Source organism: Dermacentor andersoni, chromosome 6, assembly GCF_023375885.2.
Source record: "Dermacentor andersoni chromosome 6, qqDerAnde1_hic_scaffold, whole genome shotgun sequence".
Lineage (NCBI taxonomy): Eukaryota > Metazoa > Arthropoda > Arachnida > Ixodida > Ixodidae > Dermacentor > Dermacentor andersoni.
In genome coordinates, this window is record NC_092819.1 from 68,781,952 (window position 1) to 68,854,040 (window position 72,089).

The following is a 72,089-nucleotide window of genomic DNA, read 5'->3' on the forward strand; positions in this document are numbered from 1 at the left end:
AGACACAAGGAAGCCCGAGAAACAGGTAAGCTGAGTAGCAAGGTCCCCCCAATACAAATCCCGAAAGCAGGAAAAAGACAAAATTGATTCACCTTTTGAAGAAGTTCTTCAGACCATTCGAAACATAAGTAAGCGCTTATAGACTATGGGCCAGTGGATAGCATCTATTAAAGGCTACCATTAGCAATCGATCCTCGAATCCGGCAAAATTCTTCGTTGTTAACACGCGCCCTAGGACCATGGATGACCAAATCATGGACACTGCGGGCTGCAGCAATGGGCTCAAATGCCCTGCAACCTCTTATAGGAAGCACCAAGCCAAAAAAAAAAAATGGCTGGAGGCTTAGCTTGGTTAAGCCTGGAAGATTGCGAAAGCAATAACCCTTGGCTGCGCCTTGGTTCGGCTGATGGTGTGGACATGGTTGCCCTTTGTTAAACTTATGGCTATACATCATCCGACATGGCGCAAGGCAGCGCGCCGACCACTGGGAGGAGCCGAGCTGTAGCCCCATTTATCCTCCTAGCGTGACGTCACACCAGCGAGCGCCCTCTCTCGGTAGCGCTGCAGCAGCGGCGCGCAAGGCTTCGCCTCCACCACCGATGCCGCGAGCTGGGGCAACACCACCAAGATAGCACAAGGCCTGTTGGCTACGCTCCATGACGGCATGCTACTTGGCCCGAAAGTTCCATTGCCAAGGCTGGCATGACGAAAGCGGCGACGTCAAAATCACTGTTGCTTACTCGGGAGCATCCCCATTAGATTCTATGGCAGTGGGGCCAGGTAGCATGACGTCATGGATAGGAGCGAACAGGCCTTGTGCTATCTAGGTGGTGTTGGCTGGGGCCCCGTCTCTCGGTCTGGCGTGACGTCACAGCAGCGAGCGCCCTCTCTCGGTAGCGCCGCAGCAGCGGCGCTAAGGCTTCGCCTCTACCATCGATGCCGCGAGCTGGGGCCCCGTCTCTCGGTCTGGCGTGACGTCACACGGTCACGTGACGCGCAGCTGTGTAAGGAGGTGCCACGACCACCGATGGGCCAAAAGTGCGAGCAGTATTGCTTTCGCAATAAAAGAACGCTAAACCAAGAAGATGGGGGAAGTCGCTCCAGATAAGTAACACTCATCTAAACTTGTAACGAAAGCCAACGCCAAATGTATGTATCGCTTACGTGAAAGAGCTTGAAGAGAAAGTCAAAAACATGTTCATTAATCTCACTAGAAAATCCTGCAACCACTTGAATCCCTTGAACCACTCTAAACCCCGCTTCCAGCACAGGTAATTAAACCCCCCGCGAAAAACTCCTGGCCCCCAGCCAAGATAGCTCCGTGCAGCCGGGCAATTGAGGTATGGCGGTGGAATTGCAGGGGTTATCGAACCAACAAAGTCACGAGGCATGTAGCTTTGTCATACGGTCTTTCAGACAGCGTATTAAAACGACCACTGAGGTATGACTACGGACGAAAAAAGCAAAAGAATACAGCGCGAAACACGTAGTCGTTTGAGATATCAGCGCTAAAACATTAAGCAAAATAAATTCTCCGTCGAGCCGGATTCGAACCAGCGACCTATGGATGTCCGCGTTGGTCAAACCTCTACAGTCCACCGCTCTACCAACTGAGCTATCGACGGAACGCGGGCTGTCTCTCGACCAGCGCGCCTTCGACAGCGGCCGTACATCGCGTGACCCACTTGAAGGGAGGCGACGCGTGTCACGTGCCCCGATCGCGCAAAACTGGTTCAGCCGTCGCTCGAGAATCGGCATTTCTTCACAGAATGCTCGCGCCGCCGCCGTTACACAAGCAGACGCCTTCCTTTTGCTGACACGTTGCTGGTGGGGTGGAATCGTCTTTGCAAAGTGAGATTAGAAAATGCTGCACGGCGAGGGATGGGGAGGATAATGCCAGTAAAGAAAGGGACGGTGCAACACCCCGATTCGATCACGAGTGTTTTACTTTCAATCAGTTCGAACGGGAGGCCCACCTCCCACAACCGTTCGTGCCGATTTCTCGGTCGTATGGGCGACTTCGTTAATTGCATATCGTATTGACCACAAATAAAAATGGGGACAGCGAAGAGAACACAAAAACAACACGGGTGTTTTTTTTTTTTGTGCTCTCTTCGCTGTCCTCGTCTTTATTTCGTCTTTATTTGCGGTCAATATGACATGAAGTAAACACCAACTAGGCCAAAGTGACGTTCTTCTGACTTCGTTAATGCACGCTATCGCGTAACAGATAGTCTTTATACTTTTGCCTAACGTTTCTTTATTGAAAAGAAACAGCGCGGGAAAATGAAGTCGACGCACCGTGGTTTCTCAGTGACAATAATGATCCGCTGCGGTGCATGAGGTCACGGGTGAGATGGGCAAGGTCCTCGGTTCGGAAGCGGAAACTCATTTTCCTCCTAAATATAATAAAAACTTGTATAACTTATATAAAAATATTAACTTGTATAATTGAAGAACTCTTCCACAACACTGAACAAACTCACTCTTAGCGTAACAAGACTCTTAGACGGAAAACACGAGAAAACCAAGGACGGCTGGCGACGCCACCTTGAAGTTCCCGCTCATCGGTTCACCGTGACGTCATGCAGTTTAAAGTCGTCTGCTCGGGCCTAGCTAATCTTTTTATCCGTTACAATGACCTTCGTTGGAATATAGAAAAGCCAAACACCGAAGTTGGGGGATTTTAGAAAACCTTTACTGGACCACAACGGGCTCATGTACGAGAAAGTACCCGTGGTAGCGAAGCATTCATATAGAAAGGCTGTGGCTACAGCAATGCATGCGTCCGAAGTCCCCCTCCAACTGTTTTTACAAGTAAGTTATATACAGACCGATTCGCCAGTATTATTACGCAAGTACGCCGGACGCCTCTCGTTGGTTTATTTTCTTCTTGTTTCACGTTAGGATCGTCGATCGGGCATAAGCAGGCTGATCAGCCCTCGCATCAGCGCTCATTCTGTCTGTGTTGTGGTCCAACATGAACGTTTCGGCGCACAGCCCGCGCAAATCTGTGTGCTCATCATTGCTGTATAAAAACTGCCGCATCTGCTTCCGTAGCGTTGATGGGCATTTCGCAGCAAGAACAATTCGTTCCATCTGGTTCCTCTCGATGCGATACTATAACGTGCGTTTATCGCAAATAGAACAATGTGACAATAGCGCTTTGCTGCCGCGATCCATTAAGTGATTGGTGGAAATACGTTTTTGTTACAGCATTTCACAATTACGAAGATCTCGATGTCGAAACTCGAACCCCAAATCAGCAGAAACTTTGACTAAATGAGGCAGAAAAGCGCAACTCTACTCCGAACAGGTAGCTCCGCTAAGCGCTGTTGAAGTCGCCTTCAGTTTTCGTTCGTGAATAGGCGCGAGTGACGCTTGCCGTACCGTTTGCTTTGTCAAATGATGCAGTTCTTTCTTGATGCTTCTTCGGCAGACTACTTTTATCATACCGCTAGGCAGACCACTAACATAAGCGTAAAAAAATGGCAGCGCAAGTTACGGCGTCTATATGATATGTCATGGTTATGCGTACGTTTGAACGCATTTTCGGCCGTCTCAGTAGAATATGCACACTTCTCCGTTGATGCTGCGACTCGCCGTGGTTGCACCTAGCTATGGTGCTGCTCTGCTATGCACGAGGTCGCGCGATGAAATCGTGGCCGCGGCGGCCGCGTATCGATGGAGCCGAAATGCAAAAATTGGCAGTGGCTTAGCTCGGCTATGCCAGGATATACGTAGCGAAAGCTAAGGCATAGCATGGTTAGCCTTGGTTAATCTTGATTGCAAGTCCAGGTTAGTCTGGTTGTCTAGCTATGTTGCGGCGTTTAGCCAGTCGTTCGGCGCGCTGTTCGTCTGTTTCCTGGGCGATTCGTTTCCTCTTCATCTCGTTCCGATCTCGATTCCAGGCCTCCTCCTGCTTATCAGAATTGTCACCGTCCATACTGCCGCCTCGACTGTGGTTGCGGCGCACGCGAGCTATCCTTTTCAATCCTCCGACATGTTATCAGGCATGCGACGCAGCTGGCGAAGCGAGCGGAGGCGAACGCAACGACGAGGAACGCGGTGTGACGTCATGTGCCTCCTCGGAGCACGGCCACGGCGAAATCGCACGTTCGCGGCCAGTAAAGCTTTCGCTTTAAAAACGCCCGTGTCCGTGCACTGGGCGCACGTTAAGGATCCCCTGGTGGTCAAAATTAATCCGGAGTTCCTCACTACGGCGTGCCTCATAATGTGATTGTGGTTTTGGCATGTAAAACCCCGTTATCTCATCTTTTTGAGGCTGCTTCGTCTACTTAACGTAGTGAATGGTGCATAGCACAAACGTTATAGGGTGCACCTATACAGTAGCTCAGTTCTAAGGTGATCAATGCAACGTGGCTGAGCGCTTGTATTTTTAACGAAACCTGCAGTGGCTGTTTGTATTCAGTCAGTTACAGATTAAAGGTTGGAGTAGAACGTACATAAAACGCACCAGAATTGCTTTTTTAGAAAGGCCGAAATAAAAAAATCACGCGACAGAAAGCTGGACAGTTTGCATTCAGTGGTTAACATTACAAATACAGAAACTATCGCAAGTCGGCGGTTTGGTTTGCGGTAATATCTCCGATTACTACGCTGAGTACCTGGGTTGGATATGTACCGATTAACGAACCTTCTTGTTCTGCTTTTTCTCCACTCTCTGCGGCAGTTTATCTGGCGTGGCGAAAGCCTTTTCAACACTTACCTATGACAAAGCAAGACGACAGGGAGCAGCAGGGCGTCGTCCGCGGCCGAACTGCATTCCACACGCATGCAGTTCTAAGTTAATGCCACCAACACGCGGGTTACTAAAGGAGGTGCTGTAGTGAAGGTCTCCAGAGTAATTTTAACCACCTAGGGTTTTTAGCTTTTGGGTTCACTCAGGTGGTAAGTGAAAAAAACACGCATTATCAGGAACACTGTAGGTTGATGGACTCGATTGTTTCCGTGCGTCCTGTAAAAGAAATTGGGGCAGCTTCACACTAGTGGAGCGAGGACTGAGCAAACAGCGAGGCTGGCAGTCCCACCTAGGTTATTCTTGGTTCGGCTAAGTTTATGCGTGGTTATGCTTGGAGACTCGGTCAAGTTTTCTGCGTGGTGTCGTCGTTTGATGGTGTTCTGCAGGTGCGTTATAGATGGCGTAAATGGTATCGAAATTTTGCCGTGTATTTCCGGTTCCAAAATTACCTCCGCCGCATGCAACCAGCACAACATTGGCCTCAAAATCTTCGTAAAGAATTCTAGTGAGAGTTGCTACTCAGACGTAGATTTGGAGACTACTTACTGTTACAATGAACCGTGGGATTTCTTTTCCGATTTATGCATCACGTTTTTGGTATTTACTGAGCCTCCTTCTTAGTTCACGGTACGCTGCACGCAAAGCATTTTGCTATAAGAGTCGGGCAAAATATTGCAAGCTCCAACCTCGTAGATCAGCTTCGACTGCGGTTAAAAAAAAAAACAATTGGACCCAATTGGAAAATTTCCACTTGTTTTCAATTGGTTCCATTTGTGTATTAGTACACAATTGGGCCACTTGAAACAATTGGGCCAATTGGTTGTATACCAATTGGATCAAATGGTGCAGTTGGCATAGAACCAATTGGGCCCATTGGCATGGAACCAAATGGTCCAAATGGAGCCGCTCGACTGGTCAAATGGTTTTGACTGTGCACAGCCTGCACTGTGTGACTCTGGCAAACAGCACAGCAATAAGGAACCACATCGTTACATGTTGCTCGGCTAGTTGGTTCATATGTATTGTGATCTACTATGATGCAAAACAATATGAACAGCACAGAAAAAGAATCTCTTCAGTAATACTCTTTCCCATGCTTTTCTTTCTTCGCATCATATCACACAACAAGGAGCCACTACTCTTTGGAGCCATCTCTTTAAATACACAAAAAAGTGACTACTTGACAGCTTATAAGATGACACGAAATCACTCCAAAACCAAATTCTGCCCCAAATATTTTTGCGCAGGAATCAGGCTAAAGAAAGCTAGTGTCATGCCAGATACCAGGGGCAACTGTTTTTACACACCGCAGTTTTTTTCGTTTTTTCAACTACTTGAACTTAATGTATGTGAATTGTTTGCAAGTTATGATATTCAGTTAGCCCTGCGTATATTTCCAACAATTTCACTTGCATTTCAAGCCTCTGGAACCACGCTTCAAACTGCTTCACCACAAAAAAAAGCACTTTTATTTTGTACTGAATGACAACAACACTTATTTTACCAAAGCAGAGTTCATTTTTGATGACCAGTGGGACAAAGGTCTTAACACGGTACTCTGCACCCTTGTACGAAACGCAACTAAATGTCACAGAGTTGGTAAAATGAAAGGTATTACTTTCAAAGCAGCCATATATTTCTGGAGGAAAGTTCTGAGCACAAACTGGCACAGCAGAGGTGAAGAAGACGCCTGAAGTGAAAAAACGTTCAGAATGCAAACATGCCTGCAACAGCAGATGCTTCTCTGCAAGCGTTCCACAAACCGCTTTGAAGGTTTTCGTAGACCGCACGCAGTTAATAAAGTAAGAATGTTTTATTTCAAACCGCAACATCGACATGTTTATTAATGGCCCGAAGTGCATCATCAAGCTTGGGAAACGAAGCATGAAATGGTGTTTTGGCTTCAAAGCTTCTGAAGGAAAAAGGGAAAGCCTGTCTGTTACATACTCCTCCGTTAAATGTCCAAGTATGCTGCCTGCTCTCCAGTGACTACTGATGCACACACAATGTCCAGAATTTTTTTTAGATTGAGGTACAACCTACAGACAACGTTTGTACTTTCAATCTTGTGCCCAATCATCAGAGGGAGAAGTCGAAGCAGCACCTACGTTTTTACGGCCTCACAGCCTAAGTTCTTGCCATGCCCATTAATTTCGCAATGCTTAGTAGAAGCATGTGATCCTTGGTAGCTGAAATTTATTATGCAATAATTCAAATAATTGTAAGTGAAGCAGCGTTGGGCCTCAACAAAATATTTGAGAAAAAGGACCATATCATAACAGGCCACGCCTTGAAAGAGAGGTCATGAGCAATGCATGGGGGCAGTCTTGGGTTGCAGACATAGAAAAATGCAAGCTTGTTAAAAACACTGCCGAATTTGACACCTTCAAATACTGTTCCTATATTAGTGGGTTGCTCAACAGCAAAGTCGTAAATGGAAGGTGTTCTTATCTTAGCGAGCATATAGGGTTTTGCGTGAAACTCTGAATTAGTTATTTGGCAGTACCTGCAGAAGTGCCGAGATGAGTTGAAGCTTTCTGTAAACCCACCAGTAAAATATTGCCCAAGGTTATCGCCAAGTATTGCTAGAACAGTACCCTTGACGAGTGCACCACCAAACGGAATTTCGTCTTTTTCCAGCTGCAAGAGGTGATTTATCAAAGGCTCAAAAACTTTTTCTTGACTAAAAAATTCAGATCAGACTCTCAACACAGAAGTGCTGAATGTGGTCACGTCTAGATTGATTTTGTTTTGTGAAATTCGCAAGTGTAAAGTAGACACCACCCAACTTGTGCTTCTTCCTAGCAGAGTCAAGAGGATTAGCCACCTCAAAGGCATCTTGGTGCAACAGAACCTGAAGTGAAATGCACCATATTTAGAAGCTAGGGCATCAGTAATATCGGCTACACAATCCCCAATGAGTGGACGCTCTGTGCTTAGAAGGCACTCTGCAACCTCGGAACTGGCCAGAAGTGCAGTCAACGTCTTCAAAATGGGAACACAATGTTTGTGCCTTTCTTTTCTGAAGCTGTTTAGACCAAGTCTTACACATGTTGGTTGAATGTGCGCGTACGCTTTCTTGAAGTAAGCTTAGCGCTTGTATCAGTGCTGAATAATGAATTCAGCTCGCTGAAAGCATCATTGTGAGTTGCGGTGACGAGTTGTTTTGTAATAGCGGCACCAGCTTTGTTTTTATGCAGTGCCTGCAAATTGGAAATGGTGCATTTCTTATATAGTTCATGAATTTGGGTAAACTTTTGTGCAATGCTTTGCGCAGTGCTGACAGGAACAATAAGTTTTGGCTCAAGCATCATGTAGAAAAGACCAAGAGAATGAACAAAACAATCCTTCCATTCCTCATTTCTACTTTCTGTTGTACCATCACTGCAACTTAAGCTGACTGCATTACCCACAGGCTGATTCATGCTAGATAACTCGCAGCCAGATGTAGAGTCAAGAAATGAAACACAACATGTATGACTTCCTCTAGCATGTTTTCGAGCTAAATGGCTCGACAGTGAAGACTTCACCTTGAGTACGGTACCGCAACCGCTAACAGGGCACTTCACTGCAACTCCAGCACTCATATGCCAGTTAAGATGACTCAAAAATATATTTCTTGTTTCAAACTCTTAAGGTAGCCCTGGACCAAATGTGAAAACAAAGTCATCGAGTGGATCAAGCACGGAGCTATGAACCTCACACTCTTTCCTATGCATCCTGAGGATGTGGCACCTGAGACCAGCATAGGTAACAAATTCATGACAGCGAAAAAAAAATGCACGCGAGGAATTTTTCAAGAACAACAGGCAGTTACACCATAATGGCGAGCATAGCCTGAGAGAGTCTCAATTTCAAATTCACACCTTCTGCATGCAATTATAGTACCCTACAGTGACAATGGCAACAATTTGGTGTTTAATGCCATAAGCAATACTTGACACCATGCAGAGCTGAGAAATACGCTCCCAATAGTACACCACTACTTCAGGACAAGCATCTGTCAATGCAATCAATGAAATAAGCTTTGTGAGAAGCTCAGGTAACTACACAAAACATAAAAGTAATCTTCAAAAGCAGGCCCCACTCGATGACTTGATCCGTGGAGCAAATGGAGGAGCTGCGAAAACGCAAGAACACTCTGTATCCTAAGTGCGTCAAGGATACTCAGCAAGGATACTGATTTCGTTCGCTTGAATCACGGTGGAGTGCAGCGAAGGGGAGATGGAATCGAGTCTAAAGGAGGCAATTGACCGAACCGAAACTTTCCTCGAGGGCACAGGGCTAAAGTGCTCGACGAAAAAGTCGGAACTACTTCTCTACAAACCGGTCAGAAAAGGTCCCATACCCAGGGGGTGGAAGCCCCTGAACGAGGTTAGCATGAAGCTTCACACCAAGAGTGGTGCCAACATTCCTAGGGTAGACACTCTACGGGTACTCGGAATGTTCATTGAGTCTAATGTAGGCAACATTACCACGCTCAGGAAAACCACCACGACCAAGACGGAGTGCATGATCAGCCTGATTAATAGAATCTCCAACAAGAGAGGACGTCTGAAAGAAGCTTCTCAGACTTTTCCACGCATTTCTCATGAGACACATCGTCTACGGGGCTGCAATGCACAAGCGGTACGCGTCCGAAAAGAACAAGCTGAATACGATAATCCGTAAGAGCATCAAGAAAGTGCTAGGAGTGCTAGTAAATGCCAGCATGGAACGCCTTCTCCAGCTGGGTGTACATAACACACTCGCCGAAATCATTGAAGCTCAAAAAACGGCTCGAATATCACGTCTCTCCAGCACACCCGCGGGGAGGGAGATTCTCACGGTCTTGGAAGTTAGTCCCACTATATTGGAGTAAAGTAAATGTGCAATGTCGGATCACCTAAGGGACAACATCATGGTTGATCCTTTTCCCAAAAACGTACGTCCGCAACACAATGCACGCAGACGCAGAGCTCGCGCTGTGGCCCTGCTCCGGAAGATCAAGAAATCGCCTCACATGATCAGCTTCGTTGACGCAGCTCAGTAGATGAGCACATCCGACTTCATCGCAACGGTAGTCAATCACGCAGAACAGGTGACCTGCGCGGCCTCCATCAGAGGCTCCACCCCAGCTTGGGCGGAGCAAGCGGCGATGGCTTTGGCTCTCCCAGACGAAGAGAGAACGCAAATCTTCACCACACACACACACAATAAACTAAACAGACCACAAAGTATCACACTGCGAATGCTTCAGACAGCATCGTATCCAAACTTGACTTTATTTCACTCCATCAACCTAGACGCCTTTAGTCCGGACTGTCGAGCTGTCGACAGAAAAGTAATTCAGAACACATCCTCTGGGAGTGCCCCTCGTTACAGAGAGGCCCGCATAGCTGTACCTCAGAAGAGTGGAGCTCTGCGCTGCGGAGCTCCGAGCTTTCACTTCAAGTATAGGCTGTCCAGACAGCCAATGATGCGGCGGTGAGGCTTCGCCTTCTCGTACCAACGTGGGAGTGGCCCGCGGCTTCATCACCTCCCTGAAAAGGGGCATCAGAGTCTCTCAGGTCTCTCATCAATAAAGTTCCTCGTCTGTCTGTAATTCGCGGACCTTGCTAATTTCGAAGTTGGCAAAAATGTAAACATGAAGCTGGCCAGTACATTGCGAATGACGTTTCTTAGCCCGCTCCTCATCACGTGCTCAAAATTCAGCATTTAAAAAGTTAGGCAAATTATTCTTGATTAAAATTAAACCGTAGCTGGAAAAAACCATTTGTGAGGAGCGCAAGGAGATTTTCAAGAATACATAGTTTTAACCGGCGTCATAGCAGCCGCTATCTTTGGGTACAGAAAATGCAGCGGAAGACTGGGCGTCTTGTTAATCCACTTATCGCCAACCGGTTCCCGAGTACGCTGCGGAAGCTAGCCACAATACCCAGAGATGGCGTCATGTGAAAACTAACAGGAATCACTAGCATGTCACTAATACATGATATTTTTAGCCCGTAACTGGCCCAAATTATCTAGACCTAACCGTTTATATATAAAGCTTACAACAAAGACGTTCGTGTGCTAACAACCCTGATATAGAATCGACAGCGGGAACAACATTTTAATTGTAGAGAAAGCATACCCGTACACCAGTATCAAGTAAACTGAAACCATGTGGGCGATGTATATATAGAATTCCTTGTACAAGCCCAGGTGCAGCCTCGGAAAGTCAACGCAACCAATACAGTTTAGAAACCGAAACTGTAGGGCAGCAAAAGCGCGCGGACGTGGGAACGTGGGAAGTGGACGGAAGAATTACCCGGTCGGCAGCAGAGGTAAGTAAGAAACGTTTACAATATTGTTGAAAAAAAAGAAAAGCCGGGAAGAGGTTACCTGTTACAGGCATAGGTAAGGGTACAAGGTACATGTAGAAGTTTTCAGGACGAAATAAAAAGATTAGGGAGATGTAAGCAAAATGCTAGAATGAAAAATTACATTTATAACATGTCTGATTAGCTGAAGCAGGCTAAGTGGATATTTGTTACCACCCTGTTTCAAAGCAGATAATAATAATAATAATAATAATAATAATAATGATAATAATAATAATCTTTATTACAAATAATCAATTTGTACATATAATTTTGCTAGGTCTGCCGAAGCCTTAAGTGGGCTTGTATGGCAGAAACCTGGCAGTCAGGGCAATGCATTATGTTCCTTATTACAGACAAACTAAATGTCAAGCTAAAAAAAATAAGAAAAACGTATCATAGGTTTTTCAGGTAAACATGCCCAGTAAACAAAACTTAATGTTCAAATGAAAACACATAGCACACAACAACCATTAAAACTGAGTAAACAAGGCACAATATGTAAACAAGGTTACAACCTATCGAGAACAAAGAAAAAAAAATATCGTGAAAACAGCGGAAACAGTCTTACATTCATTTTGGTAAAGATCACACTACAACAAAAGAGATTTTATACATGTGAAAACTATTCTATCATTGCCTTGAGGGCCTTTTTTAATCCCGACAAACTTGTCTGATCCACTACAGCACATGGAAGGTTATTAAACAGGTGGGGGATAAACTACCTTTTTTGTCCTTTTCCATAACGAGTTCTTGTCCGAGGAACTACATATCTGGGATGACTACTCAAAGCAACACTTTTATGGACAGGTTCTCGGAAAGAATTGCTCCAGAAATAACGCATCACAATTGTTGAACGAAACCAAGACTCGAAATCAGGCATTTCTAAATCTCGAAATAAGTTATCTGTGGTTTGGTTGTACGCAACACTTTTTAGTATGCTTTTTAATAGGTTGTCAATCTTATGTTTCCAAAATCTGCTGCAATTAAAAAAAACAGCAAATGCCATACCTTATATGCGAGTAGCCTAAAGCATGCACTATCACTTTTTTAATCTTGGTAGGTGCATAACTCCTTATACGGTAAAGGACACATGCAACATTACGTAATCGCGCAAAAATTCAAGCCATTTGAATATTCCATGATAAGTCAGTCTCAAAGTATACTCCAAGGTACTTGACACTATCCGCATATTGTACTGGGGCACAAACACAGTCTAAGCAATCAGAACCGTGAAGGAAGACAAGTTTATTTGTTACAAAAGCCCTTAACCGATTTCTAAAACATACTAATCGAGTTTTCCGAGCACTGACTTTTACAGGGTTCTTTTTAAACCAGTTCATCACATTTTTTATGTCGCTTTGAAGTAAAGCGACAGCTGCTTCGTACTGCATGTGTTTAGAAACAAGCAACGTATCATCTGCGTACTGGAATATCGCACATGAAGTTGTTACCTGTGCCAAGTCACAAACGTACAAATTAAAAAGAAGCGGAGAGAAAACGGAACCCTGTCGAATCCCTGCGTTAAGAAACCGCAAAGAACTCTTTTGGTCGCCAATACATACAATCTGGGACCAATTTAACAGGTAGTTTTGTATAAATGCATGGAAATGTCCCCGAAAACCGTAATTATGTAGTTTAGCACATATAATAATGTGGATTACCAAATCGACAGCCTTAGATATATATAAAGAAAGCCCACAGGCTACCTGGTTAAGTTCAAATGTTTGATATAGAAGATCCGACAATCTACCAGACACGAAGCCATACTGGGAAGATGATAAGATGGTATGTTTTGAAACAAACCCCTCAATCGTTTCAAGCACGTGTATTTCCAACAGTTGCGCTAAGAAAGGAAGAAGCGAGATGGGGCGATAGTTGTCTGGCTTCGAAGCATCTCCGACTTTAAATATCGGTATCACGCGTGCTCTCTTTAGTGCATCTGGTACTATGCAAGTATCAAGGATTCTATTAAACATAAAAAGAAGCGGATCGGCTAGAACTCTGACGTTGCGACATATGTCTTCTGCTGATATGCCACCAAGTCCGACAGCACGGCTTTTTCTAGATCGATGCAACAATCGATACAAGTCTTCTTTAATTATTGGTGGAAGAAATGCCAAATCTAGTAGTGAACTAAGACCACCATTGAGACCAACAGGATCATGGGTTCATCATTATCAGCGCAAACTGAAGAAAAGAAATAATTGAAGCTGTCCGCCAGATTTTTATTGATAGATCCACAACTTTTTGTTGTCGGGTCCAAGTACGTACCTGGATAGGAGCCTCTAAGCTCATTTACCAGGGACCACTTTTTGGCGGGTTTATAATGCGACGAAAAAAATTTATTACGATAGTAGTTCCTCTTAGAACAGCGCATCAGTGCTGTAACTTTGTTTCGGGCTTCTCGATAGAGACATTTTAGTGTTTCGTCATCAGGGTGCTGTCGACACCGCTTCCACAAGTTTTCCTCTTCTTCAGTTGCTTTTATTATCCGATTGCTCAGCCAGTATAGGTGTAGTCTTCGTTTTCGGACCAAGACTGTTTTTCTACATGCCTTCTTTAAATCGAAAATCGCCACTATAAAATTATTATATACACTGTTCGGACAGCTATTTTTTAGCATTGCGTTCCAGTCATAGCGGGAAACTAGTCGGTTGAAATTAAAGCAATCTGTAATGAAGAAGAAGAGCACAATAACAAGGCCAGCCAGATCGTCTCTTCCACCATGCCTGCTGTGCAACCAGTGGGCCAGCCGGATCGCCAGTGCTTGGCACGAGTGTGAGCAGTTCGGGCAACCAGCTGTTCCTGCTCTGCGTCACCTGCCTCCTCGGTTACGAAGAGACGTTACCCTCGGAACTGTTCAGTGCACCCATTACAAATCAAATATTTCAATATATTGAGATTCTTTACTTTGGGATTGCTGGCAACTTCGGAATGAAAGCTGGCATCCTATGAAATAGTGGTCTGCCAGCTTATTCGTCACTCGGACTTTAATAATAATAATAATAATAATAATAATAATAATAATAATAATAATAATAATAATATTTATTACAAATACTTAATTTGTACGTATTGTTACGGGGTTAAAAACAGTCAGACGTGTATTTACAGAATATTTACAATAATTATATCAGCTGACAAGATGGTAGGCAGCGCGCGAAGCCCGGAACATCTTCTTCTTCCGACGATAATTAAAACATCTTCGTCAGCGTGTCACATGACCCTCGGCGGCTGAAGCACCGGATCGGTGCTGGTTAGGAGGCGGGCGAGTGATACAACTTAAGACGCGCGACGTGGACCACGTCGGAGAGATGCGGAGCCACGGTTGGCTCATGAGGGGCGATTTCGTACGTGACGTCAGTTACTTGACGCAAGACACGGTAAGGGCCGGAGTAGCGTGAAAGTAACTTCTCCGAGAGGCCAACGCGTCGCGACGGCGACCAAAGGAGAACCAGGGCGCCCGGTGTGTAATGGACGTCACGATGGCGAGCGTCATATAAGCGCAGCTGATTGTCCTGCGACTCCAGAAGTCGATGTTGGGCAATATGGCGTGCTTCTTGTGCTTTGAGGATGGCTTCGCGGGCGTACTCGGATGTGGAATTCAGACTAGCAGGCAGAATGGTGTCGAAAGGTAACGTAGGGTCACGGCCAAACAAGAGGAAGAATGGAGAGAAGCGTGCGGTATTATGGCGAGACGAATTATAGGCGAAAGTAACGAACGGCAGCGCAACGTCCCAGTCGCGATGGTCATCGGAGACATACATGGACAGCGTGTCAGTAAGGGTGCGATGGTAAGCAGTAGCAAGTTTGTGTTTAGTCGCGCACGAGTGTAGAATGTCATTGACAACTTTTGAAAGAAAGTAGTCTGGGGCTGTCTAGGGGCGCCGTGGTGAAGGATTCTAGGAGGAAGTCGGCGACATCGGTTGCACAGCATGTCGGAAGAGCCCGTGTGATTGCATATCCAGTGGCGTAGTCTGTTGCTACAGCAATCCACTTGTTTCCCGAAGCAGACGTAGGGAAAGGGCCTAAAAGATCAACACCTACACGGTAGAATGGTTCTGATGGTACGTCAAGTGGTTGAAGGCGACCAGCAGGGATTGTTGTCGGCTTTGTGCGTCGTTGACAGAGATCACATGCAGCGATATAACGGCAGACGTCACGGTATAGACCAGGCCAAACGACGCGCCGCCGAACGCGGTCATAAGTCCGTGACACGCCAAGGTGACCTGCAGTCGGTACATCATGAAGCTGGGCGAGAACAGTCTCACGCAGATGCTCAGGCACAACGAAAAGTCGGGCAGGGCCATCCGGGCGCATGTTAGAGCGGTACAATATACCATCTTGAAGTTCAAACATTTGAAGGGAAGGATCGGGGGTCGTTGACGTGAGCCGATGAATAAGGTGTTGCAAGGAGGGGTCACGACGTTGTTCGGCTCCAATGTCGCGAAAAGCAGCCAGAGAGAGAATGGTGACAGGTATGCCGGCCACAGAAACGTCATGAGGGTCGACAGGATGGCGCGACAAGCAGTCCGCATCTTGATGTAACCGGCCGGTCTTGTATACAACGGAATAGCTGTATTCGTGGAGGAGCAGAGCCCAGCGGCCAAGGCGCCCTGAAGGATCTTTGAGGGACGAAAGCCAACACAGAGCGTGATGATCAGTGATGACTGTGAATTGGCAGCCGTACAAATAGGGGCGGAATTCACCCACTGCCCAAATGAGAGCCAGACACTCGCGTTCGGTGATTGAATAATTGCTCTCCACAGAGGACAGAAGGCGGCTGGCGTAGGCAATAACACGTTCTCGCCCTTGTTGTTGCTGTGCGAAGATAGCTCCAATACCGTGGCCACTGGCATCGGTACGGACTTCTGTTGGAGCTGACGCATCAAAGTGAGCAAGGATGGGCGGGAACGTAAGCAGCCCAATCAGCTCGGTGAAAGTACCAGCTTGCTCAGGGTCCAAATGAATGCAGCGTCTTTCTTGAGGAGCTAATTGAGAGGGCGCGCAACGTTCGCAAAATTTCGGACAAACCGACGGAAGTTGGAGCAAAGGCCCAAGAAGCTGCGAACATCCTTGGCACATGTTGACACGGGAAAGCCTTTGACTGCCCGTATTTTATCGTGATCAGGGCGTACACCAGAAGAATCGACGAGATGCTCAAGCACAGAAATTTCACGAAGACCGAAGTGGCACTTGGACGAATTTAGTTGTAGCCCCGCCTGACGGAGAACAGATAGGATCGTCGACAGGCACTCGAGGTGTGCCGCAAAGGTCGGAGAAAAAACGATCACGTCGTCCAGGTAACAGAGGCAGATGGACCATTTGAAACCGTGTAGGAGGGCGTCCATCATTCGTTCAAATGTGGCCGGGGCATTACATAAACCGAAAGGCATCACTTTGAACTGATACAGGCCATCGGGAGTAATAAAAGCTGTCTTCTCGCGGTCCATGTCATCGACGGCAATTTGCCAGTAGCCGGAGCGAAGGTCGATGGACGAAAAATATTGTGCTCCATGCAGGCAATCCAGGGCATCGTCAATGCGTGGTAGCGGATAGACGTCTTTCTTTGTTACCTTGTTGAGGTGTCGATAATCGATGCAAGATCGCCAACTGTTGTCCTTCTTTTTAACTAGTACAACAAGAGATGCCCATGGGCTGCAAGAAGGTTCGATGATGTCTCGTGAAAGCATCTTGTCAACTTCGTGTTGGATGGTATGTCGCTCAGTAGGCGATACACGGTAGAGTCGCCGATGGATCGGGCTCGCATCACCGGTGTTTATTCAATGTTTTACGACAGATATTTGTCCTAGCGGGCGTTCTCCAAGGTTGAATATGTCGCAGTATGAGACAAGCAGGCAACGTAGTTCTTGAGCACGCTGGGGAGGAAGGTCGGGAGCAATCATTTTTGTTAGGGCATTCAAATATGAAGGGACAGGGGGCGAAGCAAGCGTTGAACACGAGGAGCTGTCACAAGTTAAAGCCGATATGTGGTAGTCTCTAGCTGGCGTTATTTGCGCCAGGGATATTCCGCGCGGGAGTACTTGTGTACAGAGTCCAAAGTTCACACATAGCCGTATCGGAGCACTATCGGGAGGGTGAATAGCAGCAGGTAGAGCGAGTTTCACAACACCAGCAGAACAATCTATCAAAGCGGAATGTGTAGACAGAAAGTCAAGGCCCAGGATGAGGTCGTGAGGGCAGTGCTCTAGTACATAAAATAAAACAGAAGTATGATGTCCGGCGATACTCACGCGAGCCGGACACATGCCAATAACGGCTGGTGTTCCACCGTCGGCGACTTGGACCACAGACGAAAGGGCAGGAGTGAGGACTTTCTTGAGACGATTGCGAAGCTGAGCATTCATCACAGATACGTGCGTGCCAGTGTCAATCAGATCCGTAACAGGTACACCCTCCACGTTCACGCTAATGACGTTCCGATGTGTGGGCAAGGTCAAAAGAGGATTTTTGCGTCGGGTCGGTTTGGCAGCATCACCTCCAGGTGCTGCACCCGTTAGTTTTCCGGAAGGGTGCACCGGAAGGAACTAAGGGACGGTGGTCGGCGAGATGGGGGCGATCGGGAGAAGCGGCGACGTGGCGAAGGAGAGCGGCTAGAGCGGGTAGGACGAGAAGTGTCGCCAGAATTTGCTGGCTGCTTTTGCAGGGCGAACCGGGGAGCAGCATGAAGGCCGTGGGATGGGTGGTAAGACCAGGGGGTCGAATTCCACGAAGACCGACAGTGACGTGAAATATGGCCGATACGGCCACAAGTAAAGCATATAGGCCTGTCGTCTGGAGTACGCCATTCGGCCGGGTTGCAATACCGCGTTGGGGCATTCAGGCTGCGGGTGCATATGACAGTGCTGGACGGAGTGTAGTCGGGCCGATTAACTGAGCAGACGTTGGTCAAGCCAACGTTAGGGAATTCTTGGCGCACGACGGACTGTATGAATGAGACGGTCGCCTGGCAATTGTCGGGGCCATGGGTTGGGGTCGTGACAGGAGATGCGGCTTCTATTTCAGTTAATGATTTGTTGAAAGTCTTGCTGAAGAATGAGATGATCACCTGACTTTTTAATTGGGCGATAAATTATGCAGTCGTCGGTGAATATTCTGATGGTGGGGGACAAATTTTGAGGTAGGTCGATAATAAATATTAGAAAAAGCAAGGGACCGAGGACGCTACCCTGTGGTACACCAGAAGAAACGTCTGTTACGGAGGAAGAGTAGTTATTTGCAATAGTAAACTGCTGACGATTAGACAGGAAATTTCGGAGCCATGACAAGGTAAGACAGTCCAATTTAAGTGCGGAGAGTTTTGATATAAGCGACAATGTGCGACACGGTCGAATGCCTTCGAAAAATTAAGGAACAAGCAATGAATTTGTAAGTTAATATAATTTAAGTAAGTGTGTAGGTCTGTTGAAAATTCAAATAACTGTGTCTCGCACGAGAGGCCCTTCCTAAGCCATGCTGATTATGAAAAAGGAATTTGTTAGTTTCAAGATGTCTGTAAATCTGCGTAGTGATAATGTGTTCAAGCAACTTGCAGGGAATGCATGTCAATGAAATGGGACGATAATTCTTACAGGAGTTCCTGTTAGAATTTTTAAATACAGATATAACTTTCGCCATATTCCAATCTGCGGGAAGGTGACCAGTCGCAAGTGACTGTCTGAATATGCGAAAAAGAATTTTGCTTGATATTTCTACCGTATTCTTTAAAATCTTTCCGAGTTTATACTATCTATGCCACATGAAGAAGGCATCTTAAGGTTATTTATGAGGGAAGAGAGGCCCTCCAAAGTGACTTCAATAGGTTCCCCGTATTGGTAGCCTAATTTTGAAACAAAAGGTACATTTGAAGTGTTCTCCTGTGTAAATAGAGAGCTGAAGAATGAATTAAAGACCTCCGAAAATTCACTGTCTGGAATTGGAATATTGCTGCTGTTTTGTAGTGACAATTCATCTGATTAGTTGTTAGGCTTTATTATTTTCCAAAACATGGCAGGATTGTTCTTAAGCAGCTCAGGAAGATCATTAGAAAAATATTTATCTTTAGCTTTACCTAAAGCTGAGCAGTACGATTTAAGGTACGTTTTGTAATTCTGCCACGCTGCTGATGTGCAATCTCGCTTAGCGATATTATACAAGCGTTTTTTCTTGTTCCTCATGCGCTGAAGCTTTTTAGTAAACCAAGGGTGCAACTTATCGTTACTTATATTAACGAGTGGAACATACTTGTCTACTAACGCGCACAGTGTATTTTTAAACATGAGCCAGTTTTCTTCAACAGATCTATCGTAAAATGATGACCACATTGTGTTTTCGAAGAAAGTTTCAAATTCTGAGATTATTGTTTTATAATTGCCTTTATTGTAATCCCGAATTTGTTTTCTGGTTTTACCCGTAACCGGTGGCGTTGTGTTTATCGTTATTTGGAGCAAATGGTGGTCGCTGAAACCATCCAAATATTCTATCTGACTTATTGTTTCAGGTGCTGTACTAAGAATGAGATCTAGAACATTGGCACCATGTGTGGGTTTCGTGACAGCTTGAAAGAGATTAAAGTCTAAAGACAAGTTGATGAATTCAGACGATATATAACAAAAAGATGATAAATTCGTCCAATCGATTAGTGGATAATTGAAATCCCCAAGAAGATAAATTAAAATCAGCCGGGAAGAGTTCAATGGCTTTGTTGATTGTGTTGCGAAGAGCTTTGATGAAAGAATTATTAGAATCTGGTGCACGGTAACAATTACTTATTAGTATCCTAGAAGATGAGATCGTGCAGGCCACCCAAACAATCTCGAGGTCAGAATTAGTGTTGACCAAAAATGACGTAATGGTTTTCTTTACACCAATCAAGAAACCGCTCCTCTTTTAATAGAGCGGTCACACCTATATATGTCGTACATGTTTGATGATGAAAAGATTTCATAATTCGTTATTGCAGAATGCAGCCATGTCTCTGTGAAAGCGATAATGTCCGATTTACTGTCTTCCAAGAAGGAAGAGATGAGATCGCACTTTGATAATATGCTCCGTATGCTGGCATACGATAATGATAGCGAGGGTGAAGTCGGGATTAGTTTTAGTACTTAGTGACTCTGTGCGCATGCTCCCAACCGTAGCTATCTATTCAGCGGGACAACTGCACTTGCAGAACCATCTTAGATATAAGTTCTTGATTCAATACGCAGCCTGTCCACTGAAAGCTTGAAAGCTTTATTCTGGGTTTTCGCAAATTCAATTAGCTTTTGTCTAGCACGTCGAGTTTCCGGGGAAAAATCTTCGCGAGTAGAATATGACGTTCCCTTCAGTTTGTGTGCCGAAGAGAGAATGCGATCTTTGTCCTTAAAGACGGTCAGCTTGGCTCTGATTGGTCTCCGTTTGTCCTCACTGTATCTTCCCAACCGATGCACCCGCTCAAATTGTTGTTCACTTATTTTGATGCCAAGCTTATCCGCACAGAAGTCAATTATGTTTTGCTTCGACTTTGTCCAGTCTTCTCTAGCGTTATCTTCCAAACCGAAGAAAAGCAGATTCGAACGTCGCAGCCTATTCTCGGAGTCGTTACAGCGTGCCTTAATAACCGCCACCTGCTCAGACACCACGCGTACAGCGTCGGAATCTGTCCCCGCTTTAATTGTGCAATTTAACTCCATTGCTTTTTCCAAAGACACAATCTTGTCGCTTAAAATTTAAATTTTGTTGTCAGTTTCCACTTGCTTCTCCCTGGCAGACTTCAAATCAGCTATCAGGGAAGCTTGACCCTCTTCAAGCCGGTGGATAGCATCTATAGCCTGGGCAAGTGAATCTGCTTCACTTTTTCTCATAGCGCGAGGATTAGATTCTATACCTCCCGAAAGCAATAGTAAAATAGCAGACAAGGTACGAAATTTGCAAGTAAACAGAGCCATCAAAAACTTCGATTTCTCAACAGACTGTGGTGGGCACGACACCGCCAACAAAGAGTAATTACTACTTCTAAAACAATGCGCAGCTTTCAGGTAACTTACCTGTAATAATAACCAGCGTGAGTGCGACATATTGGATGTGATGTCGCGCCCGAAGTGGGAGCCAGCCAGCTGTCCTTTATATCCTGCCTCGGCCGCCGTGAACCCACGTGATGTAATCCTAGGTTGCCAGGTGGACCACTTGGATTCATCTGTAACTGGCGGGTGATGAGCTGGAGTCAGCAATCGTCGATGCGGATGGGCAGGCGGCAGCAGCAGGTCGGCAGGCGGTTGTCGACCCGGGCGAAGACACATGGACGATACCATCAGCGTTATCGTAGCCTGTAATAATAACCAGCGTGAGTGCGACATCTTGGATGCGATGTCGTGCCCCTAGGCATTAATTCCTGCAACATGCACTGTCATGGCACCTTATTCGCAGCCACCCTGCTGTGGTGAATTATTTGCGTATTCTAAGAATGTATTAAAAGGAAACCGTAGTATCAACCAGTAGCGAAAATATGTGAGCGCTTGTGGGTACATTTTAATGGTAGGTGGATAGTATAGCCACGCAAAAGACTTGGCATGGTACTACCAGGGGTAGCACACTCTCAAGTTCAACAAATGGCCACAGAGGGCGAAAAAATCGACCGCGCGGCGCTGCTAAAGAAACAGGCATAGTACACCAATTAAAAAGGTTCCCCCTTGAGCACATTATCTCCCGCTAGAGGCGCCGTAGTAAGCGCAATTTTAACCTACAAACTTTCTTCAACAGTAAACGAAGCGTTTTTATTGCATGATAAAGACTACAAAATTATAATTCCTAATTTTACATTGTACTTTTCGTTACCAGCTTTGTTGTTTTTTGTCATTTTACACGCAAGATAACGTTCAGCATCATCGACCTCCCACGTGACCTTTGGCCTGGATTTAAAATTTTTACCGGTATGTTCGCGTGCACGGCAGGTACGGATTCCTTGGTTCGTACATTGGTTGGTTATTTTGTGCTAACACCAGTTTATTGCGCTTCGATATCTCGCGTTATTTAACTTGGGGTGTAAGCCTGGAAGCTAGGTTTCAGTCGTGAGCCATGTGGAACACGTCTGCATCGAAATGGGAGCGGGGTCCTGCTGCGACTGGGAACAGCAATACCGGTGAGTCGTTTAACATCACTGCTTCAATCGCTATGTAATTTATTCGTCTCGTTAACTTACAGGCCGAGGTAAGTTAACGAACTAGATGCTGCATTACATAAGGGCAGTCAGGACCCTCCGTTGCTGTTTCCGAAATAAACTTTCAGTTGCGAGGCCATCATTATACACACATTCACGAAAGAGAAACGATATCGGAACGCGCGTCACATTTTTCATCTCGTTGTAGACGTAGCCATAAGTGACTGAGTTGCCGTATCAATATATTTTTTTTTCGAGTCCGCCGGCAACTTCTTTCGTTCACAGAACCGAATAACCTTCTGATAAACTGAAGCTAAAGTACTGAATTTCATGTATTAAACAGTTGCACACATGATAATTCACCCATATTTCGTACCTGTTGGTTCCAAATGTTCTTGCTGTTCCGTTTGGCTTACCTCAGGACATCTATTTTTGCAGTAGTGAAGCGGTGCATCACGTTCATGCACAAAAATAATGCATCATTTCTAATAGCTTCATGTCTTTCATCTATTTGCTTGTGAAATCAGCAGTGCGATCTCTTCTAGTGTGTAAACGAGCGCACAAATGTTATTATTTGTGATCTTAATAATACTTAAGCTGTTGACATGCATTGTAGTTACGCAGACATCAATTTTACGGAGAGTACCATATTTATTTACCGTGCTGCTTAAGCACCCTAGAACAAACAGTGTACATTTGCATGTGTTCTGTAGTCACAAACCATTGCAATGTATATGTCGCACCTTTTCGCATTTTATATTGCAAAATTGTGCTTATTCAATTTCTGATGCAGTCAAAATTTCTGTTCCAGACATGGAGTAATGAGGATGGCACCAGTATAAAGCAACACACTCCATGCCCTAAACAGAAGCTGCTGCCTGCTACAACAAGGTCATTGTGTGGACTTTGGCTGCTACTACAAGGTAAACAACACCTGGTTCAGAAATAAATATGCTTGATATATGCTGTATTGGCTTGCTAGTCTTGACATACATGTCATTTGTTTGTAGCAGATGATATGAGTGTTTGTTTATGTTTACAGTTCAGTATAATTGGTTCGAACATAAAAGAAAACACTACATGAGTTCGGATAATCTCTGCTGTATCTCCTTTGTCACTGTTCTGCCTCAACAGTGTCTGTGCCAAGTATATCTTGGTCATCACGGGAGCCCCCATCTACACCAACAGGAAAGGGCTGGAGCCGAATTCATGACCACAAACAAAGAAGCCATTCCAGAATTATTTGGTTGAGATATGAAGTCTACTGACGACTCTGTCAGGAGTGAAAAGAGGCTCCCCCATCATTCCACCAGCACGGATATTGGCTGAGTCATCCAGGTACCTCAACTGTGTCTTCAGATGTACCTGCAACCTCTGAACAAGCACAGAAGACGCTGGCCAAAAGTGTTCCGTCAGCTTGCCCTTCCTTAATGAGCTTCCTGGCCTTGCCGATTCGTGCCAAGTATAATTTTTTTCAATGAATGCAAGCTTTTTCATTCCACATTCTTGTTAGAGATCATTCCTCTTCTTCATCCAAACATTAGTCAACCGATTCTTTGCTCATACTTAATGCCAGTCACTGTCTAGTAGCATATGTGTAGCAGTTCTTTCTAGTGTATGTTGCCATGTGCAATTCCTCTCCTGAAATAGCTGGTGCGGCATTGGCGTGTGTCTTGCATTAACCTTTACACTGAGTGCTATGTAGCATTTAACTTTTGTTAATGCTTTTGGCTTTCAATGCTTGCAAGGTAGAGTGGCTTCTTTCTTGAATGCAAGCTTTCTCATTCCCATATTGAGTTCCTAGTCTCATTCAGGATTGCTATTCTTGCTCGACAGCCTGTGTTTTTGTGCAAGCTACATTGAAGTGATTGATTGCAGAATCTGGTTTCGGCGCTGTCCGACTTGGTACTTGTCACCATGTTACGTTTCTCATATGTGGGAGCCTGGTCAGTTGCATTGGGAAGCAGTCTCTCGAGGCAAGCACCTGCTCTTACAGTCCGCACAGTGACATAGACTGCGAATTTACACGCACCGTGGTTGGTGATCCCCGTTCCGTCCTTTCCTGCTGCTGCCGTGTGCAAATTTTTCTTGTGGCCTTCCTCGGCCATGATTTGGCGTCAACGGAGACTCTCATACATAATTACATGGGTCTAAGTGTATGAAGTTGATATCCACATGTGTGGAAAGGCCTGCAAAAGTGACTGCAAAATAGTGATGTCCACAAAACCGACCATGCCCATATATAGAGAATGTGGGGGACCAAGCGTGAGTTACACATTAGTGGCATGCAAAAGAACAAAAAGAAACATGCAGGTTGGAAAGGTGGTAACGCTAAAATGCCGGCTGTCGCTGTTGGCTGTGGCAGCAGGTGCTTGCGTCACCCGATTTCTTCGCTATGCAAGTTGCTCATATTCAGCGCCGACTGTCGGTACAAACACGTGGGACACACTGTCAAATCTGCTTGCGCTGCTGGTTGTTGCTTGTTACCAGACTACCATGTGCGACGAAGGCAAGCACTATGCCTACAGTCGGACGGTTGAATGTGCCGCAAGCAACCCGTGTGCGTGTATGCTCACTGTTGTCATGTAGACCGTAGCCAATGCATAGTGCCAATGTATAGATTGAGCGCTATGTTAGAGTATGCTGAAGTGATTTGATTGCCTAATCTTGTTTCAATGTTGTCCCACTTGGTCATGGTTGCCGTGTTACATTTCTGGGATGTGGCAGCCTGTTCAGTTGTATTGGCCAACGGCCTCTCGAGGTCAGCACCTGCAGTCCACACAGTGACACAAACTCCTTGTTTACATGTACTGTGATTGGTGCTCCGTGTTTGTCCTTTCCTGCTGCAGCCGTGGGTAAAGTGTGCTTGTGGCCTTCTTTGGCTATGATTTGGCGTGAACAGAGGCTATCATACATGATTACATGGTTTGAAGTGTATGAAGTTGATATCCACATGGGTGGAAAGGCCTGTAAAAGTGGCTGCGAAATGGCGATTCCCACAAAACAGACCACATCCATATTGAGAGCAGGTGGGGCACCAAGTGTGAGCGACACATTAGTGGCCACCGAAAGAACAAAAAGAAACGTGCATGTAGGAAAGGAGGTAACGCTAGGATGCCAGGTAGTTCATGTCGCTGTGTTGGCTATGACAGCAGGTGCCTGCGTCACCCGGTTGATTCGCAGTGCAAGTTACGGCGACTGTCAGTGCAAACAGGTGGGGCACTGTCCAATCTGCTTGTGCTGCTGGTTGTCACTCGTTACTAGACCACCATATGCGACGTAGGCAAGCACTGTGCCTGAAGTCGGATAGCTGAATGTGCTGTATGCAACTTGTAGTGCGTGAATGCCCACTGTTGTCATGCGGATCTTAGCCAATGTACAGTGTATTGTCTGAACCTTATGCGGTGATTGAATGCAGAGTCTAATTTGATAATGGTCGCCGTGTTATGTTTCTTCGATGTGGCGACCTGGTTAGCTGCATGGGCAACAGTCTCCCGAGGTAACCATCTGCTCCTGCAGTCCACACAGCGACAAAGACTCCCAATTTACATGCACCGTAATTGGTGCTCTCCCCATTCGACATTTCTTGCTGCAGCCGCCGGCAAATTATGCTTGTGGGCCTTCATCGGCCGTGATGTGGCGTGAGCGGAGACAGCACACGTTATTACATGGTCCGAAGTTGATAGCCACATGGGTGGAAAGGCCTGCAAAAGTGGCTGCAAAATGGTGATGCCCACATTGAGAATGTGGGGCACCAACTATGAGTTACACATTAGCGGCCCCCGAAAGAACAAAAAGAAACGTGCAGGTTGGAAAGGCGGGAACGCTAAAATGCCGTTTAGTCCATGTCGCTGTGTTGGTTGCGGCAGCAGATCCCTTGCGTCACCCGATTGCTTCGCAATGCAAGTTACGGCGACTGTCGATGCAAACAGGTGGTGCACTGCCCAATTTGCTTGCGCTACTGATTGTTGCTCGTTACCAGATCGCCATGTGCGGCGACGAAAGTGAGCTGTTTACGATCTCGCGTTAATGGTTTCAGCGCATCTCGACATGCAAATTTTATTTCTGATCTTGTATGAGAAGGTGCACTGCTTTTCTTCTGCCAATAAAGTCGCACGTCCTGTTCACTCACTTGTGGCTTGTTTGTATGGGCGTCAGTAGAGGCTCTTCAATCTCCTGGCCATTAAAACGCGGCAGCTGAGGCATGCCGCAAAGCCAGCGAGGCGAGCACGGCGCGTACCCAGCGTACGCCACCGGTATAAAGGGGCCATATTAAATATTGTACTAAAAAAAAAAAGATTTCCGCTTCCTGTTTAAGTAGCGCCATCTGTCGGGCCCCCCACTAAGTTCCATGCGCTGCCGCTTCTTATTTTCGAACCACTGTGGAAGGTACAGTTTCCCTTCTCTAAAGTTGTTCTTTATTCTATGGTACTACTCAAGTTTAATATATAAGAAGGTCAAATGACGAGAGCAAAAAAAATTCACATGCATCCACGCGCATAAAAACTAGGGAAAGGGCAGCAGTGAGCACCATGGTATCAACAAGGAGTTTTATGGCGCCATCAATAAAAAAATGTTATCGAACTCTCGTATTGGCTGCACCACGGAGATGGCTAGCGTTTGGATTATTAATGGTGCCATAAAGCTCCACTTGCCACAGCGTTGATTTCACGATGCTCATTGCTGCCCCCGTCCTAAGTTTTTTGTTCGAGTAGATGCATGTGCGTTATTTTCTTTTCAGAAGTCCTTTAGACTCTTATTATGTAATAAACGTGCAGTAGCACGCCAAACCTTTTGCTCAGCCACCCTATCCACCTATTACTAAAATGTACCTAAATGTAAATAAATGAAATATACCTCACCAGCGCTCACATATTTTAACTACTGGTTGATACTACGGTTTCCGTGTAATACATTCTTGGAATACGCAAATTATGCACACGGCAGGTAGGCTATGTGGCGCGAAGAAAGTACTATGGCAGTGCATGTTGCAAGGACTATTGCCCTAGGCTATCGATCTGGCATAATGCAGCACCAACACCGAGCACATCAACTCACAGGACCTAATGCCAAATATCATATCTGTTTGTTCACTACTGTATTTACATGTAGGAATTTGCTACAGTCGTACATATAATTTCTTCAAGGTACATTATTGGAAATTGTAGGGAAATGGGAATTTCTGCTTTTTCTTGGTGATCTGACACCAACTGTTTCGTCTGGATCGACAATTGTGTGACAATCTGAATTTTATGGGGGAAGATTATATTAAAGATTTATATGTGAGTTTAGCTTTATGGCATGCAATTTTTATGGTGAAAAATGCACATATGTGCCTATAAAAACGTCTGCTAGTGCACGTGTGCATAACATTGCTGATAAGAAAGGGAATATAGGAAACTTTAAATATAAAAAAATGAAAGAAACCGGTATAAGCCGGTAGAAATGACCGGTATATAAGACGGGGGTCAACATTTTGCCAGGGTATACTGAAAGAAAAGTTTCACCAATATTCCGGTTTTTACGGTAGTTATTTTGTCACATACAAACATAAAAGCTGATTTTGTTGAAAAATCTTTCCAGACTGAAGAAAAGAAAAAAAAGAAAAACGAAAACAACAATGTGGCTTACACTCTCTCGAAACTTGTTGTTCCGCTCGCAAAGCTATGATGTTGTCGACCTCGCAAACCCAGACGAAACGAGCAGCTCCACCTTGAAAAGCAGTGCTGCCACATGTTCGCAGACTTCTCCAAGTCTGCAAGGAAACAACAAATTGTGCAATCATAGCAATTTTTACGAAGAAAACTATGACCATTTGTCTAAAGGAAAATAGTAAATTAGAATTGGGCTCCACAGAAGAAAATGTCAGAATTATCACTGCAGGCTTTGCGAAAAGCTTCATTAACGGTGTAGAATCGATATTATAGCAAGGCATCCGTGCAATGCCCTAGACTTTTCCCATAGGCAAGCCAAAATGAACGCGCAGTTGACGTTATGTGCCTGCACACAGTCGCTGCTTTCCTATGGACGGCGCGAGCGCACACGCGCCGCAATAGATAGCGATCGTTTCAGATTATTTTCGCTGTCGACATTGCTCAAACAACACTGACCTACAACGTAATCTAACAAGCATAGTGGCCGGTCATAACACATGCACTATAACTTATGTTGCTTGATTCGCTGGAGCTGAAAAGCCAGCTTGCTGGAAAGCTCCATCGATGCGAACGCGATGGGGAACCCGTACGGGAGTTCTCACGACACCTACAGCGCCGCCCTGGCGGTCAGAACGTTCACAACTCAGCCGCTCCCGCGGGCGAAAATTGCTACTGGTAGTGGAGTTGCGTGCGCTGAAAGTCGAAGGAAAACAAAAGGACGCCGACGATACTGTTGCGTATACAAGTGCCGCAACTACGTAGGGATGAGGGAGGATGTATCCTTCTGCGTCTTTCCATCTATATAAACCCTACGAACAAGAACGGAGGCGGCGTTGGATCCAAGCAGTCAGGCGAGTGGTGTAAGTTCCTGTCTTGTCGCCCTGTCAAACGGTGTCGGGCTGGTTTCTAAATCGAATTTCGCGTGTATGCTTGGTTTATTCGATAGTGAAGACGGTCAGCCGTGGCAGCCAGTACCAAACAGCAGAATGTGCAGTCGGCATTTCGTCGGAAACAAAATGAGCAATAGCATGCACCATCCGGCATATGTACCAACCATTTTTCCTTCGCCATACCACCTCCAAGCCCCTTCCATGCCACCGCACGAAGCGAACGATACGAGAAGTAAATATTATCCATTCATTGCCAAGAATTATGTGGGAGGGAAGCTGCCTTGTAATACGAGTTGTGTGCGCATACTGCCGGCGCACGCGCGACTAAGCCGCCTATGTGTTTTTTAAAATGCGCATGCGGATGAGGACTCGGCGCTGAGATGCATCCGGTAAATTTATGTAATTAGTGCTAAATGTAGCCAGCGTTGTTACGGATCCAGCAGCGGAGCACTCAAACCCTTGCTTGCGCGAGTCAGTGCGATAAAGCTTTCTTCTCCATTGACTGCTGTGGCGAAGTAACATCTGAATTTTTTATGCCTAGCCAGAGAAATATGGAAAGTTTTCAGGCCAACTAATACTTCCGAAACCATAGCGCAGCACGACCGGAGCCATAGCTGCTAGATTTGCGAGGCAGGCTGCCCCGCACGCATGGCAACGGCACACGCGCAACCATTAAAGAAACACACGTGCTCGCCGCGACACACTGTGAAAAATATATAAAGCTTGAAACGCTTCTTTCGTCATTTCTTCACTTGATGGCGCTAGCTTCTTTACGAAAACTGTCCACTTGAAGCGGCGCGAAAACGGAAACATACGAACTATAATACGGCCGCGCACGTATGTGTCGTCTGGTCGAGCGGCTGCGATATGCCGCGTTTCGTCGCCAGGGCGGCGTGCAACGCACTCTTTTCGACGCGCCGCCTATCCAGCGCTGGTTCCCCATAGGCCAAGATTGCTCTGTGCGCGTTGCAGATGCAAACTTATCGAGATGACCGGAATGAATGCTCATAACTGAGCGTAAATAGCAAGCAAAATATGTTCACAAAAAAGACAACTCACCCAGCCATGCACGCACAATGCGCCGTGTGGACGCTGCCGTCTTTACAAACAAGAGCCCACGCCTCGTAGGGCTTGGCGGTCGTCCTCTGCGACGGCGTCACTTCTGCTTTCAGGAAACAGCATTCCATACTCAAGTCGGAAATTAGCACTTCGTGTGCGTGCCCTTCCATGGCAAGGCCGTGCGCTTTCAGCGATCGGTAGGACTTCATCGCCTCGGCACTGTACGGGCCAGGCGTGTGAAGGAGGTACACGTATATGTCCCCAAACCTAACGTTTGCCCAACGCGCTTCGGGTCATTCTTCCACGCCGAAATAGTGTACGGGTCAGGATACTAGTTGCCACGAACTTCCAGCTTTTCGGCGTACCGCTGGTGACTGCACTCACTCTGACAGCTCCATAGTGGTGCTGTCCGCGTAGAAGCCTAACCGAAATTGAGGCTCTTGCCAACCAGAGAGAAACTTGTTCGGCGTCCTCCATGTTCGGCGTGGTGGGCGCGATTATGTCGATGCCGATGCACCGCCCACGCCCAGTGAAGTCACATTCTTTGCAAACAGGGAGAGGTCTATTTTTACAACATCGCACGCGTAATGCGAAGACGTGAGATCGTTCTGCACCTGCGGCAAGCTCTTTTTTCATTCACTTTCATTCCCATTAACTTACAATTTGCTTAATTCAATTAGTGAGTACAAGTAAATTCCACTATGTTTTTCTTGTTATTGTTTGTTGGTGTATATATATATATATATATATATATATATATATATATATATATATATGTAGCGTTCCTAACTAGAACAGCAGCAGAAATGACATAATCTAAGTGAGACGGGTGTCGTCCGCCATTTTATTCCAAGTTCTTCCTTTTCACTTCTCCCCAAGCCCATTTCTTCGTCTTCGGTCATGCGTCCAGCGCAGACCGCTTCACTCTTCCGGATTTCTTTTAATTACACCTCCTGGGGTAATACTTGAATATGTTTCCAATAGCGGCGCACTCCGTTTGGTCCGAGGCTCCGGCGTACCAGACATTCTTCAATATTCCATGCTGGCATGCAGTCTTAATAACTTGAAATGGTCCGCAAAATTGTGAATTTGAAGGCACAGCTCCTTTCCTTACAAGGACATAGTCTCCACGCTGTATGTCCAGTATCTCGCTACTGTGCCTTTTATCAAAGTTTCGCTTCATACAGCGCTTGTGGACCTCCTGTTCTTTGACAGTTTTCCTTACTTCGGCGAGTTCGAGGTTCTCTAGGAGACCTAGCTCACGATCTGCAGGAAGTATGGGCGCTGTACCCGAAGTTACAAAATGAGGGCTGCAGCCTAAAACCGTGGTGTATGATTTGTTGTGATGTTTCACAGCGGCCTCGAGACAGCACTTCCAGGCACCGGCAAAGTCTGGATGCATCTTCAGATAGTGTTTGGTGTCTTGTATTGCACGTTCCGCTAGGCCGTTTGCTGCCGGGTGGTATGGAGAATAATACTTTATCATTATGCTGTGCTCCTGTGCCCAGTTTGATAATTTTGTGCTCCGGAAAGCCGGCCCGTTGTCGCAGACAAGCGTCTTTGTGTGTTTAAAACATTCAGCTTTGAGGAGATCTATTACGCTGTTTGCGTCTTCTTTGCCAGCTTTAGCCGCAATCGTCCTTGTACACTCATCTATGGAGAGCAAGAAAGCTTGCGTTCGCTTGACTCCTTCCCCCTTCTTTTTGAGCTCCGCGAAGTCCAAATGAATTACTTCGAACGGGACGCTTGAATATTCAGGGTTTGTCATAACGTCTGTCGATTGCTTGAATTTAACTTTGTTCACCTGGCAGAGGTGGCATGTGCGGATGTAATGGTTGATGTCGTTTTTCATGCCCGGCCATGTGAATCTCATGAGCAATTTCTTATAAGTGCGCCAGAAGCCATCATGTCCACCCGATCCAGGGGTGTCGTGGTATAGATGAAGAATCCTTGGAATCATAGTTGGTGGTACGTGATACCTTCCATTGATAAACTGGAGCTCTTCTGTACCTTCCCATAGCTTAATATGATTGATTGCCTCTGGATTATTGTTTGATTCCTGTACAAGTAATCTTGATAGTGCGTCAGCGTCAGTGAGGAGTGGGCCAGGATGGTGCGAAATTACGAAATCAAATTGTTGCAGATAGTTCACCCATCTAACAATGCGGCCTCTTGGCTGGGCCATGCTCAGAAGTTGAGTCAGTGCTTGATGGTCCGTGAAAAGTATGAATTTGGCACCTTCCATGTAAGTACGAAAGTGCTGCACAGCTTTTAAGACGGCCAGAGCTTTCTTTTCTGTGGTAGAGTAATTGATTTCGGCGGGTTTCAGGGTATAGCTGTAGTACCCCACAACGTAGTGTTTGGTCTGATCAGCTTGTTTGGATGGCTTCTGGTATAGAACTGCACCGGTAGCATAATGAGATGCGTCCGTGTTCCGCACGAAAGGCACAGAAAAATCCGGTATTCGCAAGATGGGGTCCGACGATATTAGTTTTACAAGCTCACGATAGACAGCTTCGCACTTCTCGTCCCAATGAAAAGGCACGTCTTCCTGAGTTAAACGTGTGAGGCACCTTGTTCTCAGTGCATAGTCTTTGATAAACGCCCGGAAGTGTCCTACAAGGCCAAGAAAAACGCGGAGGGAGTGCACATCATAAGGCTTTACCAGCTTGGAGATTCTCTCTACCGATTCTTGCTTAGTGCTTTGTCTGTCCATCAAACATCCTGCCAAGAAATACTACGGTATCTTGAAAGAATGCACTTTTCTTGAAGTTGACTTTGAGTTGGGTAAGTCTGAGGGCATGAAGAACTTTTGAAAGATGAGTACGGTGTTCTTCCTTTGTCCTTGAGTAGATGATAATGTCGTCGATGTACACATTGCAAAATATGCCCAGGGAAGGTTTCAGAATGTCCGTCATAATCTTCTGAAACCACGCAGGGGAGTTTTTCCAACCAAATGGTAGGCGGTTGTACTCAAACAAGTCAAATGGGGTTATGAACGCGGTGTACTTCTTCGTTTCTTCACTTAGTGGAATCTGCCAAAAGCCCTTGCAGAGATCTATACGGGAAAAACAATGGCAACCACCACTTTCGTCAATGATGTCATCGATTCTCGGCATTGGATAAGGTATCAATTCAATTTGACGATTGAGAGCCCGGTAGTCTGTGCAGAGGCGGAATGTCCCGTTTTCTTTAGGTGCAATAGTTATAGGAGAAGCAAATGGGGATAGAGAAGGCCGGATGATACCTGCGTCTAACATTTCTTGCAACTCCTTTTTCAGCCACACCTTCTTATCTCTGGACATATAGGGGGTTCTACGAACGACTGTTTTATCTGCGAGCTCGAAAGGAACGACGTGTGATTTCATTGCTGGAGGGTAGCTTCCCATGCATATAAGCTCTGGGTACTTAGTCTTGATGTCTTCCTGGTGAAAAATTAGCCTTGATACACTAGGTTCTTCACCAGGATCTTCTGTTCTTATCCTGTCTTAGGCCATTACCTTGTCATCCCAATAGAGGTTTATCTTAAGTTCTTTCATGTCTGGACGAAACAAAAGAAAATCATAGGTGACATTGGGAATTGCCAATACGTCTCTGGTAATAGCATTTCCTTGAAATTCAATAGTCAGGGTTACCCATTCGCTATGCATGGTCACTGACCCATCGTAGGCTTGGACACGCAATGTTCTACCAGCGTGCAGACGACTGGCATCCACTAGAGTCTTGTTGATAATTGATACCGAAGCTCCACTGTCAACGAGAGGCTTCACTTCAATGCCATCTACCTTAATGGGGGCGTACAATAAGCTTGACGACACCAAATACACTGTCTCACTGAAGCTCTTTTTCTGGGGCTTGTGATGCACGGTAGACAGAGTATGTGGAAGTAGGTTGCCATGAACTGCGGTAATTGGTTCTTCACCATTCTCCCAGTCAGGATTTACGCTTCCCAGAGATTTGTTTATGAAGCTGTGTTCACATTCAGTTGACGGCAACGACTCTAGATGCTCACTCAGCTTACGAGAATCAAGTTGCTCTGTTCCACCATCTGGCTGTCTTCTGGATGTAATTCTTGGCACTGAGGTCTGTAGAAAGTTCAGAAGGTCATCAATCGTTCTTGGACCTTTGAGCTGGACATGACTACGAATCTCGATACACAACCCTTGCGTTATCAAAGCTACAACAGCAGAAGACGACAGCTTCGGTTCTGCAGAATAAAATAGGCGACGCTTCTCAAGACAGTACTCAAGCAGAGAGCCACCTGTATAACTGAACCGTAGTGCCGCATCCCATCTGTCTACTGCGTTGCCTTCTAAAGCCGCTAAAAAGTTGCTTTTCTACAGTTCCCAACATATTGTTCCATGATCCATGAGTTGCACGTCATACCATTTTCTGGCTATACCGCCCAAGTAGCGGCGCATATTCAAAATCTTTGTGTCGTCGGAGTGCCACATATTCTTGTCACAGGCGTACTCGAAAAACCACAGCCAGTAGTGTGCACTTTGCGAGTTTCCTTCAAAAACATCTGGTTCAACAATGCTTCGTGCTGATTGCTCTCGACTAAGCGCTTGGGCGAAAGTTCTCATTATTTCGGTCTGTTGTATGATGTTCCTTTGCAGTTCCATAACACTCAAGTCTAGGCTCACCTTCCCGGCAGGCATTTCCTCTTTGAGGGTGCCACGTCTTATGGGTTCCAGAACGAGTTCGCTCAGTGTCTGTAGTTATAGATTCACTGTCACCGATCCTGTTTGCACGAGGGCTTGGCGGCTGATTGCAGCTTGTTGCAGCACCCCGTTGATCAGCGCGGTAGAACTAACTTCAAGAGGAAGGTCCGTCGCTGGCTCACCGTGCACTTGGTATCGGGTGAACGCAACAGACGCCGATGACGCCTGGTCGACGAAAAACGTCACCCGCATGGCTGGTCTTCGAAAACTGTCGGCTGCGCCAAAATGTAGCGTTCCTAACTAGAACGGCAACAGAAATGACATAATCTTCTAAGTGAGACGGGTGTCGTCCGCCATTTTATTCCAACGTCTTCCTTCTCACTTCTCCCCTAGCCCATTTCTTCGTCTTCTGTCATGCGTCCAGCGCAGACCGCTTCAATATATATATATATATATATATATATATGCCCATGTACTTGTTTACCTTCGTCGGGCAACCACGTTTCACCGCCTAACAACTGTTATCTCACAGCGCAGGACGCGCCTGCATGTATCGCAAGTTTCTGGAATGTTATCGATTGTTCCATCCACTGTCTGCCACCGCACCTTCTGTAATCTGATTGCATGTATGCGCGACGTGAATGGTGTAGAACTTCGGGGACGACACGCGATCCCAGCGATTATTCTGGAACATTCGACGACTGATGTATAAAACCCGACGCACTTCACCCACTGATCAGATTTCGACGACCGCCGATCGTGTTCGCCGCTATTGCTCTCCTTTGAGTGTAACTTGCTTTTGTGGGCACAAGTTCGCCAATAAAACGCTAACACGCAGATCTTGTCCATGTAAGCACCGTTGCATCCCTCTCAGTCGCGCTGATATCAGCGGCTATACGCACCACCTAAAACAGCGAGCGGGAGACCGTAGTACGGGAGCGTTGATACGCTGCCTACTTGCCATTCTTCGCATTCTCTTCACGCACACAATTAATGTGTTCCGTTATAGACACGGATTAAGACTGCCTGTTTGATCCTTTATCTAGGGAACGCGTTGTTTTCTCGCGGAAACGCCGAGGCCAGTATTGGCCCCGTTGGCAGCTGAACGAGTTAGTTGTTTACGCTGCTTCATCGAACGGGCCTCCGCTTGCTGCCCATTTGGCATACGAGGCAAACAGTGCACTTCAGAAGCTGCGCATTCAGTCAGCATAAAAGTGCGTAAAAATACACCAATGTACGAAGTCACATTTAACTTAGGCAAGTGCCGGCGAGTGCGAGTTGCTGCCTTCGAGAGCAGTAACCTATCGACGTCGATAGCCCGCCATGTTTTCGGTTCTAGCTTCTTGTGTGTGTACTGCACGGAAATGAAGAATGGTTTATTTCAAATTCATATGGTCAAAACTGAACCACAGAAACAGTTTTCTTCATTCGTAATGGCTTAGTTAGCTTCAGGTCAGTGGCCCAGGTCCACCAGCAGTAGACGCATGAACTCGGCGGCTGCGATAGGCTCAACCTCGGCGGAAAGCGATCGACATTGCTCAAACTGATTGCGTAGATGGCGAGGGCTGAAGTTCACGCAGCCGTCAAAGCAACACCACTTGCCTCCCATCGCTTGTCCGTCCACAAAAAAAGAAACTTTTCGCCGACAGCAACCTCTCACGCCAATCACGAGCTCACTTTTCCGCCCTGTCGTCTGCCGTTCGTGCTCAGCATGCTCTGCGTGTACAGCTTTTCCTGCCATAAGACAATGTGGCTAGTATCTGAGGAGTAAGCAAGGCAACATGTGAGAATGAATCAAGAGAATTACTTTATATAAAGAAAGCTGCGCAACTCTCAAGCGTGACGTTCTCAAGAAATGACGGAAGCGTGCAGAAATACGCACTCTGCAAATTTCATTCAGGTCCACCGAACTCAAAAAATCACCGGAGTTGCCATTTAAAGGGCAACTCCTGCACGTTTTTAACCATAGTAAAATACTGTCATGCTGAAATGGTATTGACAGTCCTTTACCCGCTGGACGGTTCAATTTTCAACCACGAAAGCTCACCGCGTCAACGTGACGTGTACGCGTTAAAGATGCCTTAATATTGCGAACAAAACTCGATTTTTTTCTGAATAGCCAAAGACTTCCCCGTTCTGACAGGAATAGAAGATGGCTGCCCGTCAATTCCTCAGGTACTCGCTACTCACACCTGCTGGTGAGCATGGATTTATTTTCGTATATGAAACCTTCTCGCGTGGCGGTTAAACGATATCGAGGCCTTTGGGCACGTATACGACTTTGCTTTGCGAACTCATCTTTGCTGAGGATTCGTTTTAGCCGCATACTTAACCTTCCTATGCACACCGCCGCGATTTTCGACCAGCCACCGCAAGCTAAGTAAGGGGAAGCGGACCAATCGCCGACGCCAGCACCACCCTGCTCGTCCGGCTATCTATTTTTATTGCGCTCGCTTGGTCCCGTGAAAACCCATCAACTTGAGCGCGCTTCTCGCCTCTTGTTAGCCAACTAGGTAAGGAAAACCGTTAATTGTTGACAATGTTGTTCCTTTTGAAAGCGAACAAAGGTGACCTCCAAGGAACGAGGGGAACATTTGAGTGGGCTGCTCAGACAACGCCGTGGGTCACCGCGCGATGCTTGTATCGGCGGTTACGTAAGCTTGATGTCAGGAGATTGGAATAAAAAAAAACAGATTAAATAAGTGTTTGAAGTAAAGATTGAAGTGAATAAGAAAACGCAACGTAAGAAAAGAAATTCCAAAATAAAAAAGAAGCCTCCGACCCAATGAACAAAAACAGTAACAGAACAGAATGCGGTGGCGAAATAAGCACTAAAAGAGCTTTTGATTGCAATCGAATTTGCTTAGAAACTCTTCAATACATTAAAATAACTAATAAACGAGGTACCGAAGCCGAAACGTGCAGCTGGGTCGTGTGACGTCACGATGAGTCGAAGACGTCAGATCCTACACTACTCTAATGTAAACACGAAGAACGCGTGCTAAACACGCAGTACACGTGGTGCTAACGTAAAAAAAAAGGGAAGTCGACGATGTCTTCGGACTATAGCGGTAGTTTTTCCAGCTATTTCGAACTAGACAGCGGCGATTTCAGCGACGATTTGAACGAAGATATGAGCACCGAAGGATCACCGTTTTCCTTCGACCCGCCGCCGCCGCCGCGCGAAGCAGCTGACGTAATCAACCTCAACGCACTGTGCTGCGGCAAGGGAAAGAGAAGCACGGTTATCACGTCTGAGAAAACCATAATTATCGGCCGTTGACTCGTAGAAAAAGAAGCCAGCTTCGTCGTTTCTGGGCGAAGTGACGGTGTAGTCTCGGACGCCACAAACACAAGGCGGCCATTAAAATGTCGTACATTCGTGGACGTCAGTCGGGAAGACGGAACGAATATTTAAAATTCATATTCAGGGAAGCTTATTGACTTGCAGTCATGTCGTTTGACACAGGGGAGCAGAGTGCAAAAGAGAACGTATTATTGATATTTTATTAGTGCCAATGGACATCGAACAGTCGCCGGAGTTGCCCTTCAAGTCCTCTTATATGAACGATAGTAAAGGCCTAATAGTAGGTTAACCGGATCAGCCCAGCAAGTAGCCCATAAGAATTCACGATTAGAACTAGTGTGAATAATAGAAAACGGGATCCCCTATTTAATGGCCAACAGTACCCCTCCGCGCCTCTCTTGTGTATGGTCATGGTGATAAATGGTGTAGGCTTTCTCAACATGTAATTCATGATCCCCTATTATATGGCGCAACATAGTCTCCATTAATGATAGGACGTTTGATTTGCTATCATCAGGGCATGAGGAGACTTGAATGCATTTATTCAGAAAACTCTTGATATTAGTAAATTATACTCATAACGACTGAGCATTGGACGATTTTGATGGTGTTTTGCAAACGGCTGTGTTGTCCACAAATGGTCTAGGTATCGCCTAGATAATGTAAGAGAGTTGCTTCAGGGGTCGTAAATGTACGTCACATTGACAATTCTAAGCTTATCCCCCGCTGACGGAAAGGGTTTCGTTTGTGCTGTGGCAAATTCCAGCAATCTTTTCCAAGGCTGCGCGTGTCGAAAGCGAAAAATCTTCCTGTATTGAGAAAATAGACCTTTTCAGTTTTCGGGTGGAAGCCAGTATGTTTTGCTTGTCCTTGAATAAGGTCAGCTTTACAATCATCGATTCACATTTATCGGAAACCAAATGATCCACTCTATGTAGTCGCCCAAATCGCGAACTATTCCCGCTGAGTTCAAGGTTGTGGGAACAGAAATTTTGCATTGTTTATTCATACACCGTCCAACATTCCTTCGCATTGTCTTTAATACCTGAGAAACGCAGATTCGAATGGTGCATCCTATTTTCGGCGTCATCGCGTCGTCACGTTATGCTTTTTAACTGATTGGTGATGTCACAGAAATTATGGGCAGTCGAAGTTAATTCTTTAGAACCGAGCGGAGCAAAAGCTGTCTCCGGAGTCGCAACCCTATCACGTAAGAGTTTAATTTCCGACTCAGTGGCTTCCTGCGTTTCTTTAAAGCCCTGATGTTCACGCCGTATATTGTCGTCTCGTTTTATTCTACACACTGTCTCATGAACAGAAGCATGTGAAACCGACGTAACTGCTTTGTCGGGACCTGGATTCCCTTCCATGGCGGCAGAGACAAAGTGTACCACAACCACGACGGAGTCGACAGTACTTACTTGGAAGCCTCAAAAACACGAGGTCGACATGGAACCGCAGTAATTCAACAATCGTCGGACGTTGGCGAACTGCGCCATTGGACTAACGCACCTGCCTAAGCAACACCGGTCAGCGCACAATCGTGGTAACGGTGTCGTGCGCAAGGAAGGCAGTCAGAAGCTGGGTGCTATATCCCGTACCGATGTTTGGAATGATAACCGTCGATGACCCACTCTGCCAGACTGGTTGGCCGAGAGCAACTGCGGCTGGCGAAATGAAGTTCGCTGAAGTCGGCTGCATCAGCTCGATCCGTATCGAAGCCAAGTATCGGTTCGGAAGCCGTTTGGAAGCCAATGGTTGAAGCCGCAAGGAAGCGTAAACAGCCTAAGCAGCAATGGTAAGCGCACCATTGTGCTCACGTTGTCGTAATGACCCGATGTAGGGGCCCAAGTAAACGTATGCTTCGGAATTTGGTCATGATACCATTTTAAAGACAACCATTTGTGATAATATTCTTAGAAATATTCCTTTCAGCTTGCTGAAACCAAGGTGGAAGGCGAGACAAGCTTGGGTTGAAGAGGACGATGTGAGTCTTCTCTGACAGTAGCCACTGTGACGCCAACTTCCGTCCCGGTGACCTTGTCCTTCTATGACCTCCGAGCCACCGCGTTGGCCTATCGGAAAAATTGATGTCGTGCTACGCCGGTCCTTACTGGCTCCTCAGCCAGGTGACAGATGTAACATACGAAATCTCTCCGGTCGTGACTCCCACTTGTCATGCCCAGCCTTCCCGTGACGTCGTCCATGTTAGCTACCAGTCTTCGTCCACGTAAGACGCACCGCGACGGTGCTTCCACGCCGGAGGGACATATGTTACAACGCTGAAAGCAAGGTGGAAGAAGGGAACACGAGCTTGGGCTGAAGACGACGACGTGAGGGACTAGCCTGCTCTGCCTGTCTTTTGTATATACCTTGTAATTATATTTCCTTGTTTCTCTAATCCTTGTGCCACAATGTTTTATTGTGATTTATTGCAGAAACTACGTCAAACCAAATAGGTAACTAAAAATAATGTGCCCTTCAATAACGGCGTAGGGGCGCAGATCCTTGACTGAGGCACAAATAAAGGCAGAAAAGAGCAAGCGGGACATGTATATACATTGCGTCATTTTTTTTCACATTTAGTCGCGAGTACATCACTGTGCGTTGTAGCACATTTTCTATGAATACGCAAAATATGTAACCCACGAAGTGTCGAAGCGTATCTTCGAAGAAGCTTTAGAAACATATTTTACCGACCACATGGAATGTTTTTGGGCTGTCCTGGAAGAACCGAATATGGCACGAGGTGCACAGTTCTACCAGAGGGCACTAATCTCACAGCAACGTTGACAGACACGCTAGTCAGCGGTGTGTTCCGGGAGCATTTTTGCAATTGCTAGCATGTACGGTGGGGCCTGGCATTTCCTGAGGCACTTCCGCCAATGCCCGATGTTTCTGCGTAGGCACGAGTTGGAGTATGTGCGAGAGCAAAAGCTGGGGGCTTTTGTTTCTTGAAAATCTGTCTGTGCCTAGGCAGTATGGAGAAGTTTCTTAGCGCGTGTAGTATGCGTTTGTCCCTAAGCGTGCCGGCATTGCGGAGTAGGGTCGAGTTTCTTTACGCTTGGACGCTGGCTGCCGGCAGGGTGAATCATTGGGCACGGACGCCCCAGTTAGTGATCGCTCTTTCTGAATGCAAGTCGCACAGACTTTCTCGCCCCTTATGGCACTCCACCTTCAAAAAGAAAAAAAAGGAACGAAATCAAACATCACTGATTTCATCGCGGAAACAGAAGGAGCTGTGGTAGAGACCGCGCCTGCTCCCCTGGTGCAGCATCTTCGCTCTTGGCAGGCTTTTCGTATGCTGCTGTGCATGATTTTGCGGAGCATTTTTTAGTTGTCCCCTTTGAGTGAAACAAACGCTGAGCGCCTTAACAACCACGGTTGAACGCCATTGCCTGATGTAACGCCGTGAGGATGATTGGCTTTGCGTCTCTCCCACGTTAGTTTCGGTTAGCTTAAGTTTACCTTAGGTTAAGTTAGCGTACAAGCCGTTAGGGTGGCGTGGCGTATTCTCAGAGTGGGTACGCCCCGCGAATTATTTTATTTGTGTCTCAGCTACGTTAGGTTATGTTAGCGAAGAAGGCATACGTTAGGGCGGCGCGGCGTATTCTGAGAGCGGTTACGTGGTGAGGATTATTGTCTTTGCGACTCGGCCACATTTCGTTAAGTTAACGTTACGTTAGGTTAGGTTAGCGTAAAAGGCGTTAGGGCAGCGCTACGTATTCTCATAGCAGTTGCAGGGGCGTCGAGCGTCACCGGCCGCCTTTCAGCCACTCGCGTCCAACCGCGATTGCTAAGGCGCTCTGCATTCAAGATTTTCAATACATACGACAAGGCCTCTACTACGGTCCCTGATACTCCCAACGAAGCATCTGTGATGTCTTTTTCAGGGTACATCGCCTTAATGCACTACAAAAGGTATTATCCTCCAGGACTAACTTAGCACGAGCGCCGCAGTTGCGAGACTGTCTGTCCGACGCAGCGGTCGCCAAATGGGGCGTCGCCCGCTGCTTCACGTGTTTTACCGCTCCGGCAGCCAGCGTCCGAGCGTAAACACAACGACCCCATTACCCAATGCCGGCACGCTTATGGACAAATGCATAGTACACGCGCTAACTAACTTCTACTCCGTAGTGCCTAGGCAGAGTGATGCCTTAAAGGAGCAAATGTCCCCCCTTTTCTCTCTCGCACTCGCACTTACTCGCGCGTGCGCACAAATGTGCTGCGCCTACCGAAGTGCCATGCCCTGCTGTACTTACTAGCATTTGTAAAGTCACGTCCCGGTGCGCATATTTACAATTGCCAGTCGGTACAGCGTGGCGTGGCGTTTCTCGCGGCGCTCGACGTTTCTGCGCAAGCGCGAGTAAGAGCGGGTGTGCGAGAGAAAATCTGGGGGCCTTTGCTCCATGAATATGTGACTCTGCCTAGGCACTACGGAGGAGTTTCTTAGTGCGTGCTGTATGCGTTTGTCCCCTAGACATGCCGGCATTGCGGAGTGCGGTCGAGTTTGTCTACGCTCCGCCGCAGGCTGCCGGCGCGGTGAGGCAGTCTCTGCAGGGGCAAGGTTCTGAATGGTGTTGTATAAGTAGCGGATTTTTTTTTTGCCGTGACGATAGATTGAATTTTTGCAAGCACTGCTCCAGGAGGGCACCTGTAACGGGCAAACGGAGGCCTCAGGAGGGCACCTGAGGTTATAATAAAGCAGGCGGCGCCGGATCTCCAGGGCACCCAAGGGGTAGTAGGCGGATCAAAGCTGGAAGCAGGGCGGCCGGTGGGTTGGGGCCGCGGAGGCCGAAACGTGTCAGGGGGTGCCCGCATAAAAAAAATTTTCTGTCCCTGATAGCAGACAGCCGATCTTACACACCCCTGGCACGCGCAGGACTCAGTGAGCCCCAACCCACGGACCAGTCCGGGCTCTAGCTTTGATGTCCCCGTTTCCGCTTCGGTGTCCTGGAGGCACCGTCAATAATGCAAAATAACGACACGATTAAATAAATATAATTACGTCCAGCCGCCACCTTGCGACGCTAAGTTCAGCACTACTGCGCCCCGCGACGTCTGCCGGCACGCCTAGGGACAAACGCATACAACACGCGCTAAGAAACTCCTTCGTAGCGCCTAGGCAGAGTCAAATATTCAAGGAGCAAAAGTTCCCACATTTCCTCTCTCGAACCCTTTCTTAGTCGCACATGCGCGTAAATTTCCGGCGTCTCCGCAAGTGCCACGCCCTGCTGTACCTACCGGAATATTGTAAATACGCTCCTGGGGCGTAGCTATGAAAGTAGCGACCGCATGCGCATGGAGCATACCCTTGTCCTGCCATCGTGTAGCAGGTTATTCCACTACGCTACCCGCAGCTTCTGCTGCTTATTCACTCCAAACGCAAACACAGAATCGCTTTCGCGTGCGCACAATTCTTACAATAACCGGTCGCAAAGAATAAATAAAGTAGACAAAATAATGAATCCAGAAAACAGCGAGTCTCTCTACCCCTGAGAGAGAAGATCATGGTGGCCATGCATCATCCCGAGAAATGAGCCGCCGGAACACAACATAGAAAGGAGGCAAGCAGGAGTACAATCTCTACGTAAGGCCTACGACGGACGAAGAAGTGAAGAAGTCAGATACACCAACGCGGCAAAGTATAAGAACAGATCAGCCCACGTTGTCAGCGTGATCAACGGCCAGGGAGAAGAGGTAGCAGTGGCCTCGGTGAACACTCCAGACATGGACTCCGCGGAAGAAACGGGCAAGAAAGAGGGAGATCATATCACACTCATCACGGACTCACAAAAAGCGCGCAGAAATTACCAAAAGGGGCGCATCATTTCTCCTTGAGAAAATGAATCCTTGAGAAAAATATCCTTGAGAAAATGAATAATTTTCAACAAATATACATTTTATGGGCCCCGGGACACGATTACTTGGTGGGTAATCTAGAGGCTCACGCCGCTGTCCGAGTCGACATTCACCGGGCTATCCCACCAGGTCCACGAGCCCCGGTAAACTTACATGATGGCGTCCCGAAAACTTACGGTAACATCCTGAGCCACTACATACTCGGTAGGAGGACCTACCCGCCCGGCATCCCAAGATGACTAGAGAAGAGGCGGATCTTCCACAAACTACAGTCCGGCACATTCCCGCACAAAACCCTGCTGGACGCTATGTATACTGCGAGTTACACTTACAAGTGCGCCTTCTGCGCTGCACCCAATAGCCTCTACCACATTATATGGTAGTTTGGGCACAACCCATCGACATCTCACGTAACCCGACCAACCGTCGAGCAGTGGGAGGCCCAGCTGACACACCCGATCCTTGAAGACCAACGTTGTCTGGTGAGTAGGGCCAAGATATCGGCTCAGCCCCACGGCATCCTGGACTAGGTACGCCGCCCACCTCGGACGACTCCACCGTCAGCTCATTTTTACAAATAAAGTTTATTCTTCCTCCTCCTTGTTGAGGTTGTAACTAGCGTAGGTAATGCGGTCCTGAAAGAAGCGTTGGGGGCCAGAGGCCGCATTTTCTTAAGTTTGTCTAGTTGCCCTGATGACCTCGTTTTGTTCTCGCAACGATGCTCGTATGTTCTTATTTCGTTCCCACTCCGTTCTGGTCTTGAGGGCCCGGATAACGGCTCTAACTCGTCGCTCAAGGTCTCTTGAAGGTTGCCGACAACGGGAGCTGACATGCGGTGAACCTCGCTACTTATGCAGGCGTGTTGCACGACCCACGCTGCTGAACATGCCTTTCGACGCTTCTGTGGCATTACTACAATATTGAATAATGATTTCTGAGGTATTGCGTGCCAAAACCCCGGTTTCATTATGAGGCACGCCGTAGTGGGGGACTCCGGATTAATTTTGGCCCCCAGGGGATATTTAATGCGGGGATATTTATTAGGGTTCTGAGTCTCGTTAACATGGTAGCACGATTGCACTTATGCAAATGGAGAATATGGAAGGGTGAAGGTCCGTCAAAGGTTGTAGGCCGCGTTTAAAGGGCGGAATTAGGAAATATTTATAAGAAATAATTTATGCACATCTTCGTGCTTTTCATAAAGCACGCGGATTGTTGCCTCAGTATCGTGAGAGAACTAAATTTTATACTAAGAGTAAGCATGCAGATAGCGGGAGGCATGTGATGGGTAATGTGCGAGCAAAGTTTACATTGCGTGAGGTAACTGCGCCTTCGCGGTAAGTTTCTAGAACGCCCAGGAAAGTTTTGTGTTTTACGATCCCTCTTGAACGTTGGGCTGAGTAATGATAAAGAACAACACGATGACGCAAATGAAACGCCCCTAACATAAAAACATGCTGTTCAAGAACTTCATAAACACTACGGGAAAATTTTCATTATGGACAAAAATAAAACAATCGTTACATATCGGACTACAAAAGCAGGTGATTCATAAAAAGAGAACAACTCAATGAGAAAAAGACAGAGAAAAATGAGAAGTTGGAGTTGGGTTTGTTTGGCCATATTTGTCTGAATTTATTTCCTGCCCTGCCTGACGTGAGAGAGAAAGAGAGAGAGAGAGAGAGAGAAGTTTATAGATACGACATGCTGAGAGGTCGACCTGAGGTATATTCCTCAAGCCGGCTACTCGGCGTTGGGGGAAGGGGAAGAGGGAAAGAAAGAGGGAACAAAGAGGCGCATGACCGTTGACGATGACGAGGGAAGGAGGATGTAAAACTATGGCAAGCAATTTGGCATGCTCAAAGCCTACAGTCCAGGCCCGTACTTTTTAAAAAGTTCAGTAACGCCTGGATGGACTTGAAACTCGATGGAGCGTCTGGCCAAGGGCCTAAAACAAAATCCTCCGACAACGGTGGGCTGTCGAGACGCGTAAGGTCGTTGTCCAACATTTGACGCTCTTCCACGTACTTAGGGCAGTCCCAAAGCACATGACCTATAGACTCATTCATATTGCACAATTCACAGTCTGGAGACTTAGTGCGTCGCATGAGGTGCAAGTATCCGCGCGTAAACGCTACCCCCAGCCTTAGTCTGTGCAGAAGACTGGCACAATTACGTTGTATTTTCTATGGTAGCCTAAATTTCACGGTGGGGTCCAATCTCTGGAGTCGTCTGTGGTGATTATCCGGATTGTCCCAATGCTTTTCTGTCGATTTTCGGATGAGACTGGAGAGGAGGCAGTTGGCGTCCGCTCTTGAAAAAGGAATTGCAAGCAGTGACTCTGGTTCTTCGAGTGCTTTCATCGCTTCGCCATCGGCCAGTTCGTGTCTGTGTATACCACAGTGACTGGGAGTCCCCTGAAATGTGATGTGGTGGCAGTTTTCTAGCGTTAAAGTGTAGAGCTCGGCAGTTTAAAGAGCTAACACTCTGTAAGCGCTTTCTTTCAACACCACTCTAAGTAGTTGCAGAGCCGATTTTGCGTCACTGAAGACTGTCCATACTTGAGAAGGCTGTCGCGAGATATATTGAACAGCCTCTCTGATTGCCACTAGTTCCGTAGATGTTGTAGTCGTCTTGTTACACAGACAAAGCCATCGAATGACTTGATGCGCTGGTACGACGAAAGCCGCACCAGACGCATACGACGAGACCGATCCGTCTGTATACACATTCACCGAGGAGTCATATTCTTTCGACACATATTCAAGTGTTAAATGTCTGAAGCCGACGGTTGGTATTCGTGATTTTTTAGAAATTCCGGGAATAGATAGACGTACCCGTATTTTGGACATTACCCATGGGGACATAGGTAGAAGGTCAGCAGGGGCAAAGTATGATGGTAGGGCAAATTCTTGGCATTTAATGGCTCTTGAAGAAGTGGAGTCCAGCTGTATGTCGGGAAGTGTCGATAAGGGGTGGCGTCCATGATGGCACAGCAGTCGCAGGAATACACGAAGAGGTTCGCATCGTAGACAGACAGGTAAAAAGGTGACGCGAGCCTCCTCAATTGTTCCATAGGTTTAGGTGCAACGTGGAACGCCGAGACATATTTTAGCATCTGTGCCTAGGCACTTTCCAGCGTACGCAAACATGAGCGGCTCATGCTTGGTAAAACTGGCAGGCTATACCAAATGTAGCCGACGTAGAGAGCCTGGTACAGCCGGAGCAGCTAATGCTCAGATGGGCCCCGCTTCATACCGGCCAGAAAGCGAAACATTTGAGCAAGCCCAGGTAAATTGTTCTTTAACATTGCCACATGCTTCGACCATGAAATACCGCGGTCAATGACAACGCCGAGGTATCTGTGGTGGGTCTTGCACGAATTTGCGGTCGCGTGACTGCGGACGCCTGTATGCGTATGTCGTCTGCGTAGGTGCTGATGCGTACTGTATCAGGAATTATTTCGGCAAGGCCAATAAGGGCAAAATTGAAAAGTGTCGGGCTGAGCACTCCTCCTTGAGGCACTCCACGGACCACAACGTGTCTTCTCGTTTCGCGATCATTCGTGGACATGAAGACTGTGCGATCATCAAGGTAATTTTCAATCCACGTGTAGAGACGGCGGACGATGCCCAAATTACTGAGGGCATCAAGAATGGCTTCGTTCAGTACATTGTCATAGGCTCCTTTTATGTCTAAGAAAACAGCTCCTACAAGTCGGTGTCGCCTTTTTTCGTGTTCGATTGTGGACACGAGATCAATGGCCCCATCTATTGTAGACCATCCACGTCTAAATCCGGTCATCATTTCAGGATAACGCTCATTATTTTGTATGAACCATTCTAATCTAGTGCGCACCATCAGTTCCATCACCTTACCGACACAGCTAGCTAAAGCTACTGGCCGGTAAGATGACATTTCGTAAGGCAATTTTCCTGGCTTTATAGGAGGGCCACTAAACGGCTGGTTTTCCACTGCTTTGGGACTGTAGTGGATGACCACGTGGTGTTATAGTACGACAGCAGGACTTTCAGACTTTCCACACCCAGGTGGCACAGAGCACTATATGAAATACCATCAGGTCCAGGTGCAGAAGATCGTCTCGAAGCAGCAAGTGCAGCTTCCAATTCCAGCATCGTGAAAGGAAGGTCAAGACGAGCATCCTTAGGAGATGGCACGGGTCGATCCAATGTTGGACATGTTGAAATATCCGTACGGTGACTCTCTTACAGAAGCCGTCGGCAACCAGCACTTCCGTCAGAGATTGGTGAAGTGTTAGAGCACGGAAAGGATGTTTTTACTGAGGAGGGGCACGAAGGCTTGGTACTATCTGCCAGACCCTAGAAAGTGGCTTTCGAGCATCCAGAGACGAACAGCAGGTCCTGCACCGTTGTTTTCCCATTTTTTGAAGCTGACGCCGTATTTTTAGTTGAGCTCGACGACATAAGAGAAGGTCTAATAACGATTGAGTTCGCCAAACCTTCCTTTCCGCTCTACGACGGATCGCGCGGAGCCGTCCATATTCAATATCAATCACCGTTCTGGATGTAGGTGAACTGATAAACTTAGTTGTCTTCTGCACTGACGATACAATAACGTCTTCTATATCAGATGATGAAGTGATGTCTCCGCAATACTCTTTAACACATGTAGAGAATGTGGACCAATCAGTGCAGCGTACAGCAGATGCAGTTGATTGCACAAACCACTTCACCTGCACATATATGTTGGTATATTATCGCTCCCATGCATTTCTATGTCGAAGCACCAGCTGACTGACGCTAGGAGGCTCTGAGATACAATAGTGAGGTCTAGGCAACTTCCGTAGGTAGTGCCGCGGATGTAAGTTGGAGACCCATCGTTGATGACAGTCAGACCTTGAATGTCTACGAAGTCCATCAAGTTCCTACCCCGAAAGTTCATTGGGGCACTTCCCCAGTAAGGATGTTAAGCATTGAAGTCTCCAATGACATGAGAGCCTGGGGAACCTTGTAACACAGGGTATAGGTAGGAGAGATCAAGTCTTTGCCTAGGAGGTATGTAGGCGCCGATGATCGAAAACACATGTAATTTATGTTTTAGTGTCACACACACATATTCATTGCTGTCAAGTGGAGTGATCGTGTGCCGAACAAGCGTCATGTCACTGCGTATACACATTAACACTTAGCTCTTGTGTCCATCTTCACGCGACCAGAGATTAACGTATGCGGAAAGGCGAAATTCCGACGTGAGATTTGGCTCGCATATCACGATCACTGGGAAGTGCTATTTGAAAACCCGTTGCTTAAAGTCAGACATGCGGCCGCGTAGACTTCGAGCATCCCATTACATATAACTGAATGATGCATCTTCTGTTTCAATGTCCAGTGTTTTATCGTGAGAGCCATGATTGCCACCCTTATTTTAGAGCCGCTAAAAGCGGCTACATGGTATCTGACACCTTCACGACAAATAGTGCAGCTGGCGTTGCCAATCCGGAGAACAATATGCGCATAGTGTTTACTATCTGTTTAAGCGTGTCTATCACCTTTTCATTTGCAAGCCTTTCATTACCCTCCCGGCTTTTGGGGAGCGCCGAAGGAGTATCTTCTCCCTTTGTGGTAGTGAAGGCCACTCTACAGCCGAAGAGGTTGGACGCACGTTGGATGACGCTTCATTCCTTGACGGGCGCGGAGGTACTGGGGGAGGCGCATCTTGTGTGTGCCGGCCTTGCTCTCTCTGTGGCACGTTTTCCATCGAAGTACTCAAACAAAGTGCCTTTTGCCAAAGTGTGCCAAACTTTTGCCAAAGTGTTAAGCAAAAGCACCTTAGCTTCATGGCTTCTGTAGACATAATTCTTCTGGACTTAAGATAGAGTGCACTGTGAGGTGGTGTATTATTCTTCCTAGGCACATATGTACTTGTTTTGGCACGACGATTCTGTGAAGTGCGATAAGTTTTCCTTAGCGCACTTGAGTAGGAAAAAAGATTTGGTTTCAGGTACTTGGTAGAAGTGCGCGGCGACCGAGCGCTTCTCTGCTTGTCGAAGGCGCAAACTCAACACACTCGCTTCAGTCAACCCGAACAGCATGCTGCTGGTCAGCCAAGCTTGCGCGCGATGCACCCGGTTCCAGCTGCTCCGGCATGCGATAGGACGTGTTCTAATTCCGCGCCAGCCAGACCACACTGTAGAGTGTCCAATTTTGTCCGATGTTAAACTTAACGCCCTAGAGAGGTCCAAGCTGCGCCACGCGTTAATCGTATCCGTTTTAAGCCGGAGTATACCGCACCTTTAGCTTCGCTACCCTTATGCACTCTTCTTCCAGCCTAGGCACAATGCATCGAGGCCCTGCTGTTGAACGTAGACTACTATATATACGAAACCGGCTGGACTCTGAGAATACTTTGCATTAAAAAAAAACATTGCGGGCGCGCAACGGCGTTGTGAGAGAGCGCGAAGCAGCTAACAAAGTATACTAACTCTGTGGCTAGCATACGTGCGCGACTTGTTCACTCATACGGCGGAAAAGAATACAAGCAAGGAAAGGAGACAGGACGGGCGCTGATTGTCCACATTCTCCACTGTACGTGATTTCCGCCGAGCGATAATGGCGGCGTTTTTTTTTTCAGTTACGGTATGAAAAGCGTCGATTTTTGCGAGCTCTTTGTGACGCATTGACCTGCATATTTCAAGCGTAAGATTTTTCACAGGGGCTTCTGCGTTTCTAAGTTATCTGAAACTGGGCTTTTTACGCGGTGGCAAATTTTGTTACAGTTGAACTTTAATTCTTTATATTTGTCCGAAAATCAGTCGGCTATTTTCTGTAACGTACGGTTTACCGCGAAGTTGTACATGTCCGCACCCGGCATACTCCTGAGCGCCACCCACGTCTGAGCGGTGCCCAGGGTCTATTAAAAAGAGATACAGAAATGAATTCAACCGTCGGTGGCCAACTGCGGTGCGTAACCGTTTGCCTCGTCCGAGGCCCCTGTAAAGGTTTCACTTGAGGCGCTGCCTATTCCGTCTTTTCTACAGGCTTCGTCTATTCTCCCACAAGTGAAACATGTGTTGGTCGATCTCCGTGGTTTACCCGTACGAGAGACCTTTGAATTTTCCTCACGCGTGTCTTGGATGAACGTCATTCAGCTGTCGACGTCACTAGGCGTCTGCTCCGGCAAGGAGCGCTTCCGAAAGGTTGCCCAGTGCGCAAGTACGACGTCACCCGCGATCCCTAGCAACTTCGGTGAAGCGATTGACCTGCTTATAATGAAGTGGTTGATGACTGAGGTTTCGTCTAGGTTCATCCACGTTACATTCGTAATGTTATAAGTGAAAGTTAGGTCTATGAATGAACCTTTGCTGTCGCTGTTTCTTAACTTTGTGGATACCGCTGTCACATCCGCCAGTCGAAAGCCCAGCTTCCCTGTCATGTGTTCAGCAAAGTTCCGTTGGGGGATTCTGTGACATATCCCCAAGAGGTGTTGGGAGCCTTGAAATCAACCACTATCCCAAGTTGATCTTTGGCGCGAGATGAAAATTTTGGTTCGGAGAAAAGCTTGGTGAAATTGTCTCGTTTGCTTGTTCGACGGGCTATATACGTTTAGAATGTGAGCACGTCCCTTCCCCCTCTTTTGAGGAAGGATGCTAAAAATTTGGTGATTGATCTTCAATTAGTTGTAGTATCTATCAGTCGCCATGATAGACGTGGCTATTAACATTGCAACGCGAAGATAGTTTAAATTGTAAAGGCTGTAATATTCTAGCAGTTTAAGAGGTAACTTCCCCGACTTCCTGTAAGCATATTACATCATATGTAATCATTGCCGAAGAAATATAATTCTGGAGTGCTGCTGCTCGCGAGTGAAACTTGCGGAAGTTCCGCTGCCACATTTCTAGTTGTCCTGAGGTTGGTGTTAACTTAGTCTGCGCCATTTAAGTCGCTCTATTTGTCCATTGTATCGGATTCGTCCTCGAGGCGGCGGCAGGCACTTGGTCGCGAACCACCCGCTGGATCGTTGTGAGTACGCTTGTGAATAGGTCAGCTTACATGCAAGCCCTGTAACAGAGCTTGCACGTAGGCTCCCAAGTTATGAATCGCCCTACTCATATTCGCGAGCGCCTCGTGCACATGCTCTCTTTGTTGCTGAAACTCGAAGACCATCTATTGCGTTTGCCTCTGGAAATGCAGTTGTTGAAATTGGTGCATAACGTCTTGCGTCATTCCACTTTGTTTCTCCGCCTCTGTTGTGGAGGGAGTAGCTGCTGGCGTGGCGACACCACTTTTGGACACCACTTCTCTAGGGCGTTAAGTCTAGCTCTTAGGGTCGTGATTTCGTTTTGAGGGCCGCTAAAAAATTCTATAAGTTGCTTGTTTGCCAAAATGCCAGTGTTCATTACCAATTCTTTGGTAATCTGCGTTAGCAGCTATGGGGGTGGGGATGCAGCAACGCCAATCCAGCTGATCTGCGTCTGACCAGGTGACCAGCTAGACTGCGTCTTTTCAGAACACTGCTTCTGCTATTGGGTTGCTCGGGTTGTGGACGGAGTCCTCTCTCTTGACGTTGCTCGCGATCTGGACCTCGATCACAAATGCGGCTCCACCGAGGGCTCCCTTTCGGAGCAGGAACAATGCGGCCGATGTTGTTTCTTCGGCTGCACCTCCCCACTAGGTCTTGTCGTGAGGGGAACCGGTTTCAGTCGTATTCATGCGAGAGCATCAACTGGCCCATTGAGCTAAATAGCCGGGGTCTGCAGCAGAGAAACGGCCCATAAATTCCCATTGGCTGTGACGCCACGTGCGCGCATCGCCGAACCAGCGCGGGCAAAAGGGGACACCTGCTGGCGAAGTGGCGCGCCAGGTGTCTCGGGAAGGGAAAGGGCATCGTCGGGATGCTACGTCAGCGTCGCTCTCGCTCTCGGAAGCCTGTGTTAACCGCGCGTTCCTTTTCTGCACAAGCTCTCGCCTGCGTTTAACTTCGTCAAGGTAATCGCTATAAAGAAATTATTCTATAAAAAACAATAAATTCGACAGGATAAATTTTGGTGGTAGTGAGTTTCGAACCTAATCCTCCCCCCCCCTCCCCCCCTTCATGAGCCGAGTGTATTACCCACAGGGGGAAAGCTTGGCCAAACGTTCTAACGCGCTCGCTTGCCCGCGAGGAGTTCTCAACTCAAAGTATTGCACAGTGGCGTTCAATCGGACATTACAGCTTTCGTCTTCGCAACTCACAAGTGCTTATGTGTTGCAAGTTTTTATTGCGATAATAATATGGACGCTTCGTGCGATTTTTTTTTTTTTTTGCCGTCTTAGCCGCCGTCGTCGCCGCCGTTGGCATCGCCATGAGGTTCCGTATATATTCAGGTGTATGTACGGTATATGCCACGCCATGCTGTATGACATGTGGCATATTCGGGTTATATTGCTACGTCATTCTGTGGATGTAGTTACTTCTACCAGGTCTGACAATCTTCACAAAATTAGTTCATAATTTTGAGATTGGCAGCCCGAAAACAAACATAAAAGAAAACAGCGACGGCTCATGCGTTTTATCTAAAATATTCTAAGACCTAAATACGAAAAGTGCGTAACAATAATAGAGCTCAAACGTGAAAATGATGTTATTTTAGTAGCACTGTTGTGATCTACCTCCGGGATCGGCCCAGGCAAGATGTTCGGGATGCCCCGATACAGAAAAGTAGTGGTAAATCTGCTAAAAAACACATTGAGATTAATTACTAAACAGAAATGAAATCGTCCGACGGCCGGATAGAACCGGAGGACCCATAACACAAGAGCTCTTCCTTACTTGGCTTATGTTTAGTTCATTTCAAACTGCCACCACAGCTACTACTCTTATACTTCGTGTAATATGCTAATACGCTGCTATCGCATTCATTGCTTCAACCTAATCGCGAAACTGCGGGATCTTTTTTACACTGTCTGTCCCTGGTAATATGCCCTTAACATGGTAACGTGTCCCTGGTAACACTTTTATGCCCTTTATCAAGCTGTACCTCACCATTTGTATATTGTTATCTTCGGAATCTACGAAGCGCATGATTCCAATGCTGAAACTTTAAGGTATAAGTTTCTCATAAACCTGCCATGCGAAATGTACATTGACATTTCTAAGGTCGGGCTTTAGATTTTCCACTCTGGAACTTCATGGGTGTCTTGTTCTTATAAAAAATTGACGTCAAAGGTGCCTTGACTTTTCTAAAGTCGTGCGGCAGACCGTACAACCAGACAAGCCAAATCAGCAGCACAGCGACTAGCACAGCGAAACATGAAAGAGCGAAGGTGGAGCGGGAGATGAAAGCCGCGAACGGCGCAGATCAACTAGAGCGGCCCCTTAAGTGACGTGCGCGCGTGAAACTGTTGTAATGCGAACCTAACCGACTGTTCGATGCGTGCTCGTATCTGGGCTCAGCCGGACAGCTCATTCCGTACTGTTGTCTGCTGGCGTACGCTCTCGCTCTCGCTTGTTTGGTTTGCTTGGTTTGGTCAGCGGACCATTGTAGTGTCGCAAGTATAACCCTTCTTTTATTGTGGAACTCTTACGTGCCCGTTCCTGCGGCGAGAGAAAGCGTCGGCGGCGTAACCGAGCGAACTAGCACAGGGAAAGATGAAAAACGAAGGTGGAATGGGAAATGAAAGCCACGAACGGCGGAGAGCCACGAGAGCTGCCCCTTCAATGCCGTGCGCGTTTGAAACTGGTTTAATGCGAACCCAACCGATTGCTCGATTTTGAACTTACTGAAAACGCATGAGGAATCCACGTTTTATGCTGAATAAAGTATAAACCCCATATAAGCGATCTTGCGCGCGACAGCTACAAGCGACGCGATGGAGATGGCTGTCGCGTTCACTCGTCGCCTACAATGTCGCACTCCGTGGGAGCGACGAATTTGAGTGACGCCTCGCCGGTGTTGCCAGTATGACGGCTGCAAACACGCGTCCAAACTAGCGTGACGCGTGCTATAGTAATTTAAGTTGATGTATTTTACTGTAAAAAGTAGCATAACATATTTCCGATGGTCTTGCAGTAGGTTCTTATCCTTGCACGTATAAAAATTCAATCGTTTGCTCGTTCCGCGCGACAATCGGTAGTATTTGAGCGATGTACATCCAGTTCCGCCTACGTGCTATTGTCTAGTCGCTCATAGCATTTCCGGGGGAGGAGCAATGATTTCTAGATTTCCAGAACCGAGCGATGCGTTGAAGCGACGGCCCGTTTTATCGCTCGAAGCCGTCGCTCATCGCTGTCGCGCACTAAATCGCTCTCATAGTGTTTAGCCCTAAGACTGAACTGTTTTTGCTCATGTATTGAAATGGTGTGATTGTATGCCTGATTTTATGCCTCCTGTTACTGTTTTAGAGCACGGTGCGAAACTGAAAGGATGCTTATGTCTACGAACTCGGTGAATTGTCAAGCAGCGAGTGATGCATCGGTATCGAATATAACGGCTGCTGTGTGGAATTACAGTTGCAGGGGCGCTTTGCATACGCTTATTGTTTTGGAAATGCCTGTACATTTGCTAATATGAGTTAGCGTTTCACAGTTATGTCATATGAACAGCTAAATCGCCCTTCCTGTGGGGGTTACAAGCCTAATGTGTGCATCTTGATACTGCATGGCAGATCAAAAGATGTTTATCGCTTTAATATCTTTAGTAGAGAAATAAAGTATAAAAATAAAACGTTGCTTTTATTCCGTGTTACCCGTCGTCTGTCGTACACAAAACAAAGAATTGGTCTAATAAACTAATAACTGCGGTCTAACTGCTACTTTTACATGACTTCCACAATGAAAAACGCTAGATGCCAAACTGCAGCAGTAGTCGAGTTTGTCAAAAATTAACTCCATTGCGCCCCTCTTAAATGAAAATAAGTTCATGCCTTTCAGTAAGCTTAGATGCAGGCCGCAGTGAACTTTATTATTGAAATGTGGGTAAGATTACCATAACAAGCCTTGTTGCCCTTTCTATAGGCACATCGAGTCATCTCCATTGAACTGAAGTACCATATTTTCCTCCCTACTGAGCATCATGTTTGCAGATATGATCCTCAAATTGTAGCTTGAGCAGTGGCACAACCAGAGATGGTGCGGGGGGCACACTGGGCACGTGCTTAGGATATGTCACAAGTGATGTTTGCGACACACCAGACTAATGACAGACCTGTTACATCTGACAATGACCTGCATTCTATTTATTAGCAGTATTTTAACATGGTTGCTGAATGAGGATGAACTGTCGGTTATTTCTTTTTTGTTTAAATCTAAAAATTGAAGTTAGCTTAGCAGTTGACTGTTGCTGTCATTAAAATGTTTCGCATGCATTTTAGTTAGAAGACTAAGAGCTAAGACTTTCTTTTAGTGCCATGCCCTTGACTGTCTTGATGTTGTTTGACACCATGTCTTCGTGTTGACCTTTGCACACTATATTTTTCAGGCACCCACTTTATATAACGCAAGAAGGCACCTGCAAGGACACAAGGAGCCAGCGCAGCGCGACTTTACGTAGGGCAGAGCAGCGCACGCCAAAGAATCAATATTCATTGCCATGCAATTTGGACAAGAAAGCTACAATGTGGGTATATTGGGCGTACCATTCGACTAAATGTCAACAAAATCAAAATAGAGTACGTAACACGAAGATAAAAATTCTCACGATCTCTAGGCAGTCATCTTAACATGGTATATTTGCGTAATGTCTCTGATGGGAAAGTCAAAATGAAGTGTGCTCTTTGGAAATAAACACATAGGCGCAAGTGTCGTTTAAAAGTTAGAAATATGTTTAAAACTGCTGATTATTTGTGAGAAGTGACTGCTTTTTGTCTTGCCTCTCAATAGACATATCCACGTGATAAAAAGATAGTGGTACAATGAAATTGCATTTTTGCTTAGTCACATGATACTTACTTACATTGCGCACGGTGCCTGTGTTCAGGATAAAAAGCAACCGCTCATGCTGGGTTAGGTGCTTACATACACTTAACAGCTGTAGCAGCTTACCTTAACAGCATGTGAAGGCAAGGGTGCAAGTACAAACCACCACTGTGATTCGGTATTTTAAATGCTGACATGAAGCAGGCAGATTTTCATGTCTTCCTCTTTATCTATTTTTTACACCTAATTTAAAATTAAGGCTTCATTTTAGGTCCCAGAAAGGGGAAGCATTGGGGGAAGAGAATCCCCTGTTTAAGAAGTCATTATCGTTTACGTGCATGCTCACGAAACCAGTTCATTATAACCGCTCGTGCCTCCGAAAGCGAAAGCAAGGAGCAATTAAGGTCTTTCACTGCGTACACCGTGGTGCACACCGTCTTAGAAGCCAGAGAGTAACTTGGAATTGAAAATTATTTTAAAGCTGTAAACTAGTGGTCTTTCCAGTGTACTTGCCAACCAAGTGTGCTAGTCGAGGTAGAGATGCGTTCAATGCAATTGGCGGATGTGAATATGCAGTGTTAAGCAAAAGCCTCTTAGCTTCATGGCGTCTGTAGACATAATTCTTCTGGACATAAGATAGAGCGCACTGTGAGGTGATGTATTAATCTTCCTAGACACATATGTACTTCCTTTGACACGACGATTCTGTGAAGTGCGATAAATTTTCTTTAGCGCACTTCAGTAGGAAAAAAGCTTTGGTTTCAGGTAGTTGGTTCATTGTGGAAGTATATGCATACTTGCATGCAAAATCCACGTGCATGGAAGGGATATGTGAAACAGGATGGCGCCATTCTCAGTTTGTTTTGCTTGTTTGTCTTTTTCGTGCACTTCTTTGCCTGTACTTATGCTTATGTCACCTTTGATGCATCATATTCATCACATCTGATTGTTGGTTCACATCTGAAGCCATGCTATACTTAGATTGCATATGCAACGAGTCACAAGACTTGATGATGTAATTATGCAAGCTGCTCCTCAGAAGTATAGCATTCTTACGGTAACGGAAATGAAAATCTACCATATATGTCAAGAAATACGATGTGCAAGATTTTAATGCCAATGCTCCTTGCAGTTTTGTACCCATTTGCTACATACTAGAAAATATTGTAAATTTTATATTATTTATTTGTGAGAGTGCAACGGATGAATTCCAACGGCACTAGGAAACTACTTTCGTGAGGAGGTCAACTGAATAGTAAATATAATAAGCCTTCGTGCTGGTTTGAGACCGGGCAGGACATTGCTGCAGAACCAAGACAAAACACACTTAGAAACAATGGGGTGCAGCCCATAAATTAATAACTTTATATGAAATATAAGCAAAGGTAGCTAGACCTGCGGCCTCACATGAGAATATACAACACATTTCTAAATGCACTGTACTCTCAGTCAAGAACATCCATACGCTGTACAGGACGTTATAAAATGGGCTGCTGTCTTAGAATATGGCTCACAAAAAATTTCTTGCACAATTTGTCTACATTACCAGCCCCATACTTAACAGCTCATGTGGTAACCTCAGCCATATAAGTGCATGCGTTTTGTGCCATAAATACGTCTGCTGGCCAGTAATGTGGAATATATTTCTCTTCAATCATAGTGTCAATACTTAGTGAGTTTGCACACGTTTGTTCTATGTGTAATTTACATTGTATACTTCATTTTTGAAAAGAAGGAGCCAATTGAAATAAAATGATATAGATACACTGTAACACTGATGAAACATCAGAGAATACACTTACGTTTTATTACAAGATATGTTTTGAACTTCATGGGCATCATTGTAATCTGACTTGTCTTGTGACTAATTAATAAAGATGTTGAGCTTTTAAGAGAAAATGTTTCATCTGAATAACTCGGCGACTACAGATTACAACCCTTTCACGAAGCATAAGTGCAGGAGCTGCTTAAGAAGGAATGAAATATTCCCCACATGGTAATTATTGCGAATTCCTTCAAACGTGACCACGGATCTACATCGTGCTTTCACATTATTGGGAAGAGTACTAGCACTCTGTTCTGAAGGAGTACAAGCACTCTGTTTGGGGGACTAGAAACACTCGGCTTGTAGGAGTAGAAGTACTTGGTTTGTAGGAGTAGAAGTACTCGGTTTTGAGGAGTAGAAGCACTTAGTCTGGGGGAGGACTATTACGCCTTTGGGCAGATTATTAGCACTCTGCGGAAGAGTACTAGCACTCCCTGTGGGTAGAGTATTAGCACTTAGCGGAAGAGTACTAGCACTCCCTTGTGGTGGAGTAACAAAACTCTGTCAGGAGCAGTTAACCTACTCTCTCTCAAAGAGGGTCGTTCTACTCGAAAAGAGAAATATGGGACCAGCAGGTAGTCCCTCAAAGAGAGTGCCCGGAACTCTCATTATATTTAGAGTGTACTACAATATTGAATAAATTCTGGGGTTTTGCGTGCCAGAACCGCGGTTTGATTATGAGGCACGCCGTAGTGGGGGACTCGAGATTAACTTCGACCCCCAAGGGATATTTAATGCGGGGACCGTCATTAGGGTTCTGAGATTCGTTACCATGGCAACGCGATCCAATTGTTGCGAATGGAGATCATGGAAGGGTGAAGTGCCGTCAAAGGTTGTAGTTCGCATTTAAAGTGCGGAATTAGGAAATATTTATTACCAATAATTTTTGCACATTTTCGAGCTTTTTATAAAGCACGCGGATTGTTACCACAGTGTCGCGAGAGAACTAAATTTCATACAATGAGTAACTATGCAGAAAACGGGAGGCATGTGATGGGTAATGTGCGAGCAAAGTTTAAATTGCGTAATGTAACTGCGCCTTCGCGTTAGGTTTCTCGAACGCCGAGGAAAGTTTTGTGTTTTACGATCCATCTTGAGCGTTGGGCTGAGTAGTGCTCAAGAACAACAACATGACGCAAAAGAAACGCCCCTAGCATAAAATAATGCTGTTCAAGGAATTTATAAATACTACGGGAAACCTTTCATTATGGACAGAGAACACCCGTGTGCTTAGATTTAGGTGCACGTGAAAGAACCCCAAGTGGTCGAAATTTCCGGAGTCCACTACGGCGTGCCTCATAATCGGAAAGTGGTTTTGGCACGTAACACCCCATAATTTAATTATTAATTTCATTATGGACAAAAATAAAATGAGAGTTACATATCGGACTACAAAGGCAGGTGATTCATAAAAAAAGAGCTCAATGAGAAAAAAAAAAGAAGAATGAAAAGCCGGGGGTGTCTTTGTTTGGCCATATTTGTCTGAATTGATTTCCTGCCCTGCCTGCCGTGAAAACTAAAATTTGCAGCCGGCTCGCGCGCACCTTCGCGGCTTTCGCTGAATTGATTTTTGTTTCGACAAATTTGAACGCAATTGCCATGCTTCGCAAACATCACGCCCTTTTAGGAGAAAATTTATCTATCTATCTATCTATCTATCTATCTATCTATCTATCTATCTATCTATCTATCTATCTATCTATCTATCTATCTATCTATCTATCTATCTATCTATCTATCTATCTATCTATCTATCTATCTATCTATCTATCTATCTGTCTGTCTGTCTGTCTGTCTGTCTGTCTGTCTGTCTGTCTGTCTGTCTGTCTATCTATCTATCTATCTATCTATCTATCTATCTATCTATCTATCTATCTATCTATCTATCTATCTATCTATCTATCTATCTATCTATCTATCTATCTATTGGATTGGACAAACATTTATTCAAGATGCTTCAGGAAGCACGTCAGCGGGCAGTGGGCATCTCGCACGCAGGGACCGACAGGGAGTACATGGCGGCTGCTGCGCGAGCCTGCTGGACGGCCCATTGCTGGTCTTAGAGTAGAGGAATACGTAAGGTCTTCTGCGACTTGTCCGAGGTAGAGTTGGGCGGAGCGTTTCTGCACTCCTCGAGAACGTATGCGAGTGTCGCCGCGTCACCGCACGAGAAGTACGCATCGTCGGGGTAGACTTCCGGGTAAATTATTTGTGACGTGGCGGGGTTGGGATAGGTATCTGTTTGTAGCAAACATAGCGTTAGCGCCTGTGGCCTGTTTCGTTTGGGGTGCGGGGGCGCAATGAGGCGTCGTCCCATGTCGAAGAGTTTAGTGATATTGTTATTCGTTACTGGGGCGCCCCAGTTCGCCTCCAACTCGTCGAGACACAGCTGCCCGGCGGTGACGGCGCGGTCGGTAAGCGCGAGCGCAGCGTCGTGAGCTGTCGGAGACGTCTCCTCTCTCAAAAGCTTTGGTGGACGGTCTCGAGTAGCTCAATATTACCTCTCGCTTGTCGTCGAGCATTGCCAGGCTATGGCCACTTGCTGCGCCACCTCGGGGCCGCGTGTGATTACCGTGGCAGCGTTTACGATTCACTGCGAGGACGAGACCACAATTACGACGAAGGCTCGGTTGCATCGGTAGGCGGCGGCGTCCACGAACGCTACGTCGTCCGCTTTCTTATCTATGCATTGGAGGAATGCGGTCGCCCGGGCTAGGTCCCGGTCTCGATTGTGTTCCGGATGTACGTTTCGCGGAATAGGTGCGATCATGATCAGGTCGCGGAGCTCGCGGGGAACCGGCGTAAACACCGGTGGATCCTGGTTGTTCGGTAGGAAGTTTAGCTGAGCTCGCGCAAAATGTGACGGCCCGTCTTGGTGGCCGTCAGTCATACCATCTGCCCTCATTCCTGAGCCTCATCGATCTCTTCGAGCCTATTATGCGCCCCGAGCTCGATGAGTCGCTGCGTCGGCGTGGTGATCGGGAGCCCGAGAGCCCGCTTTCCTACCTTTCGGATTAATTTATTCAGCTGGTCACGCTCTGATGGTTGCCACTGGTGCATTTCTGCGACGTAGGTAAAGTGACATAGGACGAGCGCGTGTACCAGACGTAGCAGATCGTCTTCTTTGAGGTCGTGGTGACGGTTAGCCACTCTGCGTACGAGTCGTATCGCTGCTGTCCTCTTTGTCGCCAGCTTGTGGACCGTTCGGACGTTTGATTCGCCCACCTCAATTATCATTCCCAGTACTCGGATGGAGTCGACCCTGGGGATGGGACGACCGTTTCTGGTGCGGACGGTGATCTTGCGGTCTGTCGGGTTTTCCACCCATTGGGCCTTTTGCCTTATCGTTTTGGACAGTGCAGCAGCAGCTCCGATTTAGCGTATAAGCAGTTGAAGCCCCTGGGGCCGAGATAGGACTCGGCGGTTTCGACTGCATCCTGCAGAGCGGATTCGATAAAGTCGTCCGACCCCGCGGAGCACCAGATGGTGATGTCGTCTGCGTATACCGTATGGTTGAGGCCTTGTATCTTCGAGAGGCGTTCGGAGAGGCCGATCATCACCAGGTTGAACAGCGTCGGCGAGAGGACGGAGCCCTGGGGGGCGCCACGCTGTGCGAGCTCGTCTTCTTCCGATGTGAAGTCTCCGGCACGGAGCACGGCCTTGCGACGGGTTAGGAAGGAGTCAACGAACTCGTACTCGCCGTGACTCGCCGCAGTGTGTCGATTGTATGTTGCAGCGCTAGCGGAGAAGTGTGCAGCGAAAGAGCGCTTCCTTGTTTGTCGAATGGAAAAACGCAACACACTCTCTTCAGTGAACCCGAACAGCACGCTGCTGGTCAGCCAAGGTAGCGCGCGATGCACGCTGTTCCAGCTGCTCCAGCATGCGATAGGGTATGTTCTATTTCCGCCAGCCAGAGCACACTGTAGAGTGTCCAATTTTCTCCGATGTTAAATTTAACGCCGTAGAGAGGTCCAAGCTGCGCCACGCGTTAATCATATCCGCGTTAAGTCGGGCTATACCACACCTATAGCTTGGCCACCGCGATGCACTATTCGAACCGAGGCAGAAGGCATCGATGCCCTGCTGTTGAATGTAGACAACTAGATAGAGAAAACCGGCTGGACTCTGAGAATACTTCGCAATAGAGGGCGCCTAACCAGGCCCCATAGCAAATTTTAGTTATACGCTGGATGTTGTTACGTGTCCTCTAGGGAGCGTTATTCCGCAAAAATTTTTCAAATGGGCTGAAAAATAGCCGAGATAGAAATGTTTCAGTGCCGCGAACCCATGATTTCAGCAGGCGGGCTCTACTGCCAAGCAAGACCCTCTCTCCACACGCCTCGTCTAGCATACGCAAGCGAAATTCTTTTCCTGCCTCCTCCCATACCGGTCCTCGAGGATCGCGTGACGCATACGTCACAGGCCCGGCGTTCATTTTTTTTCTCCTCGCTTTCCTTTTTTGGCGATACGCACTTCTGCCGACGGCGTCGCGCGCGAGCTGTTGTCTCGTTCGCGCAGCCCGCGATTTTTCGCGCTGTGCACAAGGAAGCATATATAGCAAGCGGTATATTTCACTGCTACACGAATATTGAGGCAGAACAAGCGGATCGCATAGCATGACCACGCGCTGGAACACGGTAGAAAATGGCATAGTTAGGTACCGTCGCACGTGACCGCACGGCCGTGGGACCAAGCAGACGAGGCGGAAGTACATCTCTCTTGCTTCGGTGCGAAGTAGAACAAAAACAAAAACGCCCAGACATTCCGTTTGTGTGTTTTATTATTTCTCTAAACTTCAATTCGTCAATTGAAGCAACAGATCGCGCAGATAGCAGATGTCTTGAATAATTCTCGAAGTCACGTGTCACCACGAGCGACGTCTAACTGTGGACACGACTACATAGGCGGAGGGGTACACTACACCACCGTCCGGCTTGGAGCGCGCCAGCCGCTCGAAGGAAAAGCGGCGTTCGGTTTGAAATTTCAGATCTTTCCGCGGAGTGTAGCGATGTAATACTTTGCAGACGCGGTCGTTATCGCGCAATGTGTGCATGCTCCGCGCTTGTAAGCTCAAAATGGCCAGACCTGGTGAGGGGCCGTTTAAAAGAACATCGCGGACGCACAACGACGTTGTCACAGCGCACGAAGCAGCTAACAAAGTATACTAACTCTGTGGCTAGCAAACGTGCGGGACGTGTTCGCTGATAGAACGGAATGCGGGCAAGGAAAGCAGACTGGACGGGCGCTGGTTCTCCGCATTCTTCACTGTACCTGACTTCCGCCGAGAGATAATGGCAGCATATCTTTCAGTTTTCGTATGAGAAACATGGATTTTTGCGAGCTCTTTCTGACGCATTGACCTGCCTATTTCAAGCGTAAAATTTTACACAGTGGTTACTGCGTTTCTAATTAGGTTATCGGAAACTGGGCTTCTTATGCGGTGGCAAATTTCGTTGCAGTTGACCTTTAATTGTTTATCTGTATCCTCAAATCAGTCGGCTATTTTCTGTAACGTACGGTTTACCGCGGCCTTGTACATGTCCGGTTCCAGTATACTCCTGAGCGCCGCCCACGTCTGAGCGGTGCCATGTAAAGAGGGGTACAGAACTGAATCCAGCCGTCGGTGGCCAGCTGCGCTGCGTAACCGTTTGCCTTCTCCGAGAGCGTAGCTATGCCCCTGTAAAGGTTATGGTTGAAGCGCTGCCTCTTCCGTCTTTTCAACAGGCTTCGCTTACTCTCCTGCAAGTGCAACATGTGTTGGTTGATCACTGGCGCTTACGCGCGCCGGTGACCTTAGAATTTCCCTCGCGCATGTGTCGGATGAACGTCATTTAGACGTTGACATCACTAGGCGGCTGCCCCGGCAAGGGGCGCTTCAAGAAAGGTCGCCTACTGCGTAAGTACATCACCCATGATCCCGCGCAGCTTTGGTGAAGCGATTGATCTGCTTGTAATGTTGTGGTCGCTTTCTGAGTTTGATTTAGGTTCGTCCACGTTGCCTTCATAATGTTATAAGTGAATGTTAGGTCTGAGAATGTATCTATGCTGACGTTGTTTTCTAACCTTGTGTATACTACTGACACAGCCGCCAGTCGAAAGCCCAGCTGCCCTGTCATGTGTTCAGTAATGTTCCCTTGGTGTAATCTGTGACATATCCCCAGGAGGTGTTCGGAGCGTTGAAATCAAGCCCTACCACAAGTTGATTTTTGGCGCCAGCTGAAAATTTTTCTTCAGGAAAAAGGTTGGTGAAATCGACTCGTGTGCTTTTTTTTGGCGGGCTATATACGCTTAGGATGTGAGCACGCCCCTTCCCCCTCTTTTGGGGAAGCATGCTAATGATATGGGGATTGATCTCTAATTTCAATTCAGTCTTTATTTTTCTCTTGAACAGAGAAGGAGACAGGACTAAAAGCTCGTAAGCTTGACAGAGGTCCTGCCCCCTTTATCAACTCGGCAGTACAGTACACAGGCAGAGATTATCGATTGTCCAAATAAACACTGAAACTAAATAACAAGACACTTTGTAAAAGGCAGCCCTATGCATTGCAGCACAAACATAGGCATTAGAAAAACAAATAATTGGTCATGGGGAAACGGAAAAATTAATAACAGGTATAGGTTTAAACTGAGTGCAGTATTACGTAATCTTGTTAAGAAAATGAATACCACAACCAATGCACAATTGGTTGTGGTATCTATCAGTCGCAGTGATAGACTTGGCTACTAAGGTTGCAAAGCGAATATAGTTTAAATTGTAAAGGCTGTAATATACTAGCGGTTTAAGAGGTAACTTCCCCGACTTCCCGTAAGCATATTACGTGAGATGTAATCATTGCCGAATGAATATAATTTTGGAGTGCTGCTGCCCACGAGTGAAACTTGCGGAAGCTCCGCTGCCATATTTCTAGTTGTCCGGAGTTCGGTGTAAATTTAGCGTGCGTCATTTCATCCGCTCTCGACTATTGTATCGGATTCATCCTCGAGGCGGGGGCAAGGCCTTGTTCGCCAACCAGGAGCGTTGTGAGTACGCTTAAGGACAGGTGAGCCTACATGCAAGCCCTGTAACAGAGCTTGCATGTAGGCTCCCAAGCTTATGAATCGCCCTACTCATATTAGAGAGCTTCTCGCGCACATGCTCTCTCTGTTGCTGAAACTCGGAGTCCATCTGTTGCATTCGCGTCTGGAGCTCCAATTGCTGCGTCATTCTGCTTTGTTCCTCCGCCTCTGTTGAGGAGGGAATTGTCGCTGGCGTGGCGTTAGGGCCGACACCACTTTTCTACAGCACCTCTCTAGCGCGTTAAGTCTAGCTTTGAGGGCCGCGATTTCCTTTTGAGGCTCGCTAAACGCTTCTCTAAGTTGCTTGCTTGCTTTGGCAAAGTGCTTTTGTTGATTAACAATTCTTTGGTATTCTGCATTAGCCGTTACGGGAGAGGGGACGACGCCACGCCGATCCTGCTTTCCTGACTGGTAGCCGGGCGGGCGTATGTACTCTTCTGCGTAAGGGTCTGCGTCAGTTCAGAACCCTGCTTCTGCCGTTTGGTTACTCGGGTTATGGACGGAGTCCTCTGCCTAGACGTTGCTCGTGGTCTGGACCTCGATCGCAAATGCGGCTCCACCGAGGATTCCCTTTCGGAGCAGGACCAACGCGGCCGATGTTGTTTCTTCGGCTGCAGCTCCCTGCTAGGTCTTGTCTTGTCTTGAGGGGAACCGGTTTTAGTCGTTTTCATACGACAGTATCATATGACCCATTGAGCGACATTTCCGGTGTCTGGAGCAGAGAAACGGCACTTAAATTCCCATTGGCTGCGACCTCACTGCGCGCCTCGCCGATTCAGTGTCGGGCGAAAGGGGACACCTGCTGGCGAAGTGGCGCGCCAGGTGTCTCGTGAAGGGAAAGGGCATCGCCGCCGTGCCACGTCACCTTCACTCTCGCTCTCGGAAGCCTGTGTTATCCGCACGTTCCTTGTCTGCACAAGCTCTCGCCTGCGTTCTAAGTTCGTCTGGTAATCGCTATAATGAAACTATTGTATACGAAATTGAATAAATTTTAAAGGAAAAATGTTGGTGGTAGTGAGTAGCACTCCACCCTCAAAAGCCGAGTGTATTACCAATACCTCCTAGACAAGAAGGCCTGAGTGCTCGGCGAGTGACGTCACAGAGAAGAGGCTGGCGGCGCGCTTGGGGATACGGGTTGAATGAAGGGATCGCGGTTTGGTTCACCTAGCAGCAGTATGCTTCCATTGAGTACTCCACACTCTTTCTTCAGTCGAAACTGCGGAATCAGCTGCAGAACCCTTACAAAGCATTTATTTAGAGACACAAACACAAAAGAGCTTTGTAAATCTTGTGCAGGTATTGATGCCAGCCGTTTTTATAGCGTCGCGCTTTGTCGTCTACGTAATGTACGTTGTTTGTGAATTATAATTATTATACCCCACACTTCATACCTATTACTTCAAATAAATTGAATCCATAAAGACGTTTCCTTCTGTATTTTTGTACTTATGGTTTTTATAGCACCGCAATGATGAATGTCATGCATTCGAATTGCTTCACATTGGCGCAGGAACAATTTTATTGGGGACACATGTACTTATTACAATCTAGATTACGCTTAAACGAATAATTTCGCTTTCGACGCACTAATTACCGCAGTCCACTAACTTACAACTCAAGTAAGTTTAGAAATTGGATATAAAACATTCGTGCAGCTATTTACAAGGAAACAGCTGCCTTATTGCGCAGAGTTCCAGCTTTTCTCTTCCTTGCCTTAGCATTGGCATCCGATATCTTGTCATTCATCTTGAAGCAGTAGTTCAATAAAATATTCGTGCTACACCACAAAAGGTGCCTTAACACAAATTCACATTTGTGTCCATCCTCGCAGGCGTCGAACTATGAGGAATCATCACTTTCTGTAAAGGCACTTTCTGTAATTGAGCAATTAACCCTTCCGTATTTTTCAAAGGTAACTATTTAAAGAAGTTCTGAACATCTTACCCTAGAGAGCGGTAATACAATGAAGTCTGCACGTGGAAGCGCCCTAATCCAGGCACTTTGGGCTTCTTCACCTTGCGGTAACTTGAAGACGTGATTTTTCTGCCCCGATTTGTACATGTAATTGCTCCGGCAATTGGGCATGCAGCACTTATTAGGCATATCTTGGCCTGACACTCCACATTCCGGGGCAATGAAGACTCGCGGTACACACAATCGCAAGCACAGCACAAGTGTTGAGACTACGTGCACTTGTCACGTCTAGAAAAAATGTGCGTTCGGAAGCATGCAACAGCATGGCCGAGCATGCCGAGACTTGTTTAACCCCAAAGCTATTCAAGGAGCGGCAGGGCTCCTGGAACTAATCGAATTGTTGTCGCCGCCGTCGTCCCCTCGGTCTTCTGCGAATAGCCGGGATTAACCATTGTATATCTTCGACGCTTCATTTTCAACACAGGTGCACTGCTCGTAGCTTCGCAGCACGCTGCACGGAACTTCTATATAGGCCTCTTTTGCCTGACGTAGCTCAAGGGCAGAGGGGCAGCCAGAAGACTTTAAGTTCTCTAGAGGGTGGTGGTATTACCCACAGGGGGAAAACTTGGCCAAACGTTTTAACTCACGCTCTTGCCCGCGAGGAGTTTAAAATTCGAAGGATTGCTCAGCAGCGTTCAATTGGACATTGCTGCTTTCGCCTTCACAACTCATAAGTGCTTTGTGTAGCCGAAGTTTTCTTGCGATAGCATTATGGACACTTCATGCGATTTTTTGCCGTCGTCGCCGCCGCAGGCATCACCCTTACGTTCTGTATATATTTAGGTGTAGGTACAGTATACGCCACGCCATGCTGTATGACATGTGGCATATGCGGGTGACATTCTATCGATGAAGTTACTCGTACCAGGTCTGACATTGTTCACAAAATTATTTCTAATAGTTTTGAGAATTGCAGCCCGGAAACTAATGTCATGAAAGAAAATAGCGACGGTGCATGCCTTTTATCTTAAATCTTCTAATGCTTAAATAGGAAAACTGCGTAACTATAACAAAGCTCAAATCTTAAAATGATGTAATTTTATAAGCGCTGTTCTGATCTACCTCCGGGATCGGCCCAGGCTAGAGGTTCGGAACATACCCGATACAGAAAAGTGCTGGTGAAGCTGCGAAGAAACACATTGGCGTTAATTATTATTAAACGGAAATGAAATCGTCTGATGGCCGGGTTGAAACGGAGGACCCCAAGCACAACAGCTCTCCCTTATTTGGCTTACGTTTATTTCAATTCATACTGCCACTACAGCTACTAGTCTTATACTTCGTGTAATATGCTAACACGTTGCTAGCGCATTGATTGCTTCCGTCTCATAGCAAAACTGCGAGATCATCTTTACACTGTCTGTCCCTCGTAACGTGCCTTCCACCACACGCCATACACTTGGGGACACATTGATGTCCTTCGGTTGTGTCTAGCGTTCCACACGTGTGGCACACTGTAACGCTCAGTGCTCAGCACACGTCCCGTCGCTCAGAATCAAATTATTTGCCACAATATTTCGCGAATTCAAAATACCTCTAAACAGCTGCCCTCAAAGTTCGCATTAGGTCATATCGTATGTTCCTCGGTGAAAGCTTTTCTACACCAAATTAAAAAAAATGCCTGTGGCAGAGAACACTATTCTATGAATGTGTGATGTTTACTGGCGCAAGTACCAGGTATGACCAAAGAGCGCCATGCCAGTGTTAATGGGCTTGCAGTTGAGGTATGAATTCTATGTGGTTGATGTGACGTGGCTGTAAAGGGGCCTTAAAAGTAGTCGCTCTAAAGTGCGTAAAATCTATTTATAATAAGATTAAGGCGATGCCAAATGACGGGAACTATGAGCATTAAGATGCATTGCTGGATAATGATACGTTGTACAAAATATGTCTGGTACTAAAATTTGCTAGAGCACTACTGCTTCATTAGAGCCCTTGATACACAAGGGCCTCGAGGCATCTGCTATACAAAACATTGTCACAGCAGCATCTTCTCGGAAGAAGATGCGCTATGAACTTAATAAGCTTATAACATGTAGGAGAACATCAATCAAGAAATCTAGGACTGCCTTGGTTTTAAAAAGCGGTTCCTTACCACGAAACATAGCCGGGTAAAGAGGGATGTAATAAGGGTATGCAAGAGGAAAATATTTCTTTCTTTCAGCTTCGGCTTCCCGACACTCCAGGAGCACGTGGAGGACGGTCAGCCTCTGACCACATCTACCACTGGTTGGAGGTTGATTTCCATTAAGTAGAAAATTATGGGTACGAAATGTGCGTCCTATTCTGAGACGACAGAATAGGACATCTGTTCGCCGTGATTTTGTTGTGGAGGGCCTAAAACCTAACTGTGGCTTTATCACGTGCAGTTTGTTATTTATTTCTGCGTCCCACATGCGTTTCCAGTTGTTTCGCAGTTTCTTTCGTATGAAAGGTATCAGATTTGTGACGGGGACCACAGCAGTAGCATTATCAGCATGGGATGCAATTGACGTGGCCATCTGGTCTGCTAGAACGTTACCTTTGATTCCCCTGTGGCCAGGTACCCAGCATATAATGATGTGCTGGTTAGATAGATAAGCTTTACACATGTCGGAATAGACCTGAATAAGGACGGGATATTTATGTTTGCAGAGTGACATAAAGGCCTCCACGACACTCAGGGAGTCTGTGTAATAACTGCTTTCTGGAGTTTTGATTTCCTTATATGCTTTACAAACGAAAATAGTGCGTAGGCCTAGGCCGTAAAGATACGTGTTTTTGGATGCAGTGCATCTGATTCCGAGAAGAATGGGCCGACGACAGCATAGGACACTCCGGCATGCGACTTGGAAGCGTCTGTGTAGAACTCTGTGCACGAGTGCTTGTACTGAAGTTCTAGGAAATGCATTCGCATTTCGACCTCTGGTGCGTGCTTTGTAACTTCAAGAAAGGACATGTCATATTCTACCACCTGTCACTCCCAAGGAGGTAACAGCTTGGTTGGATGCATTAAGCGATGCTCTAGGAATGGCACATGCATTTCATCGCTAAGCTTCTTCACACACAGGGAGAAAGGCTGTCTTACAGAGGGACGATTGCGCAAAAGTGTAGCACACGTCATATAGGTAAGGGCATTAAAACATGGATGTTCAAGATTAGAGTGCACTTTAAGGAAATATGTAAAATTGATGTATGATATCTGCAGGTGGAGTGACCACTCATTCGATTCTACATATAAGGTTTCAATGGGGCTAGTTCTGAAGGCGCGTGTGGCCAGACGGATACCCATGTGGTGGACGGGATCCAGCGTCTTTAGTGCACTCGGGGCGACAGAGTTCTATACTATGGCACCATAGTGTAACCGTGACTGAATGAGGCTCTTGTAAATATTCATTACACACTTCCTGTCGTTACGCCATGTTGTGTGAGATAGTATTTTCAGTAAGTTCACTGTTTTTAGACATTTCGCCTTGAGATATTATATGTGTGCTATAACAGTAAGCTTAGAGCCAAGTATTATACCTAAACGTTTGTGCTCTTTTCCACACAGTTCCATGCACGGGTCTGGAACCAGGCCTCTCTTTCTTGTATGGTGAACGCAAGAACTTTTGTGGGGGTCGACTTTAAAATAATTTTCGTTGGCCCACTTAGATATCTTGTTGAAGCTGCTGTACTTGTCTCTAGCACACTGCAAGTTTGCATGATCTGGAACCTATTTGTATGTTGTCTACTTATTCGGAATAAAATATAGCTGGTGGTAATGAAGCGTGGAATGTGTTCATCTTAACTATGAAGAGTGTGCCGCTGAGCACACCTCCCTGGGGTACACCTGTTTCTTGTATAAACGGACATGACAGTACATTCCCGATTTTTACGCGTAAGGCACGATTGGACAAATAGCTTTCTATCAGGTTTAGCATATTGCCATGGATGCCCATTCCCGACAAGTCTCGCGAGATTCCGTAACGCTATGTTGTGTCGTACGCCTTTTCCACATCGAGGAATATGGATAAGAAAAACTGTTTGTGTAAAACGCGTCACGAATATTTCCCTCAATGCGCACGAGATTATTGGTTGTGGACCGGCCTTCTCTGAAGCCACACTGATAGGGATCAAGTATTTTGTTCATTTCAAGGATATGTATGAGTCGCCAGTTAATCATTTTCTCAAACAGCTTACAAAGGCAACTCCCGAGAGCTATCGGACGGTAGCTTGCAGCTGACGAAGGATATTTAACTTGCTTGAAAACGGGGACCACAGTCGCTTCTTTCTACACGGGTGGAAGATATCCAGGAGCCCAAATAGTGTTGAAAAGTGCAAGTAGTGTCAGGTGTGTATCAGTGTGTGCGTTCTTAATGGTGTCGTACATTATTCTATCAGGTCCCGGTCCAGAGCTCCTGCATACGACCAAGGCAGCTCTCAGCTCAGGCATGCAGTAAGGCTGGTCATGTGCTGCGTTTAGTGGTATTTCCGCTGAAATGCCTTACATTCTTCTATTTGTCTGTACTTCATGACGGATTGTGAGTAGTGGATTGAGCTTGACACACGCTCAATCTGCTACCCTGGGGTGCCTGTCTGTTCTTCTAAGGTATTCCCTTGATGGTTCACCAGAGGCAACGCATTTATTTGCTGCCTCCTTACGCCATTCCAAACTTTCGCCTCCTGTGTGTACGAAATTATACCTGAAAGGAAGCTA

General features: G+C 46.6%; 1 long non-coding RNA gene and 1 other non-coding gene across 2 annotated transcripts; both read right to left on the minus strand.

Moving 5' to 3' along the window:
* Nucleotides 1-1,534: 1,534 nt before the first annotated feature.
* On the minus strand, nt 1,535-1,626 carry TRNAY-GUA (transfer RNA tyrosine (anticodon GUA)). Its single transcript is given in 2 exon segments — nt 1,535-1,570; nt 1,590-1,626. It is a non-coding gene; the product is annotated as a tRNA-Tyr (tRNA).
* Nucleotides 1,627-10,008: 8,382 nt separating this feature from the next.
* Nucleotides 10,009-28,182, minus strand: LOC129382437 (uncharacterized). The gene is made up of 3 exons (XR_008610499.2): nt 27,879-28,182; nt 21,139-21,293; nt 10,009-10,285 (listed from the first exon to the last, which is right to left on the minus strand). It is a non-coding gene; the product is annotated as an uncharacterized lncRNA (long non-coding RNA).
* Between the last annotated feature and the right edge of the window lie 43,907 nt (nt 28,183-72,089).